Genomic DNA, 72089 nt, shown 5'->3' on the forward strand with positions numbered 1-72089 from the left:
CTTCTGCGTCCGACGTCAACCGGAAGCTTCCTCGGCAGCACTAAAGATCCTCGAAAATTGAAAATGATGAAATACTTGGAATTCTGTGACCAACACAAAAAGAAACCTAACACATTCGTCACTGAGATGCTGTTAACCAGGGTGTAGAAATAAAGGTCCAATTAGTTCTACATGGCTTCCGTTCATTGTGTAATATCACGAGGCTTAAAATATAGAAATAGCACATAGGTGCCAGCGAGCAGTGAAACTGTGGATGAAGGTGCAGGAGGGCGTTTTTCAAGAGTGTCGCAGCCCTACCTCAACAATTGCGATAAATTGCACACGGCACATCACACATGCAGCGTCGGATCGGTAACGCGGGCACTTGGGCAATGCCCGAGGGGCCGGTGTCCAGTTCCAACTGTAGGCTGCTTTTTTGAGCTGCGTGGGGAGCCGATTTGGACGGTGTCTGTGTTTGGATGCCGCCAGCGGCCCAGTGGGTGCCTGAGTGGCCTTTTTATTTTTATTTAGTGCATTTTTATAAAGCGCGGACATTACCCGAAGGTGTCAGAGCGCTGTACAATAGAGCTAGTCATGTTACAAGAGAAAAGTGGTACAAAATAGAACATTACAAAGACTAAAAATGAAGGGTACACAAACACAAAATCCAACACAGCACACAGGGTTGAGGAATGTACAGGAAAAAATACAAATTTACAACGAAGAGCGAACTTCCAACAGGGGCCCGAGAATGAAGGGTACACAAACACAAAATCCAACACAGCACGCAGGGGTGAGGAATGCACATGAAAAAATACAAATTTACAATGAAGAGCGAACTTCCAAGAGGAGCCTGAGTATGAAAGTATTAGTTTTGAAAGTGTCTTTGGAAGAGAAGAGATTTGAGTTCAGCTTTGAAGATCCGGGTAGAGGAGGTGGCACGGATCAATGGGCGAAGTGAGTTCCAGATTTTCACCGCATTGCCTGAGAAGGATTGAGCCATCGATTTTTCCCTTTTGAAGATGGGGGGATAAAGCAGAAGCTTTTCCGCATTGCGAGAGGGTCGAGAGCCTCCGGACAATTTCAATTTATTTGCCAGGTAACGAGGGGAGGACGTGTGCAAGGCTTTGTGTGTGAGGCAGGCAGTTTTGTAAATAGATCTTGCCTCAATCGGAAGCCATCAAAGAGAGGACAGGATAGGAGTGATGTGGTTGTTTCGTTAAGACCCTGAAATGAAGCGAGCTGCTGATTGGAGGATGGATTTGAGAGGGGAGAGGTGGGATTTGGGTAGGCCTGTCAGAAGAGAATTGCAATAATCCAGTCTTGAGAGAACCAGCGATTGTACCAAGGTTTTTAAGTCTTTCTCCGGGAAGAACTGATGGATCCCCAACAGAAGGCACAACTGGTACCGTGCGTTCTTGGCAATAGAGTTGATGTGGGAGATTAAGTTGAGTCTTTTGTCAAGAATGACACCTAGGGATCTAGCGCTGTCGACATTGCTGGGTTTGTTGTTGAGCAGGTTCAGTTGATCCATCCACGATTGAACAGGTGGAGGTGAGAGAGAGGTCGAAAGGAGGAGGAATTCAGTTTTGTCAGGATTTAGAATGAGTTGGTGAGCTAACATCCAGTTGTGGAACGAGTTGAGAGTAGAGTCGAGTAAAGAGAGATCATGTGTGGAAGACACATAAAGTCATCCGCGTAAAGATGGTAATGGATCCCAGATTTGCTTAGGAGGTTCCCTAATGGTTCCAGGTAGAGATTAAACAGAGTGGGTGCCAGGATAGAAATTTGAGGGACACCTTGACCTACAGCCAATGGAGATAAAAGACTGTTCGCTATCTTAATCATTTGGGATCTGTCTGAGAGGAAAGAGGCAAACCATTTAAGCACTGTGCCATCCAATCCCATTCTCTGTTGAAGAGTGTTGAGGAGGGTGCTATGATTAACAGTGTCAAAGGCTGCAGAGAGGTCTAGAAGAATCAGAAGACACGATTCCCCGGAGTCGAGTATATGCAACACATCATCAATCACTAGCAGCAGGGCTGTTTCAGTGCTGCAATTTTGGATGAAGCCAGATTGGAAACGTCGAGGAGATTATTGTCCATAATATGTAGGGAAAGTTGTTTCGCAACACATTTTTCAGTGATTTTCGAAAGAAAAGGGAGTTTGGTAATAGGGTGGAAGTTGTTGAGGTCGGTCGCATCAGCGGAGGATTTTTTTAGAAGAGGGGTAACCTGTCCTGATTTAAGGGCAACAGGGAGGGAGCCTTGACTGAGGAAGAGATCAACTAGCCTGGTCCAGTAAGAGAGAGTATGGGTGTAGAAATCGATGGCGATGATGCTAGGGATGGGGTCAGAAGAGTGGTTGGATGGTTTGGTTTCAAGGATGCATTTGAGGAGCTCCTCTTCCGAGACGACGTCAAAGTATTGCCAGGTGACTAAGGATTTCCGCTCCTCAAAGGGGGTGGGGTGGGCGACTTGATCCACCAGTGCTTTGACCTTTTCATCAAAGAAAATAGCGAAATCGGCTGCTTTCTTTGTGGAGTCCTCGGGCTTAGTAGTTAGGGGAGAACAGTTCGGATTTTTGATGAGGTCAAAAAGTTTTTTGGGTCTGTTTTTGGCTGAGTCAAGGGGGATCTGAAATGGGATGCTTTTTCATGGAAGATGGGGTTGTGGTATTTGGATATTGCTGAACGTAGCAGAGAGAGATTGAAGGTAGAAGGAGATTTTCTCCAATGTTTCTAGAGGATTCTAAGATTTTTCCTTTCCTTGTAGAGAGCGTGATTGAACCAAGGTGCTGAGGGGGCGTGTCTTTTCCTTTTGCTTTGGAGTGGAGCGACATTGTCGATTTCAACTGCTAGGACTGAGAGGCACTGAGTGGTGACAGCGTTGACATCCACGTTAGGGTCAAGTCTAGGAAGTGACCGCATAGCAGAGTCACAAAAAGTGTCAAGATCAATGTTTTTAGTGTTGCGGAACCAGGTAGTAGCTCTTTTAGGTTGGCCAAGAGTTATAACGTGCGAAAGATGAAAACGGAAGGGAACGAGGAAGTGGTCAGACCAGTCTACATGGATGGGGGAGCAGTAGTCAGCAGGTCTGCTTTGGATATAACAAGATCCAGAATTGAGCCCTTGGAATGAGTGGTTTCAGAGCAATGTTGGAAGAGATCGTTGGCTGAGAGAAAGGTGGCAAAAAAGTTGGCAGCCGAGTCTTCCAAAGAGCCCCAATGGAGATTAAAGTCACCCAGGAAGATCTGTCTGTCACTTTGAGAAAATTGGTCACTGATGAAGTCAGTGAGTTCCTCCACAAAGGAAGAGCAGTTACCGGGCGGTGGTAGATTGCATGGAATCTAAAGGGTGATCCATAATGTATTAGAAGTTCTAGGGATAGGCATTCGAATGTACGGAAAAGGGTGGTAGGGATGACTTTCAGTTGAAGGGAATTCCTGAAGATGATTGCGACACCGCCCCCAATTTTGTCTGATCTGTCATTTCTGAGGATAGAGTAGTCAGTGGGTACCAGAAGGTCAAACAAAGTATGAGAGGAGTCATTAAAACAGGTCTCAGTGAGGAAGAACATGTCAAGATTCTGAAGGGTGATAATGTCAGAAATTTCCAATTTGTGTTTGATTGCAGATCTTTATTTGTGGAGCAAGCAGTGCAGCTCTGACGCAACTGTTTTGGTGATGGAGGTGTTAGAGCTGTTAAGGGAGATAGGGATAAGATTCTTGAATGAGGGTGCCTGGTAAGAGGGAGGCTGGTAGGTTCTGACAGAGGAGATGGTCTGAATAGTGAACTGCGTAGAATTAATGGGAGGGGAAGGTGGAGGGGGAGTGACGCTGGTGGTCTTGTAGCTGGCTAGTAAGTTGGAGATGTCTGTAGAGGACAGACTGTGGTTTGCTTTATTGGGGCGCAGGAGCATGGAACTCCTTGGGAGGGAATTAGGGAAGGGGGACATCTTGGCGCTTAAAAGTGAGATGGACACTACAAGATGGGAAATAGAAGAGATGAGAGAATCACGTTTATTTTCCAGGGAGAGGAGAGCTGAGCACGGAGTGTTGGGTGGCTCGATGGATAAGGGTAGGAGCGCGGAGGGTGAAGGGGGACGGGTGGGGGAACTGGATAAGGGAGGTGGTACAGAGGGTGATTGAGGACAGGGAGGGATAGATGAGTGGGAAATGGGAGGGAGTGCAGGGAGTGAGGGAGGATGGGGCAAGGTGGGGGAGCGGGAAAAGGGAGGAAGTGCAGAGGGAGAAGGAGGGAGGGGAGGGGTGGGGGAATGGGTGGGGAGTTGGGGAGTAAGAGTAGAAGGCGGGGAAAGATGGTGGGCGATAGGAGAGGATGATAAAACAGAGGTGGGAAGAGAAATATTTTTAATGGTGTTGAACAGAGGGGAAGAGTAGAGATCATAAATAGGAGGAGAAGGATGAGGAGTCGGAAGGGGGTCAAATGAAGGCCTAAGGACGGTAAGGGGAGAAGAGAGGAGAAGAGGCTGAACAGGAAGGAGAGGACAGGGGATTAGATGAATGCCAAAGGTACGTGGAGACAAGAGGAGAGGGTGCTGTACAAGGGGGGAGGGAGGGGGATCCAAGGAAGGCCAGAAGTAATGGGAGAAAAGAGAGGAAGGTGCTGGACAAGTACTGTAGGTTATGAACATTGATTGAAGGGGGACAGGCAACAGGTGGAGTGAGAGGGAGATGAGGAAGGAATTGTCGAGGAAGGAGACATGGTTAGGAAGCACAGGAAGAGGGAGGGGAGGTTGAAGAGAGAAGGGAGGTGGAAGAGTAGAATTAAGGGGACGGGGAAGAGCGGAAAGGGATGAGGTGGAAGGGGGAGGGAAGGGGGTGGGTAAGGAAAGTTGATCGGTAGACCAGGTTGCAAGACAGGTGGAATATTAAGGGAGAAGGTTGGTTGGATTAGGGGGGAGGAGAAAGCGTTAGAGAATCGTGCAGGGTGGGGAGGGGGAGTGGTTGCTGGAGGCAAGGTAGACGAGCTAGGGGGAGGAACAATTGGGAAGGGAGAGGAGTGGGAGAGGAGGGAGCAAAAGTAGGGGGGAACAAAGGGTAGGCCTGTGACTCCCGGGAACATGGCCTGATTGAGTATCGGGGAGTCAGGGGGGGAGAAAGGGAGAAAGGAGATGAGCTCAAAGGAGAATCCAGGGATATCATAGTTGTATGGGTTGGACGAAGGGAGTGGAAGAGATGATCAAAGAGAGAGAGACAGGAGTCTGTAGCTTGTATCATGACAGTGCCATTATTGTAAAGTGTAATGGTGAGAGAGCCATTAAAGCTAGTGGAGGGGGAAATGTTTAGCCACTGTTCATGCGGGATAGGTGAGGAGGAGGCAGAGGGACGTCCGTTACCTACCTTTTATCAACAGAGCAGAGGTGTCACTCCCTTCCTCTCACTGGGCCGGGCCATTAATGTATGCATATTGAGCAGGGGAAGGGGGCCTGAGCAGAAGTGGACTCACTTGTTCTCAGGTTTGTTTCACCAGTGTGAACTAATCCGTGCATGTTTTTTTAAAGCTCCCCCCCACCTTTTTAATAAAATTTGGTCGCAGCAGTTTTTTTTGGGAAGGAAATATGCAAGTGTGGGCCACTTGTTTTTAGGCTTGCCCGGGCCGATTTTTAATCCCAATCCAACCCTGCACACAGGCACATTATTTAATGTCATGGATGTTATCCCATCCTTGCCACCAGTGTTCAAAAGACAGACACTGGGTAGGTTTTCAGAAGTTTATTCAAGTACAGCAGTACCACCAACAGGCTCGTAAGTTCCCCAGCTGCCAACTGTCCCCACATGGAGACATCACCATGGAAACATGGAACACTTAGCACGAGTTAGAGTACAACATAACAGGGCATGGCAATTCAAGTCATTATAACATATGTATTATGCTATATGGTGTTTGAATAGGGCAAAGTCAGCCTAAGTCATAGCCTCTTGTTATTGTTGATCAATAACACAATATTAAACATATTTAAGGTCATTTTTGGCCTCCAAGAAAATGTTGTAGTTGCAATTAATGATAAATGCTTCCAAATGGACAAAATAAGCAAGGGAATATGTGAGTCCCACCGGTCCACAGGGGTGTGACCCGATGGTGAGATAAGCTGATAGTGCAAAAGTAATCAGAAATTGCAGCCTGAATTTGTGACCAAAACGTAAGTACATTTTTGGCCCTTAGTTCGCAACATGGGGGCCGATTCCGATCTCAGTCGGAAGGGCACCGAATCGGGTTCGGACGGAAAAACTACGAGCAGTACGCGTGTTTTCTGGCCGACTCGTACAGCTGTACGAGCGAGCAAGTACGATGTGAGCTACATGAAATTCACCGACCGAGTCGTTTCCGGGTCCGAACCGCTCCGTAAGTCCCGGTCGGAAGCTAACCGTGGCGTGCAATGGATGCGATTTACAACCGAGCAAGTACGATGCACGCGTCGGACAGCCTGTGCAAACCGGAGTGTCCGGCTCACAAAAGCTCCTTTAGTCGGACTTTGGGGGTCTGCGTCGGACCTCCTGACACCCGCAGCCCTATGACTCGGACACAGGGGGAGACCTATGGGTCTCCCCAACACAGGCATGTATGGTGCGGATGGCACTGGTGCGTACCCACTGTAGGGGGCGCACTTGTTCGAGACATACCCATTCAGTCAATGGGAGCCCATGTACGCGTAGTACAACTGGCTCCCATTGACTTCTATGGGAGTCCGACCGAACCGAGTCCGACAGCATACATGCGCATCGTACTAGCTCGGTCGGACTGTAGGGGTCTGGCTCGGTCGGAAAACACTCCGCATCCGACTCGGTGGGAGTGCTTTCCGACCCGGATCGGAATCGGCCCCATAGTGGAATGACAACCCTCTGTAATAAGCAAGCAAAAGCCTACATCGTTTTTAAATTTGTGAAAATCAGAAGTGTTACAAGTTTGCAAAGCCAATTGGGAAATATGCCATTGGACTCGTTCATACACTGACACGCTGTATTAAAAGTGTATCTTTCAAAATCGATTTTGCATTGTGGGTCTAATGCTCATTCAGGTACAGAAGAAGTCCTGTGTATGATGGGATTTTATCAGGCAGAAATATCACGATCATATCAAATTCTCCATGCTATTTTCAGCTAAATTGACCAGTAAATTATATGCCCATGCATCAGTGAAAAAAAGGTGCTTTCATTTTCAGACATTCCTGCAAGAGCTTGCTTTGTTGCATTAGAAATGGGGTTAAAGGCTGTCAGGGGATTTGTCTGTGGACATGGTCGTGTAGTTCAGTAGTTTAGATGTTCCATGTATATATTTGCACACCAAACATATTGTATATGACCCCGTTGATGGAAAAATATTATCATTATCTTCTTTTTACTGACAGGCTGTTTAAAGTATGTGGCATATGCCGTCTGAAGTGATAGAATCACAGATGGTAAGCAGTCTAAATATCGAGTTTTTTATATCGACCTACAAGAATATCGAGTTGGAAATATCGTAGGGACATAATATCGAAGACAAGCATATCGATGACTAGAATATCGACCTGAAGGTAGGAAATAAGTAAAATCAATAGCAAAAATATCGATGTCACTAATATCGATATTAATATTAGTGTTATGTCTTTTAATATGTCTTTTATATGTTTGTTTTTATATTTTTGGGTAATTATTGTACTAGTTTTAGAATATATGTATTACATTTTTAGAAGTTAGTCATCATTTTTTTGAGCAAATTGTGCATTTTAGCACCATAGCGGGTTGTCGGTTTATAGGAGAATAGGGCGGGGAGTAATTTAATTATAGTAAATGAATTACATTTTTTTAGGAATTAGTAATTATTTTTAAATACATTTTGTGTCTTAGTTCCGCAGCGGGTTGTGGGTTTATAGGGGAATAGGGTGGGAAGTAATTTAATTGTAATTAAGTAATTATTTATTTTAGTGTTAAGTATTGATAATTTATTTATTGTTAATTAATTATTATTTGGTAATAACTTTTTAATAAGTAATATTTTGTGGGGGAAATTAATGTATTGTTCATTAATTAATAATTGTAATTACATTTGATTGTGATTTATTGGTTTTTATCAATAATTAAATGCTAAAAAATTTTATTGCTTTTTGGTATTGAAAATTAATTATTTTTTATTTCATTATTATTTGGTAATACATTTTTAATACTTAATAATTAATTGTATTTATCATCAATTTTAATTGTTAAATAATTAATAGCTGGTAAAAAAATGTAAGTAATTATTTATTGGTAGTGTTAATTTATTGTAATGTAATAATTAAATTAATATTTAAAAAATATATATATTTTAATTATTAGTAAGTTATTTTAACCCTTACGCTATCCAACACTTTCCCTACAGTTGCACTCTCTGGAGTTAGAATAGTAATTTATCCAACACTTTCCCTGCTGTTGCACCCTCTGGAGTTGGAATAGTAATTTTAACCCCTACGCTATCCAACACTTTCCCTACTGTTGCACCCTCTGGAGTTGGAATAGAAACTTTAACCCCTACGCTATCCAACACTTTCCCTACTGTTGCACTCTCTGGAGTTGGAATAGTAATTTTTACCCCTACGCAATCTAATATTTACTGTTTTAGTTAATGTGTTGTATAATGAAAAATGTCCTAGCTATCGTAACGGAAAGTTTCAATTCTATTAAAGACTCAGAGGCGAGGATTATGCTTTATCTTTCCCTACTGTTGCACCCTCTGGAGTTGGAGTAGTCAATTTTACCCCTACACTATCCAACACTTTCCCTACTGTTGCATGCTCTGGAGTTGGAATAGTAACTTTAACCCCTACGCTATCCAACACTTTCACTACTGTTGCACCCTTTGGAGTTGGAATAGTAATTTTAACCCCTACACTATCCAACACTTTTCCTACTGTTGCACCCTCTGGAGTTGGAATAGTAATTTTTACCCCTACGCTATCCAACACTTTCCCTACTGTTGCACCCTCTGGAGTTGGAATAGTAACTTTAACCCCTACGCTATCCAACACTTTCCCTACTGTTGCACCCTCTGGAGTTGGAATAGTAATTTTAACCCCTATCCTATCCAACACTTTCCCTACTGTTGCACTCTCTGGCGTTGGAATAGTATTTTTACCCCTACGCTATCCAACACTTTCTCTACTGTTGCACTCTCTGGAGTTGGAATAGTAATTTTGACCCCTACGCTATCTAATATTTACTGTTTTAGTTAATGTGTTGTATAATGAAAAATGTCCTAGCTATCGTAACGGAAAGTTTCAATTCTATTAAAGACTCGGAGGCGAGGATTATGCTTTATCTTTCTTCACTTTAATGACAGCAGCAATTTTAAAGTCACCAAAACAAACAAATATTCCCATGAACCATAGGGAATAAAACAAGAAACAATAGAGTTTCCAAGGATAGAGTGTCCTTCATCCTTTGCACCAATCACAGGGCAATGGTAGTCCTTCGTCACTGTCCAATCTCCCTCTTTTGTCGCTGAAGGCTAGCCAGCCCAAAGGGTTCACGAATCTTGTTTACCAGACTCGCCTAAAACACAAACAGAACATAAGTGAACCACAGAATACACAATACAGTCAACATCATATACCATCCTAATAAGCAAAACATGCTACTTACTCCAGTATGAGGGCGGCAGAAAACAAAAAGGCTTTGTACCCCGGGTGGGATAATCCTCGCCTTCGAGCTCTTAATAAAATTTAAACTTTCCGTTACGATAGCTAGGAAATTTTTCATTCTATGTCAGGACCGGAGGCGAGGATTATGCTTGTTTAAAGCTTGCTCACCACCAAGTGAGCCATGTCAATAACCAGCTTAAAGTAGAACCGTTTAAAAGTAGAATCTGAAGACCAATCTGCTGCATTCAGAATGTCTTCCATTTGAGTTCCCAGGGTAAAAGCTTTAGAGGCCATAGTTCCTCTGGCCGAGTGAGCTCCAAGGCCCGAAGATCAATTCCAGCTTCTTGCATGACCCATCTTACCCACCGAGCAATGGTGGGGGAGGAAACCGCCCTATGAGGTTTCCTAAGTGCAATGAGTAATTGCTGCTCCCCAGGAGGGTGAAACTCCTCGGACATGTCCTCATATGCCTTAAGGCAAGCAACCACATACAGCTTCAGAGAATCCGGAAACGCCGGATAGGAAATGGATCTTGTCCCTCATTTTGTCCGTCTGCTGACCATAAAAGTGAACCCTGTGGGGGAAAAAATCCTACCCGAAATATCAAGGGCTCTGACATCCGAAACCCTTCTGCACGAGATAAGGCAGAGCAGCAATGCCAACTTCGCTGACAGTTCCTTTCTAGTCAAATATCTATTCGCATGCCAGGACAGAAGTTAATTTAAAACCTGGTTAACATCCCAAAGTTGGGAATAATGAGGTTCCGGCGGTAGCAACAGACAAATACCTCGAAGGCGACGGCAAACCAAAGGGTGTTTGCCCACTGGGGACACGTCCACCATAATGTGGCCCGCCGAGATGACAGAACGGAAGGTGATGACAGTCATATCAGCCAAGCCCTCCTCCGCTAGAGAGGCCAAAAAATTCAGGATAAAGGTCACATCCGTTGCCACGGGATTGAGACTCCGTCGCACACACCAACAACACCACCTTCTCCAAGAAGAGCGGTAACGCTTGACTGTGCTGTCGGCCCAAGCCTTTGACATAAACCTTTCAGTCGCTCCTGAAAGGCCTGGGACCACCCAGCTTCCCCTGTAATCCTCCATGCCATGAGGGAGAGAGATCCCTGCTGTATCAATGGGTGAGGGACTCCGTCCGGACTGAGGAGAAGAGTCGTAAAGAGGGGGAGTGGGATTGGAGAATCCCAAGAAAGTTCCAGAAGAGCCGGAAACCAGACTTGAGATCTCCAGATTGGAGAAATGAGAACCACATACGCCGTCTGGCATCGCACCTGGGCTGAGACCCTCGTGATCATGGCAAACGGGGGAAAGACATAGCCCTGTTCGTCCCGCCAATTCTGAAGGAACGCGTCTGTCTGCGCTGCCAAAGGGTCCGGCCTCCAACTGAAGAATTTGGGCAGTTGGTGGTCCAAGCGAGAGGGTCACCAAAGAGCAGTAACAGGCAAATAAAACAGCGCTACTTAGCAAACAACAAACGACGCGCGTCGGATCAAAGCTGGCGCGCACCGCACCAAGAAGAGCCGCGAAGGCCCAAACAGCTGAGGGGAAAAACGATCATCAAAGAAAAACCCCACCAACACAAAACGCTAGCAAAGCGAGCAGAAACACAGCGCAATGCAGAAAGGCATATATTGGAACTGTAAATACCACACAAGTACAACAGTATATCAAAACAGGAATATAATGAGAGAAAATCAAAACAGGACTTATCTGGCTGCAAGCAGCAAAGAAAGAGGGAGATTGGACAGTGACGAAGGACTACCATTGCCTCGGAGCCCTGTAATTGGTGCAAAGGACGAAGGACACTCTATCCTTGGACACTCTATTATTTCTTGTTTTATTCCCTATGGTTCATGGGAATATTTGTTTGTTTTGGTGACTTTAAAATGGCTGCTGTCATTAAAGTGAAGAAAGATAAAGCATAATCCTCGCCACCGGTCCTGACATAGAATTTATTTTAAACATTTTTTTACAATTTGTTATATATAGTTTTTATATTTTTATTTATATTATTGTTGTATTTGTATGTATGTATTTATAATTTATAAAATGTTTTTAACAATTTATAAGTTATAAAAATGAATTGGAAATAATAAGTAAGTATGTATATTATGTTTTATATGTTTATTTTTTTTTACATGATATGTATTACTTATAAATATAATTTTAAACATATTTTTAACTATGTTTATTTTAATCATATGTATTATTTATTTAATTTTACATTAGTTTCAAACATTTTGTAAGAAACGATATCTTTAACAAAAATATTTTTTTCGATATATTTGTACTTACTATAATGTAGATAGGACTTCGATATTTTTGACATCGATATTCCGCCTCCGATATTTTTTGACGTCGATATTTTTGACGTCGATATTCTGTCAGACATTCATCACAGATATAGGCAGTGCACTGGGTTAATGCCTTGTCTGACTGTGTGATGGCCACTTCAATGTTAGTCAATGAAGAATTCTTAGCTTAAAAATGGCGGCACCAGTCTTCACTGATCTTCCAATGTCAGAGACAGCACACAAGTGGGCATTCACTTTCTCAATGAGGCAGCACTTATGTTTCCTTACTCGTCTGGCCTGTGCTTCCTTGGGCCTGTCAATCATCTGACAAAGCAGATGCTGCGTGTATTGTCACTAGTCAAAGCGGCCTAGGCAGCAAAGACGGATGGCGGTTCAAATCCAGGTACACACTGCAGGCTGACGGATGGTGGATCAGGACAGGCCAGTATTCTGAGGCCAAATACTTTGGAGGCACTAAAGGTAAAGACAGGTTCATATATTATCAACAATTATATATAAGACTGAGTCAGGCAGTCCTATTATAACATTGCGTGAGAGGCAGCCAACTTCTTCAGTAGGGATTTTTTTTGTGGAAGCCGTTCCCCTTATCCCAAGTCATCATGTCGAGAACAGAGAACACTGAAGCAGTCTTTGATGGATAAAAACAGGCTATTTTGTTTCCTGTAGTGCGTTTCTTGTTACAATAACAAAAATAGCAGAAACAATGTATGCATGAACAGACATCCAATAGCTACATATGTCATTCAGCCTTTCTAGGAAAATAATTTAAACATTTGATCTGTACAAAAATCTCCAAATAAATATTATGTTGTATCCCTTAAAAACAGACAATAAAGGCCCCTCAAAGCCTCTTGTATGGGCAAATATCAAAAGCCCACGTGGCTTTCACCACTGGTATTATTATGGGTACATTTGTCTTCCATAGACCCCCCAGCCCACGAGTGCAAAGAAACAGAACATTTCTGACTTTTTGTATGCACCTCCTACTACCTTTTTGTTGATATAAAATCATTGGCGAATACCACCATTGCTTTTCCCTTCACGCAATCTTTAATAAATGAGCAATGGTTTCCCTTGCCTTTTACACTTTTGAAACCCTCCAATGACTCTTCAGCACAGCTTTCTAATGTTGATATTGAACCAAAGTGTTTGCTCAACAATTTGCTTTATTTTGGTCAACTTCAACACAATTCAGTATTCTTATTTCAGCCTCAAAGTCACACCCTTAGTGTCACTCTTGTTACTGAATATATATTTAAATTGTTATATCTCCTTGCTTCGTAGACTCATCGGCTTAGTTCTCAGTGGCTCTGCTCTCCAAGGAACTCCTTCTGTTACTTTAGCATTTCATGTGTGGTTCTACTCCTACCGGCAGCTATAATTCCTAGTAGTGGGCAAACACTGATATTTTTTCACATGCCTTTTCTGCAACCTAACCAGAGCATTAGTGTGTGCTCTCTCTTGATTTAAGTGCTTGATTTCATATATGAAAGCTAGTATTCGCCCTGCATTGCAGATGGTGTGCTCACTAACCTCGATATTCTGCAGAAATAATGTAGGATGTGAATGCCGCTGAATATTCCAGTGGGCATTTATCTGGCTGCCAGTTACTAGTGCACACCATGTGCTGCTCCGCTGTCACTCGTGGTTCACCCCAACTAACATTTATCTGGCTATCTGTAACCAATGCACAACGTGCTGCTCACTTGTTGCTCCTGGAGACTGTATTTCGCATTCAATCTGGCTGCTTGTAACCATTGCATGCCAAAGGTGACTTCTTTGTCAATCCTGGGTGGATTCCATCACGCAAATCTTAAATCAACCTGGCACTGCCAGCTGTTAATGACAAAGTGGGGAATCTCATTTAAAAGTAGGGCATTTTAGCCCACCCCGTGGAACTGACTGGGATGTTGCCTCTACCCCATAGCTTCCATTGAACAGTAATGTTTTATTGATGATCGCTGTTTTTCCTCTCTGTCAGCATACATGTCAAATCCTTCGTACTGTATGTTAATGTCAATGATTGTTAATAAAAAGATTTATAATTTTTTTTTTTAAAGTCGGGTATTAATCTTTAGCTTCAATTACCCTTTTGCCCTTATCGCTACCTGTCCATTCACCTCATTCTCACTCACTTTATCTTATCTTTGCACATTACTTCTGCAGGCACTAGTAGATGTCTCCACACCTGACTACTGCATCTACCTAAACATTCAATACTTCTCTGGTTCCTCCAGAGATCTTCTAGCATGGCGTCTTTATCTCAGCTCACCTCACTGAACCTCAGATCATCTCCTGGTCTCTTAACATTGTCCCAGGAGCACCTGTGTTGACTCCATGTGATCTTTCCTGATTGCTTGCCTGCCAAAAGCAAGGATTATGTCACTCCTGGATTATTACCAGACAAGAGGCCATATAAACCCTTGCTTCTACAGGGATTTAGCTTTACACTCTGTGAGACATTGAAGGAATGCATACAAACATTCGGGGTCTGCTCACATTATTATGCTAATGTTACAATATATTTCTACGATTCCTGCTAATAAACTAATTCCAGAAACAGAGATGGACTTCTTGGTTGCAACTGAAACCCTCGGGCCCTCAGTCAGAACTAGTCATTCAGCTGAAATACAAAATCCCTTAACTCCATCCGGGACGAGGGATTGCTGTAATTAGCAAAGATAACTTTCTTTGTCGAAAGCTGAAATTATTATATTCTACCTCTCCGTTACACATTTCTTTACCATCATCTGTTGTTTGCATTATCAACCGCAAGCATGTTCATCATGTTTTTCTACAGCTCTTAACAAATCTCTTGGCAAGTTTCTGCTTATTGGAAACTTTAATTCCAGTGCTTCTCTTCATTTCTGGATAGCCAGTCTCCACCCCTTTGTGCCGTTTATCCCCTTGTCATAATGCATTCCACAGTGCTCCCTACTCAGCCCTACCTTAGTCAACAAATACATCACTTCCCTTACTTTTTTAGCCTTTCTTTAACATTTATTTTCAATTCTAACCCGGAAACGCCCAGCTGATCATTCTATTGGAGAGTGGTGGGGTGTCACTTGTACTCTCTTTCAAGACTGCCACACTTTAATTGCTACATGGATGATGAAGAATTAATTTAAAGTCAACTATGACAAAACAGAAGTCCCAGTATTAGGGTATAACAGTAGTCTTGTTGATCTAGCTCTAGGCCTCTTCCACTTCCATTAACATTCTAGCTTTTTATTGTCTGATGGACCACTGACTGCTCCTAAAAATATTTTTATTAACATTCATGTTTGCAAATGGATTACTACATCCTTTGAGGTGGTGATAAAACATTAATGGTTTGCAACCAGATTTCAGTCGCACAACATTAATACATACCATAGATAATCTGTATTTGAAAGGATCACCTTTAACAGACATCCTTCAGTTAAAGATTCATAGTGGTTTCTGATTTGGGAAACCCTTTCTGAATTGTTAAGAGGGCTTAGTACGTATAAAAAAGGGTTCTATCATTCACAAACCCTCTGATTTACTGAATCATGCTAAAACCCTTAGTGCAGCAGTCCCTTATTTTACTAATTATAACCCAAAGGATTCATCCTGGATTGAGGAGATACAGCGGCTTGCATCCTGCTTGACCTCTCTACGGCCTTCAACACTGTCTTCCATAACACCCTCATCAGAAGCCTCCACGAGATTGGCATACAAGGATCTGCTCTCAAATGCATCTGCTCCTTCCTCACGGGAAGAAACCAAAGGGTCAGGCTGCCACCTTTCACATCAGAGACTAAAATATTCATATGTGGATTCCCAGAGAGATCGTCCCTCAACCCAACCCTTTTCAATATACACATGACGCCGCTCACCAACATTTTATATTTGTTTTATTTTAGGAGTTTTATATAGCGCTGGCAAGACCCGAGGGGTATCACAGCGCTTTACAGCAACGTTATGACAATTATCAGTCAATCACAGCACAATAACAATACAGTTTCAAGAGTCTAGTCATTCTCATTCAGTAATAATGCATTATAATTGTGGATTTGAGCATCAATTCGTTGTGTAGACCTTGCAGGAGACGTACATGTAAGTTGAAGGAGTTTCCATGGTGCAATTGATTAGTTATTTCCCGGAGGGACAGAGGTGCCGGTTTAGTAGTCATTCTTTTGGTTGTCTTTTGAAGTTTGTGAAGCAGGGGTTAGTTTTGATATGTACTGGAAGAAAGTTCCAGATTTTGGGCGCATTGTCTGAGAAAGAGCGAGAGAGGGCTTTTGTGTTTATGTCTTTTGGAGAGGATGAGTAGAAGTGAGTTGGAGCTACTTAGGTTTCTCAATTGGACTGCTTTTCTGAGTTTGGCTGCGAGGTAATCTGTTTTACCAGTGTGCACGGCTTTGTAGGTGAGATAGGAAGTTATGAAGCAGCAGTGTGCTTCGATAAGTAGCCACTTTAGATTTTGCAGTGTGGGGGAGAAGTGATCATGTTTCTTAGCTCTGATGATCATTCTTGCTGCTGCATTTAGGGTAGCTCTCATGGGGGTTACTTGAGCTTTAGCTGCTCCTGTGAGTGAGGCACTTTCATAGTCTAGTCTGGGCAGAACCAGCGCTTGGGTTGCAAGAATTCAGTCATTTGGAGGGAGGAAGGGCTTGATTTTGTTGAGGAGTTTTAAGCTATAAAAGAGCCCTTTGTAGTGGACCTCATATGTGAGCTCATGTTTAATCTTAAATCCAGAGCAGAGATTTGGTGACGTCTGTTAGAGTAAGCTTGAAGTTCAGGGCATCCAGGTTATTTATCCATTCTTGGACCTATGGTGAGTGACTGTGGTTGAAGAGAAGAATTTCATTTTTTTCTCAGTTACTGTTGAGGTTGTTGTGTGATTGCCCGTTTTGTACTTTTAAGAGTATGGTGTTAAGTTTACACATGTCGTTCAGAGAGGATATTTCTAGGTAGAGTTGGGTGTTGTCAGCCTAGAGGTGATGGGCAATGTTTGCTTGTCTCAGAATTGTGGTACGGGGGTCCATGTAAATGTTGAAGAGTGTCGGAAAGAGGACTGAGCCTTGTGTGACACACCGGGTGATGGGTGAAATATCGAACATCGAGTGGTTGATTTTTTTTTAGTTGGGCTTGGTTATGCAGAAGCGAGGTGAACCATTGCAGAACAGTGTTATCTGCTTCGATTCATTGTTGAAGGGCATCCAAAAGCAACTTTTGGTCGACCGTGTTGAAGGTCACTGATAGGTCAAGGAGGACGACCAGACAGCATCTGTTTGTGTCTAGGGATTTATGAATGTCATCTGTTATATTCAGTATAGCTGTTTCAGTAGTGGGAGGAGTCCTTGGATTTGACAATTATGGAAATGTCCTCCTCTGTGAGCGGGTTGAACAACTTACAAGTCTTGGGTGCTGAGGACGGCTTGTGCATTTGTTGATACTGGTAGTTACTGGTGGAGGGGCCTCTGTTTTGGGGTTCAAGGCATGATCTAGGGTTGAGTCTAGCTCCATTATGGTAGGGAAGAGATGCTACAGTGAGACCGTAGGTGAAAGTCCAGGGAGAGCTCGACCTTTGTGATTTGTCATTGAAGAAGTTAGCCAAGTTGTCGCAGTGTAGTTTTGAGGCAGGGTTTTTTTCTTTTGTAGGTTTGGATGTTTGTTATCTGATGATGTTATAAAGCTCTTTGGGGCATTTTTTCCCTTTGTCTCAGGCATTCTGGAAGAAGGTGGCTTTCTCTTTTAGGATTTTCTTTTTGTAATTCCTGTGTTCTGTTCTGAGCTGGTAGAGGTGGGTTGTAGATGGGTTGGATCTCCAGAGTCATTTAGCAACTCTTACTTGTCTTCTTTCTGAGTTGAGGTTTTTGTTGGAACAGGATCTTGAAGAGGTGTCTCTGACCCTTTTTAGTTTCAGAGAAGGGGGCTATTTGGTGCAGGGCAGTTTTCATCATCGAGTTGTTGAGGGTTCGGAGCTCATCTGTATTGAGGTAGGCGGGAGTGGGAATTACATGTTTTTCCAGGTCGGTTAAAGGTATCAGATCAGCTGCGTTTGTTAGTGGAAGTAGCTGCCGGGCGGTGACGTGGGGAGGGGGAGTGGCAGGGTGGGGGGTAGTAAACTATGGATTACAGAGGTTTACAGGTAAGTAAACATATATATTAATAAAAAGAATTTCGTTGCGCGCACTGCATGCCCAAATGCGATGCTGTACAAGCAACTAAATTTGTTTTAATAATTAATATGTTTACCTACCTGTAAACCTCCATAATCCATAGTTTACTACCCCCCACCCTGCCCCTCCTCAGGTCACCGCCCGGCAGCTACTCCCACTACCGACCACGGCTGGATCAGATTGAGGTTTCTATACATTTGAACGGTTTTCCGGGATCAGTTGGAAAGTGCTGTAATTTGGATGATGTAAATCAGAATGATGTGATGGTTGGAGGGAAGATGGCTGCCATGGGAGAAGAGAGCAAGTGGCATGGCACGGGTAATAAACCGAAGATGACAGTGGACTCAGGCCACACTAGACCTGCTCACAAAAAAACAAATAGAAGCCAAATAGCATGTTAGGTATCAATAGTTGTGGATGTCTGACCTTGCTAAATGCAGGGACTGAAGCTTCAGTAATGAATTGTAGGTAGGATGAGTGCGCTGCATATAAATGTCCTAGTATTAGAGGTGTGAGTATCCCGGGAAGGTCTAGGGATCGAAAGCTCACCTCTCACGCTCTCTGGTTGGCACTCCTGGATCACAGCAAAAACTGAGGCCCATTTCTTGGAGGGATTGCTAGTGAAATGAAATGTAGTCTGCTGCATACGAGGCAGACACCGGGGCGTTGTTTGTCAGGAGAAAGATAAATTGGGTCTCCTGACCTGAAGCCGGAAGGGAAGTGGATGGTAAGAAAGATGACGAGTACGAAGATGCCAGGGAACAAGCGAGCAAAGAAAGATACAGCATAAAACAAGAATAGAGGGAGAAACCAGTCCACAAAAGATACAGAAGAAAATCACAGGGTCACGTTATTGCCTGCTATTAGTGGTGCCTTCTGAGACACATCAGGAGCTAGGAAGCCACCGTCATCGCGGGTTGCCCCCCCCCCCCCCCCCCACACATTCCTGGAGGAGCGTGGCTTACCTAGGTCAGTGAACATTTACAAGGTTTTGGGAGGTGGGGAAAAACATAACAAAGGGACAATGAGAGCTAAAACTGCTACAGCCTCCTTAATTATGGACAGAGCCTCCTCGTACTAAAGTGTGCAGCTAAACGACAGAGAGACAATATTATTATTTAAGTTTGAGTGATTGTCTTGTCATTTAATGAAAGGAGACACTTATTTTTGCCACCTGACAAAAAGGATATATCTTGAGTTACTTTCTCATAGTAGAGACGTGAGAGGTTTTTTGAGGCTTATTAGTAAGAGATGTTTCTGGACAAGGGTTCCCTTGAGTATCAAAAGTAAAGGCAAAGACTTACTCCCATTCCCAATGGTGATGGTTCTAGCTTGCATGTCTGGTGCTCTCAATTCACAACCCACCCTCTAAATCATATGTGCTTGACAAACAAAGACTTACCTGTGAAACTTTCCTTTGCCAGTGGGTATTCCGGTATTGCGGTGGTCTTGGACTCCAACCCAGAGAGAACAAGCATTTGCCATGCAATAGGTCTCGCATTTGCGAGAGTTTAAGCTATTGCCATTGTAAATGTCAATGCCTTTCATTTATCTGCTTTGATAATTAGCACATAAATAAAAGGCATTGTCATTTATAATGCCAATAGCTCACACTCTTATAAAAGAGAGACCTATTGTGAGAAGGTGGCCTGATATATGCTGTCCACTAGTTCTAGTGGGCACCTTGTATCAGTCCAAACAACCCGTTATGGTGATAGGTTAAAGACAACCTTATGTGAAAGCTATCCTAGTGGTAGCTATGGAGAGCAGCCTTCAGGCTAAGTCTTGAAGGAATGTAAAGCAGCTTGTTTTACCAGTCTATAATCTCTTGAATGATCAAATGAAAAGACAACCACACCAGGTATATATTCAAAATATATGTATTTAAGATAAATGACACCCCTCTAGTCTCTTTATGAGACTGGAGTTCGAAGTACTTCAGTTACAAGTGTTTAAGCATCAATAAAAGCACAAATACACGTTTGGGCCCTAGGGGCGTACCAAGACATATACTAAAATAGTGGTATAAGAACCACGACTGAGATAGGCAAGGTGCCTATCACCTCTAGAATCGCTGGGACACCAAGGAACCACCCAAGGTAGGGACGTCGGGGACCCACGGGAGCCGTGTGCAGTGTGGAAACACAGCCGCGGGTTCGTATTACTTTCTATGGGGAATGTCGCGGTTGGAACCCTTTTGGACTTAGGCAGTTCTAGGGCTAGCACCCTCGAGAGTACTGGAGTACTTGAGTTACCTCACCCAGGGAAGCCGGGGGCGTAGGTGTCTTTTGGTGTGGGGTCGCATCGTCGATTCCAATGGAAGCCTGCAAAGAACTACTGCTGCAGAGAGGAGGAGAAGTGTCCGGAGAGATCCAAGCCTGGATCTAGGCTCTAAGGAACCTGAAAGCAGAGGGGACAGAGTCTGGGTCACTTGCCAGTGACCTAGGGCAGGATGGACCAATGCCCACAGATGTCGGGTGCTTCAGGTGAGTTGTCGAGTATCTTGACTCTTCAGCCACGAGGTCCAGGAGGCGTCGACGAAGTCCACAAGCCGGATTCGAGCTGTCCTGTAAAGTCTGTCGAGTGCTGCGGTATCGGCGACCAGAAATGACCCAACAAGCCTTGGCAACGGCAAGTCTCAGGAAATCAGAGAAAGGACTGCAGTACAGACCAGCAAGGTCTGATGGACTCACCCAGCGAGGGTAAGTAAGCACAAGTCTGGAGCAACCAGAAAAGCACAGTTAGAAGTGGAGTTGCCTTCGTGGGGACCTGCTAGCCAACGGGCTAGTGATCGCGAAGGAGCCTCAAGCAGTCACACTTGGAGCTGGCCCACGGGTCACTCGTGGAGTGGAGGCCAACAATCTTCAGTGCAGGAGGTGCTCAAGGCTGGGGCTACACGGAGCCCAAAGCACAACTTCGAGGATGACAAGGAAGTTGTTGTTGCTGCAAACGTTCACACTGTCCAGGGGTCAGGGTTCCACGTTGCCCACGTTACCCACGATAGCCATGGGTCTCAGCTTTGCTGTGGACTCAGGGCAGCCTCGGGGAAGTCTGGAAATCCACCTCTGGTGATGCAGAGACTTCGGCGTCCGACGGGAGCTTCAGCAATGCAGACCGGTCAGCTGCTTCTTTGGTGCCTGCCAAGCAGGGGAGTCACTCCTTGACCCCAAGGGAGATTTCTTCTGTCTTCTAGTCATGATAGAAAGTCGAAGGTCCAGGATATATGTTTCAGAGGTTCGTCCAGGGTAATCTAAAGTCCTAGGGACTGTGTTCCTATACTTAAACTAAGTTTAGGGGATGGACTACCTCTAAGGCTCCACCTACGGGTGGGCCTGGGGTGGGGGTGATTACACCCCTTCCCCTTTGTCCAGTTTGGCGCCAGAGCAGGGGCTGAGTGCCCCTGCAACCAGTTTGAACTGGGCTATGTACAGGGACACCTTGTGTGCCCCAGGCAGTGTCTCAAAAGCATTCACTGAATGCACCCACCCTGCCACAATACACATCTGCCTCTCTGGGGAGGTGGTTACACCTCCCTGTGACAGGAAACCTATTGTCCAGGCCTCCCGGCCGGAGTTTTCCCAGCAGCAGGAGGCCAGACCCGTGTCTGTGGCAGTGGCATCCATTTTGTGATGCCAGGGCTTTGAAAGGATTTCACTGGGATAAGCCAGTGTGAACATGTCTCTCCCTCTAAAAGGGTGGAATGCTACCCCCGCCGCCAGAACTGGCGGGGGGTAGTATTCCAAAGCGTTTGACACCAAACACGACATGTTTTGATGCAGCCATTCCAAAGTTGGCATTTACCGCAAGGTTATCATGCACTTAAGAGTATATGGTATGGCTGTATCACAGAACAGCCATAAGGAAGTATTTCCGAATGCTGCAGAGGGGCTCAGCTCATGCTTGGGCGCCCTCTTACATAAAACCAAGCACTCTGCCTTCAGGATTGTCAAGGCCTGCCATAGGAGTGGCTTATAGGTTTATATGTGTCTGTATAAGGTAGTGAGATAGGTAGCCTATACCACAGTAAGGGGTGCAAGCATAGCCTTACCTAGGTTGCTGTAGCAGATCTGTGGTGTCATTTTGGAGTGCTTCCCAGGGGTGGCATAATACATGCTGCAGCCCCTGGTAGGCCTCTGAGGTACCTATGCCCTAGGTACATAGTATACCATATACTAGGGGCTTATAAGGCACTCCAGAATCCAATTAGATATGTACCTAATGTACATGGAAACAATTTTAGAGAGGAAGCAGCTAGGCTGTGGTCCTGATTAACAGGGCCACAGCCAGACTAAAGTAATAAAAACAGTGAAACACCAGCAAAAAGTGGGGGTACCCATGTGAAGCAAATCCTACTCTCCTACACCTATTTCATTTTAAAGAAGCAGCCGCCATTGTCCTGTGCTGCTTGGAAAGTGACAGCGCGCATGGCGCACTGAATGTTGCAGGAAAGCATGTCGTGCCTGAAGTAGGAAAGACTGATTGAAGAAAAAAGTGCTTACAGACTAAATAGGACATACAGTGTAACAACAGAAGTAAAAGGCCAGTCCTCATGGGAGGTTACAAATGAAGACAAGGCGGTACTAAGGAGGGACTAACGGCCAGTCCTCATGGCCCTATCATGGGAAGTTACAAATTGGCGCACTGCTGCTTGGGGGATGAAGTCCACTTGTGTCTAGAGGTCCTCAGGACACAATAGGACCTCATCGCCCCACCAACAGTGCGCCAAGAAGCGCGTTTGCAGAGTGGTGTAAAAAGGGGCGTGGCCTTGGACCACCTCTCTGCAATGCAGCTCTGTGGCGCATATACCTGGTGGGCTAGTTGGCCCCCAGGGACCCTCAGTATTCAAGGGGAATTAATTCCCCATATAACAAAGCGCCAGGGGGGTGCGTCTGCAGAGTGGTGGAGAAAGGCAGCTTTTTTTCCTTCTTTTTTTAAACAAGGGGGCTGTGTGGCCCCCTTTTTTTTACTTTTTAGTTGCCCTGGGGACCCCATCCCCCAGGGCCTGACACCTATTTAAATATTTTATTTTTTAAACAGGAAGGGGGCCTGCGTGGCTCCCCTTCCTCAGGCCAATTATTGCCCCGGGGACCCCGTAACCCGGGGTCGTCCTTTTTGTTTTTATATATAATTATTATTTTTTAATTAGAGGGGAGGGGAGCTGCATGGCCCCCCCTCCCGGGCCACTTTTAGCCCTGGGGACCCCATCCCCAGGGCTTGGCCTCTGTGATTGGGACCGTGGAGGGAGCCCCAATGCCCCCACGGTCCCACCGGCACCCCGCCTCCTGCGGGAGCCGGCATTGCTTTTGAACAAGGGAAGCTGCTGACATGCAGCTCCCCTTGTTCAAAAGCAATTCTGCTTTGCTTCATTGAAGCAAGAGCATGTTTCCCTGCTCTCGCTTCAATGAAGCAAAGCAGAGTTTGCTATGGCAGAGTGGGAGCCACCAGGGGACATTGCAGGAGCTGGCCCTGGGGGGGTGGCAGTCCCCAGGGCCATCGAGGGCTCTGGCCCTGAGGGTCTTTGTTGGACCCCCTGAGCAGGCCTAGGGGGTCAGGGTGTTTGTACCCTGCCCCCTTTTCATGTTTTTGTATCTTTGTTTCACCCTTCTTCTTGTGACTCGGTTACCGAGTCATAAGATGGCTGCCAACAGTTCCTGGTTTGGAGTGTTGGCAGCCAATCAGAATTGAGCTCATGCTCTGGAGAGTTCGCGACAACTCCTTAGTGCTCAGATATCGATATTTATATTTTTTTAATTTCTCAGGAACTACTGAACGAATTTACACCATTTAACAAAAAGGGCGCACTCTAAACCAAGACCTACCCTTTTGCCAAATTTGGTGTAATTCCATTCAGTAGGTCGGGCTGTAGCCTGTAATAAAGTTCCTCTAAAAAATTACATGGAGAAAACTCGCTTTGGGACCCCCCTTTTTTTTCGGCCGCCACTTGACGAATCACCTCGAAACTTTCAACACACAAACTGAGCGGTCCAGCCCTATTTTTTGGAATATTTCACTAAGACTCGTCAAATGGCGCCAAAGATATTGGCAAATCAAAAAACGTTTTTCCTATGGAAACTAGGTTCTAACAATAACTACCTACTGGCGACTGCCAGTAGGTAATATATATATCTATATAGATCTACATATATGTGATCAAGACTGCCGTCGGGCAGTCGAAATGCGTCATGCTGGACAAAGACTTTTAGCACTTGCACTTGTACTTTTTTAATCTGCTGAAATAAAGGACGATTTGAAAAATTCCACATTGTGGCCCGTACCTGGTTGGGGGTGATCGAGACGACGATTGCTACAGGATTGTGGTTAGCGTATATATATATATATATATATATATATCAAAGTCCACATTCACCCAAGGTGCGGGGAGCACTCACGATCAGAGCGTTCAAATTTCAGGGGAGAACCAAGGTGCCACCAGCATCAGCAGAGCCTGACGCGTTTCAGGAATCCTCCCTTTTTCAAAGACTTATCTGCTCCAGAATGAAATGCCAGCAAACAGATACCAGTCTTATTTCCCTTTTTATTCAACTCGATAACTCTCAGGTGAGTAGCAAATCAGCAAAGAATTATGGGACTGGTAGTCTGTGCAAAATACTACCCTAGTGGGCTGATGGCAGACATCCGGAAAATAAAGTTACATCACGGGTGCACCCTTCTGTTACTCCCCCTTTCCAAATAACGCCAGAAAGTTCCACAGCGCCGATCAAAGACCAGCAGCGGAACCGCCAAAGTCCGCGGCGGTGCATCCCCCGGCCGGGTCGGCCGTATTTATCAAAGTCCACATTCACCCAAGGTGCGGGGAGCACTCACGATCAGCGCGTTCAAATTTCAGGGGAGAACCAAGGTGCCTCCAGCATCAGCAGAGCCTGACGCGTTTCAGGAATCCTCCCTTTTTCAAAGACTTATCTGCTCCAGAATGAAATGCCAGCAAACAGATACCAGTCTTATTTCCCTTTTTATTCAACTCGATAACTCTCAGGTGAGTAGCAAATCAGCAAAGAATTATGGGACTGGTAGTCTGTGCAAAATACTACCCTAGTGGGCTGATGGCAGACATCCGGAAAATAAAGTTACATCACGGGTGCACCCTTCTGTTACTCCCCCTTTCCAAATAACGCCAGAAAGTTCCACAGCGCCGATCAAAGACCAGCAGCGGAACCGCCAAAGTCCGCGTCGGTGCATCCCCCGGCCGGGTCGGCCGTATTTATCAAAGTCCACATTCACCCAAGGTGCGGGGAGCACTCACGATCAGCGCGTTCAAATTTCAGGGGAGAACCAAGGTGCCACCAGCATCAGCAGAGCCTGACGCGTTTCAGGAATCCTCCCTTTTTCAAAGACTTATCTGCTCCAGAATGAAATGCCAGCAAACAGATACCAGTCTTATTTCCCTTTTTATTCAACTCGATAACTCTCAGGTGAGTAGCAAATCAGCAAAGAATTATGGGACTGGTAGTCTGTGCAAAATACTACCCTAGTGGGCTGATGGCAGACATCCGGAAAATAAAGTTACATCACGGGTGCACCCTTCTGTTACTCCCCCTTTCCAAATAACGCCAGAAAGTTCCACAGCGCCGATCAAAGACCAGCAGCGGAACCGCCAAAGTCCGCGGCGGTGCATCCCCCGGCCGGGTCGGCCGTATTTATCAAAGTCCACATTCACCCAAGGTGCGGGGAGCACTCACGATCAGCGCGTTCAGACTACCAGTCCCATAATTCTTTGCTGATTTGCTACTCACCTGAGAGTTATCGAGTTGAATAAAAAGGGAAATAAGACTGGTATCTGTTTGCTGGCATTTCATTCTGGAGCAGATAAGTCTTTGAAAAAGGGAGGATTCCTGAAACGCGTCAGGCTCTGCTGATGCTGGTGGCACCTTGGTTCTCCCCTGAAATTTGAACGCGCTGATCGTGAGTGCTCCCCGCACCTTGGGTGAATGTGAACTTTGATATATATATATATATATATATATATATATATATATATATATATATATATATATATATATATATATATATATATTATCTACTGGCGGTCGCCAGTAGATAGTTATAGTTAGGACCGAGTTTCCATAGGAAATCTCAAAATTCTATTTTGAATAACTTTGGTGCCGATTGACGAATCCTCGCGAAATTTTCAAAACTAATGGGGCGCTCTGCTCCGCTCCAACCCTGAAAGTCTCGGGGTGATTCGTCAAGCGGGGGCCGAGAAAAAGGGGGGGTCCCAAAACGCGTTTTCCCCATGGATTTTTCCATAGGGACTTTAGTCGCAGCTACAGCCCGAACGGCTGAACAGAATTACGTGAAATTTGGCAGAGAGGTAGCCATAAGGTCCATGAAGTGCCTTTTGCAGGTTTGGTGTAAATCTGTTCAGTATTTCCAGAGAAAATAGCATTTAAATCAATATATATATCTGTACGCGCGCAGCATGCGCGCTGGGTGCGCGCACCTTGCCGTGCGCGAGCGCAATTCTGATTGGTTGTTAGATCTTAGTAAACATTCGAATCGGTAGAAACCAGGAAGTGTCGGCCGCCATTTTGTCTCTCACACTCTGAGGGGGTGAAAAACAAATGTGGAGAACGTGAAAAGGGGGCAGGGTGGACAGTTCCTGACCCCCTAGCCGTGGTCAGGGGGTCCCTGAAGGACCCCCAAGGGCCAAAAAACAATTTATTTTTTTTCGAAAAATCCCCGAGTGCGCGCACCCTGCGCGCACCACCCAAACGGAAAAAATTCTGCTAAGTTCGCGCAACGTGCGCACACTCCGCGATTTATTGGAAAAAAAAAAAGTATTTGGCCCTTTGGGGCGAAGCGCTCCGTGCGAGCACGGCACGAACTTTGTAAAGTGGCCGGGCTGTGCGCGAAGCGCACCGTGTGCCCACCGCACGGCACGAATTTCGTAAAGTGGGCACGCGGTGCGCGAAGCACACCGCGTGCCCACCGTGCGCGCACCGTGCGCTACGCACACCGTGCGCGCGCCGTGCGCTACGCGCACCGTGCGCGCGCCGTGAAAAAGTTTTGTTTAAAAAAATATATTAACCAATACATAACTTAGCATTTAAAAAAATGTACAAATTCACTGAAAAAAACATAGGTTTCACACACGTTATAGTTAGGAATTAGCATTTAAAAACCTTGCAAATTCACTTAAAAAACCATAGGTTTCACACATGTTATAGTTAGCTGGGCATTTCCCTCGTAAAAAACCAATGAAATTCCCCCGTTATAGTTAGTGCAGGCAACTATAACTCACGCGACCGCAATCCTCTGCTGATGACGTCAGATATTACATCACTGATGACATATGTGTCTTTCTGAAAAAAAAAAATGTAATATATGTATAGCTAAAGATGAATGGAAGAAGACATGGGTAAATAAGTGTCTAAATACAGTGATGTAATATCTGACGTCATCAGCAGAGGATTGCGGTCGCGTGAGTTTTAGTTGCCTGCACTAACTATAACGGGGGGAATTTCATTGGTTTTTTACGAGGGAAATGCCCAGCTAACTATAACATGTGTGAAACCTATGGTTTTTAAGTGAATTTGCAATGTTTTTTAAATGCTAATTCCTAACTATAACGTGTGTGAAACCTATGGTTTTTTCAGTGAATATATATATATATATATATATATATATCCGCTATTTTCCGTAGTTTGCGTTGAGTCCGCCCGCTCCTGGTGCCAGTCCACAACAATACAGACACGGACCTCGGTCTTCAGTGCAATTTTTTATTTATAAATCTCGCGTGCTAGTCGCCATAACGTTTCGGCTCCACCTGAGCCTTGTTCACATGATATATATATATATGAGGAAGTCTTCTGTGTATAAACTGCCTCCTCCACAACGGTAGTCGCTTCGTTACGGGAGGACCCCACAGAAGCGGGTCATGTTAAATTTCAGCAAGTCCTTCTGTATCCTTGGAAGGAAAAACGAAGCCGTGTGTGATCCTTCAAAATCTTTATTCAGCCACTTCTGCCAAACGCGTTTCGAGTGCAACGCACTCTTGTTCACTGACAAATAAAATCAAAGCGAGCGGCCATTTTTACATTGTTACCCACGTGATTAAACTAAACTACGAAAAAAGTGCATTAGAAAACAGACTTGTAGTTTTTCGTATTATACTGTTTCAGGTAAGCAACACACAATGGTTGACATTCACGCATTAGTTAAAATTCATTTGGAATTGAATAAAACAAGCGTAAAAACAAACTGTATAAAATATAGTATATACAAGCTTTACGATCAAATATTAAATACTTATAAATATTAAATATTCTAAAAAGTCTACATTTGTTATATTTTTGTCAATGTGGCCCCAGTGGGCTCACGTATCCAAGATTGTACCTCTGATGTTGCTTTTTGTTGTTGCCCCAGTGGGCCTATAACCATCTTAAATATAATCGTTTTTGTACTACATGTCATGAATTCATCTTAATACCCACTATTAAAACCCAACATTAAAAACTGATAATGATAAAATATCACATTATTCAGACTAAATGAGTATACAGATCTTCCTCTACGTTCAGACCATCTGGTTGTTTAGAATTGAGTTCAACAATATAGCAAGACTCCAATTTTCTCAAAGTTCTTTCACGGTTCCCTCCTCTTATATTTTTTGGTACCGCATCGATTACAAAGTATGATAATCCTTTAACATCTTTTTTGTGAAATGTCTCAAAATGTCTGGCGACCGGATATGTCCGATCGCCATTTTTGATGGCCCTAAGGTGCTGTAGAATACTTTTATGGACTTTCAAGATTGTGCTGCCCACGTACTGCAGGCCACATGGGCACTGGAGCACGTAGACAGCAAAATCTGTTTTACAAGTGTATTTGCCTCTAATTTTCTTTGACTGCTTGCTAAAACCTGGCTTATACCTTTCGGTATTTATGCCATGTGTGCAAGCTTTACACTTGGGGCATCTTATAAATCCCTTGCGTCTTGTGAGCCATGTGGTTTTTTGTTTTGGCTTACTCATGGTATTTTTCACAAGGGCTTGTCTGAAAGATTTCACTTTGCGGAATGTGATCTGGGGTCTCCGTGTGACAAATTTACCTAAAATTGGGTCATTCTTTACTAAGTGCCAATGTTTATTACAGATGTTTCTTAGTTTTTCGTGCTGCATGCTGTAGGATATTACAAATATACATTCCTTGTTTATTTCATTTTCATTTTTTTGTTGTTTTACTTTCTTAGTATTAAACAAGATTTCTTCTCGTTTCTTTTCACTAGTTCTACGCATTGCATCTTCAACCCAACTGTCAGGATACCCTCTAACTTTAAACCTTTTTTCTAAGATTTTCATTTCTTTATTCATTTCTTTGTCTCTACTGCAATTCCGTTTGGCTCTTAAGCATTCCCCGTAGGGGATGCTCCTTTTTAATTTTACCGGGTGGAAACTTTTGGCATGCAGAATTGTGTTGCTGGATGTGGGTTTCCTGTAAAGTTTGGTTTGTATTTTGCCATCCTCTATGAACACTGTTAGATCTAAGAAATTGACACTTGTTCGGCTAATTTCACTCGTAAAACTTAAATTGAGGTCATTTTTTTGGAGATTGTTTATGAACAATTTTGCTTGATTTTCAGTACCTTTCCACACAACAAATAGGTCGTCTATATACCTGCTCCAATGCATGATGTTTTCTTCCCATTCTTTGTTATATAGGGTCCTGACCACCTGCTCCTCCCACCAGCCCATATGCAAATTCGCATAGCTGGGGGCGAAGCAGGTGCCCATTGCCGTACCGCAGGTCTGTTGGAAAAATTCCTTGTTGAGGAGGAAATAATTACTTGTTAAACATTTTTCAACCATGTTGAGGATCATTTGGGTATGTGTCCACAATGATATTGGTCGCATCCCCAAAAAGTGCTTGATGGCCATCAAGCCATCCTTGTGGCGAATGCTGGTATACAGCATAGCCACATCAATGGTTACAAGTAAATAATCGTCTTTCCAAGGTATATCATAGATTCCTCTTAAAAAATCTCCAGTATCCTGAATGTAGGAAGGTAAAGATTGTGCCAAAGGATTGAGGAAAGTATCAACGTATTTAGATGTATTTTCTAGTGAACTCCCTATGGCTGAGATGATTGGGCGCCCTGGGGGATCTACAAGATTTTTATGTACTTTTGGGATTAGGTAGAAGACTGGTGTAATAGGATGATCTATTAAGAGAAATTTATATTCATCGTGGTGAAGTAAACCCTGTTGAAACCAAACTCTCAGCTTGGTATTGTAACTGTCATTACTTTCTATTAGATCTCTTTCTACCACTTTTCTGTAGCACTTTTTGTTGTTAAGTTGTTTGTAGGCTTCTATTAGATATTTTTGTTTATCCCAGAGGACTATATTGCCTCCCTTATCAGCATTTCTCACAATACAGTTGTCATTTTCTCACAATTTATTTATTAGTGCCTCGTATTCTTTGTGCTTAACAGAGTTATGTTTATTTGTCCCTCCACCCATGTTCATTTGTGTGCTCAGTTTTTTCAATTCATTGGTTACAATTTCGCAAAACACATCTATCCCATCTCTGGCCATCATCGGAATAAAACGTGAAGCTGGTCTGAATTTTGTAGGTGCTTCTTGTGTGATAGATATACTTTCTTCTTGAGCAATTGTCTTAGCTCTCATGTCGATTGCTTCTGTATTGTCCATATCCATCTCTCTAAGTTCCAACATCAAATCAAAGTCTCCCACTTGTAGTCCTTCTTTCTGGGGGATATTTGTGTTGCTGCAGGTTATTTTCTGCGTAGGATTGGATAAAAAATGTTTCCTCAATTTTAATAGTCTGATAAATTTGAATAAATCAATTCGGGTCTGAACATAGTCCAGATTAGTTTCGGGGCAAAATGATAGTCCCAGTTTCAATATGTCTTCTTCTTGGTTGGTTAGAGTTATTTTTGCTAGATTAACTATTGTGACTTCATTTGGTGTTATTAGTCCCAATTGCTCTTCTTTTTCTCCTGTACTTGCTGACCGATTCCTGCGAGCTGCCCCCTTCCTCCTCTTCGTCCTCTGCCTCTTCCTCTTGGTGGTCCTGATGTTTGTATTTGTGGCCTTGGTCGCAGATTGAACCTGCGTTCTTCGCGTAAAAAATCGAATTCATCAATTACGGTTGGTGTTTGGCCTTGTGCTTGTGGTTCTTCATCCTGATCTGTATCCACCTCTGAGCTTTGTATGCTGCTTTGTTCTGAATGTGGCTCTTGTGTAGCGCTGTTGGCTTTTCCCATCTTATTTCTTCTTATGCTGTCGAACTTCTTTGCAAAGGTATAGATCTGGCCTCTGTCGTAGTCTTGTTTGTCTCTCATACATTTTTGAGCTTTTCTCTCTTTTATCGATGTTTCTAATTTCTTTATTCTCTCTTTCATTGCTGATTTAAATTCTTTTATTTGCTCCTGATCTTCCTCTTTGCTCAAGATTTCTGACAGTGTCTCTATTTCAGCAAGGATTTTTTTGCGATCGATGTCCGCATACTTAATTAGGATGGCCAACATTCGTCTTGAGGCGTCGTTATTATTGGCTGCCCACTCTCTTAACATATCCGGATTGGGCTCCTCATATGTGGGTGTAACCATAATCCGTAGACCTCTGGGCACTCGCTGTACTTCCAGGTATCGCTGTAGGGATTTTGACTCCCACCATTTCGAAAGTTCAAGGCGGTGCAGTTTTTCTAGGCGTTTAAGATGCATTTTTAAATTGCTGCCTGTTCCGCTTTTTTGGACTGCCCCCAATTCTTTATCTGTTGCCGTATACTCGTCGTTGAATATTTGAGAAGCTGCCTCCTCGCGTTCTTTGATTTCAGTGGCTGACATTAGAACTAATTTACAGGGATTTCCCTGTGGACCACAACCGTTTAGTGCTCCGTGCCGTTAATGCACTGCACTTAAACTTTACTTCCTCCCGCTTTAGCACAGTCAAAACAAAGCCCAGCCTTACTGCAAAGTTCCAGCGCTGTCTTCCCCTCTTTGGAGTTGGCTGCGCTGTATACTTCGATGCTGGTATCTTTCTCGATTTGAAAAGTTTTCAGTCTTTTGCTGCGGGGGGGAGGTAGCGTTGCAAATAGGAGGACGTCTTCTGTGTATAAACTGCCTCCTCCACAACGGAAGTCGCTTCGTTACGGGAGGACCCCACAGAAGCGGGGCCTGTTAAATTTCAGCAAGTCCTTCTGTATCCTTGGAAGGAAAAATGAAGCCGTGTGTGATCCTTCAAAATCTTTATTCAGCCACTTCTGCCAAACGCGTTTCGAGTGCAACGCACTCTTGTTCACTAACAAATAAAATCAAAGGGAGCGGCCATTTTTACATTGTTACCCACGTGATTAAACTAAACTACGAAAAAAGTGCATTAGAAAACACACTTGTAGTTTTTCGTATTATACTGTTTCAGGTAAGCAACACGCAATGGTTGACATTCACGCATTGGTTAAAATTCATTTGGAATTGAATAACACAAGCGTAAAAACAAACTGTATAAAATATAGTATATACAAGCTTTTCGATCAAATATTAAATACTTATAAATATTAAATATTCTAAAAAGTCTACATTTGTTATATTTTTGTCAATGTGGCCCCAGTGGGCTCACGTATCCAAGATTGTAACAACATCAGAGGTACAATCTTGGATACGAATAAGCATAAGAAGAAATAAGATGGGAAAAGCCAACAGCGCTACACAAGAGCCACATTCAGAACAAAGCAGCATACAAAGCTCAGAGGTGGATACAGATCAGGATGAAGAACCACAAGCACAAGGCCAAACACCAACCGTAATTGATGAATTCGATTTTTTACCCGAAGAACGCAGGTTCAATCTGCGACCAAGGCCACAAATACAAACATCAGGACCACCAAGAGCAAGAGGCAGAGGACGAAGAGGAGGAAGGGGGCAGCTCGCAGGAAGAGGGCAGCAAGGACAGGAGAAAAAGAAGAACAATTGGGACTAAGAACACCAAATGAAGTAACAATAGTTAATCTAGCAAAAATAACTCTAACCAACCAAGAAGAAGACATATTGAAACTGGGACTATCATTTTGCCCCGAAACTAATCTGGACTATGTTCAGACCCGAATTGATTTATTCAAATTTATCAGACTATTAAAATTGAGGAAACATTTTTTATCCAATCCTACGCAGAAAATAACCTGCAGCAACACAAATATCCCCCAGAAAGAAGGACTACAAGTGGGAGACTTTGATTTGATGTTGTAACTTAGAGAGATGGATATGGACAATACAGAAGCAATCGACATGAGAGCTAAGACAATTGCTCAAGAAGAAAGTATATCTATCACACAAGAAGCGCCCACAAAATTCAGACCAGCTTCACGTTTTATTCCGATGATGGCCAGAGATGGGATAGATGTGTTTTGCGAAATTGTAACCAATGAATTGAAAAAACTGAGCACACAAATGAACATGGGTGGATGGACAAATAAACATAACTCTGTTAAGCACAGAGAATACGAGGCACTAATAAATAAATTGTCAGAAAATGACAACTGTATTGTGAGAAATGCTGATAAGGGAGGCAATATAGTCCTCTGGGATAAACAAAAATATCTAATAGAAGCCTACAAACAACTTAACAACAAAAAGTGCTACAGAAAAGTGGTAGAAAGAGATCTAATAGAAAGTAATGACAGTTACAATACCAAGCTGAGAGTTTGGTTTGAACAGGGTTTACTTCACCACGATGAATATAAATTTCTCTTAATAGATCATCCTATTACACCAGTCTTCTACCTAATCCCAAAAGTACATAAAAATCTCGTAGATCCCCCAGGGCGCCCAATCATCTCAGCCATAGGGAGTTCACTAGAAAATACATCTAAATACGTTGATACTTTCCTCAATCCTTTGGCGCAATCTTTAACTTCCTACATTCAGGATACTGGAGATTTTTTAAGAGGAATCTATGATATACCTTGGGAAGACGATTATTTACTTGTAACCATTGATGTGGCTACGCTGTATACCAGCATTCGCCACAAGGATGGCTTGATGGCCATCAAGCACTTTTTGGGGATGCGACCAATATCATTGTGGACACATACCCAAATGATCCTCAACATGGTTGAAAAATGTTTAACAAGTAATTATTTCCTCTTCAACGAGGAATTTTTCCAACAGACCTGCGGTACGGCAATGGGCACCTGCTTCGCCCCCAGCTATGCGAATTTGCATATGGGCTGGTGGGAGGAGCAGGTGGTCAGGACCCTATATAACAAAGAATGGGAAGAAAACATCATGCATTGGAGCAGGTATGTAGACGACCTATTTGTTGTGTGGAAAGGTACTGAAAATCAAGCAAAATTGTTCATAAACAATCTCCAAAAAAATGACCTCAATTTAAGTTTTACGAGTGAAATTAGCCGAACAAGTGTCAATTTCTTAGATCTAACAGTGTGCATAGAGGATGGCAAAATACAAACCAAACTTTACAGGAAACCCACATCCAGCAACACAATTCTGCATGCCAAAAGTTTCCACCCGGTAAAATTAAAAAGGAGCATCCCCTACGGGGAATGCTTAAGAGCCAAACGGAATTGCAGTAGTGACAAAGAAATGAATAAAGAAATGAAAATCTTAGAAAAAAGGTTTAAAGTAAGACGGTATCCTGACAGTTGGGTTGAAGATGCAATGCGTAGAACTAGTGAAAAGAAAAGAGAAGAAATCTTGTTTAATACTAAGAAAGTAAAACAACAAAAAAATGAAAATGAAATAAACAAGGAATGTAGATTTGTAACGTCCTACAGCATGCAGCACGAAAAACTAAGAAACATCTGTAATAAACATTGGCACTTAGTAAAGAATTAACCAATTTTAGGTAAATTTGTCACACCGAGACCCCAGATCACATTCTGCAAAGTGAAATCTTTCAGACAAGCCCTTGTGAAAAATACCATGAGTAAGCCAAAACAAAAAACCACATGGCTCACAAGACGCAAGGGATTTATAAGATGCCCCAAGTGTAAAGCTTGCACACATGGCGTAAATACCGAAAGGTATAAGCCAGGTTTTAGCAAGCAGTCAAAGAAAATTAGAGGCAAATACACTTGTAAAACAGATTTTGCTGTCTACGTGCTCCAGTGCCCATGTGGCCTGCAGTACGTGGGCAGCACAATCTTGGAAGTCCATAAAAGAATTCTACAGCATCTTAGGGCCATCAAAAATGGCGATCGGACATATCCGGTCGCCAGACATTTTGAGACATTTCACAAAAAAGATGTTAAAGGATTATCATACTTTGTAATCGATGCGGTACCAAAAAATATAAGAGGAGGGAACCGTGAAAGAACTTTGAGAAAATTGGAGTCTTGCTATATTGTTGAACTCAATTCTAAACAACCAGATGGTCTGAACGTAGAGGAAGATCTGTATACTCATTTAGTCTGAATAATGTGATACTTTATCATTATCAGTTTTTAATGTTGGTTTTTAATAGTGGGTATTAAGATGAATTCATGACATGTAGTACAAAAACGATTATATTTAAGATGGTTATAGGCCCACGGGGGCAACAACAAAATGCAACATCAGTGGTACAATCTTGGATACGTGAGCCCACTGGGGCCACATTGACAAAAATATAACAAATGTAGACGTTTTAGAATATTTAATATATATAAGTATTTAATATTTGATCGTGAAGCTTGTATATACTATATTTTATAGTTTGTTTTTACTCTTGTTTTATTCAATTCCAAATGAATTTTACCTAATGCGTGAATGTCAACCATTGCGTGTTGCTTACCTGAAACAATATAATACGAAAAACCACAAGTCTGTTTTCTAATGCACTTTTTTCGTAGTTTAGTTTAATCACGTGGGTAACAATGTAAAAATGGCCGCTCGCTTTGATTTTATTTGTCAGTGAACAAGAGTGCGTTGCACTCGAAACGCGTTTGGCAGAAGTGGCTGAATAAAGATTTTGAAGGATCACACACGGCTTCGTTTTTCCTTCCAAGGATACAGAAGGACTTGCTGAAATATATATATATATATATATATATATATATATATATATATATATATATATATATATATATATATATATATATATATATATATATATATATATATATAATCCACCAATTCCGGTAAAAAGATAGCGGTCTGTCGCCGGCGGTCCGAGTTTGGAAACCGGATTTCCAAAGTTATTCACTCCAAACAATCTCACGTATCTTTGAGAAATACTCGGACTCCCAAGTTGGATGCAAAGGATTTATTTACAAGTGCAGAACGACGCGTTTCGCCATTACGGCTTGTTCACGCTCCTGAACAAGCCGTAATGGCGACACGCGTCGTTCTGCACTTGTAAGTAAATCCTTTGCATCCAACTTGGGAGTCCGAGTATTTCTCAAAGATACGTGAGATTGTTTGGAGTGAATATATATATATATATATATATATATATATATATATATATATATATATATATCCAAACCAAAGTCTGACAATCAGAAGCGCCTCAACCTCACGAGTCGGGGCCTGTCTCAGGTGTGTCAGACACCTCCCATATTCCACAAGAAAACACACTGCCCTTGCCGCATGAAAACAGGCCACTCCAAACTATGGGTCCCTTTGTTGCAGCATTAGTTTATCGTTTTCTATGTGGTAAAGAACCACAAATCCCATAATGCTATATATCTGCCGCTTTACTTCCTTAATGGCATTCAATGTTGGATTTTGGCAAAACCACACTTGTTTCACTGTGCACCGCTTGCAAACATTGCTTTACAAGGAAAGTTCCATAAGCGGGCACAGTCACTCAAAAGAAAGTTCAGCTACCACCAAGTTTTTTTACAGTTCATCACTTGCCTTTCAGCTGATAACCTCAAGCGCGCAGTGCATTGGGAAATCCCTTTTGCATACTCTGACTGTTCCAGAGTTCACTCTCCAAGTAGAGGCGGGCCTCTCATCGTGGCCCTTCCATCAAAACTTCGTTTATGTCCAGTGTTCATGCTGCAAGGGCAGTGTGTTTTCTTGTGGAATATATATATATATATATATATATAAACACCAACTCCAGTTACCATCCAGTTCCTGGACACAAACACAGGGACTCCAGTTATAATTAAAGAGATTCTCTTTATTTACGGTCTTTGGTAACCCGTTTCACCTGTATCCACAGGCTTGCTCACACCAACCATATATATATATTTATTTGGTAACAACAAAAAACTGCAATTATCCCTCTACACCACCTGAGTGTCTGTGTTAATTACGCATGATTACATACATGATGATCAGAGGCCCTCTTCTGACCATTAGGTTTTCAAGTTCTCCATTCAGGCCTCACTACCATCAGTCTAATAAAAACAATACCTCTTTCTCTAACTTATAAGAAGCATGATATTGAACATCAAAAGGAGAGTAAGAACTTTCTGGCACCGCTAAATGCATTTCAGTTGAGACCTTTAGAGAAGCTATGTTAATTCTGTAGTCAGCATTAACTTCGGATACATGCTTATAGATGTGTACATATAACTTGAAATACAAAACATGAATAAGAGAAGACATAACTTCACATTTAAGCTGAATAGTTGTGCACTTATATATAAATCTCTAGTCTCTGCAATGATTACATTTCATTAGTTCATTTAAATGCTTCATAGACGTTCAGGAAACTAAAATACACAGTGAATATAATGTCAGTATATAATTGCATAATTGCAACAAATAAAGGGTGAAGCTTAAATAGCACGGCTCCAATCCCCCATCTAATGGCAATGTTAGCCATCACAATAGCACTTGAATGTTTTGTCAGGACATCAACTCAAAATCTTGATGTTCTGAACATTTTACGTCTAGAATTTTCCAAGTGTTTCATCTCGTCATAAAATCTACACTGACTCTCTTCCAGTTCCACACCAATCCTCTTTCTTTTCACTCCCCTATCATGTTGGTCTTTTTGCTCTTATACACTTATACTCCCTTAAAGATTGCAAACAAACAATGTCACACATGGCAATGATTACAGGGGGTCTCAAAATGGAGCCTAATATCCCACTCCCTACGTTTCCAAACCACTGCAAATCAATTTCCAATTGCTTCCCAAGCTTGTGTAGCTTCCAGCTCCTCTAAGTCTCCCTTTAAGTCTGTAATGTTCCTAATGTCTATCTTCACCTCCTCACTCAGGAATATAAGTACAGCATTGCTTATCTTTAAGCATTGTACAAACTTCACCCTCCTTCAAGAGGAGGTTATCTAACACAAGGCCGTTCTGCCTCACCATAGACTTTATAGCTATCATTTTAGTGTCCATGGATAACAATGAATTTGCCGTGCAGGTAGACAGCTTTTCAACTATAGTATATAGCTTTTTATTTTGAGATCATTCAAACCACTTTTACATTGGGAATCACTGCACCAAATATATCACCAACTATTACAGAAGCACAGCTGCTCCGTATGGTTCTAACTCGTGAACCCAGCACTAGATCATCCAAATGTTCTTCACGATAAATCTTATGGAAGACTGGAGCCAAATAACATGTGCCATACTACCCTTGGGGCACTGTAAAATATGTGTGCTCCCCACAAACATAGTAGACTCCAATAAAAGGATCTTGACCTCCTATAAATAAAGGCCAATTTCCTCATATTCAAAAATGTGGTCACAATCATTCCTTCCCATCAATTTAGTGTGAACTACAGATTTACGTCTACTCTCAAAGGTTTTCCCTCGTGCTTCCAATCAAAAATAGGTGCAGGCATAACTCCTGACTCTTTGACGTTCTAATTCTTCTATAGCCCACTTGTTCTTATACTTTTGATCCTTCCCTGTTCTCCACCTTGCATCCATCACCCTTCTATTACCCCACAGAATCAAGACATTTCGTTTTAACATCAGTTAGGAAGAAGTCAAATTATGTCTGTTAGCATGAGCAGTATCTAACGTTGCAATAGGTTTAAAAGAAAAATCAGCTGTATCCATCTCTTTAGCATTGTGGTGGCGACTCAATTGCTTAAGCATAGCAACTTCAGTGAAGACTAAATAATTTGCGCAATAATTCTGAAAATGACCTTATCTATAACAGGCTTAATAAATTGCTACAAGTAATACAATATGTAAAAGGAATATGGTGATAGGTCATCCCTTCTGCAGCTGAAGCAGGTGACTGCATACATACATAACAATCCTTAGCATCCAAGGTATAAATATATTCATAAAGCAACTTAAAAAAGCAATTGAAAAAAATCTCCCCTTGAATTGAATTGAATTGAAAAGGCTCTTATATAGTGCATGGCTACTCTGAAGCATCCCAGCGCTCAGGAAAGGTAACCCAGGGATAATGGAAAGCCCATTAGCTAATCTGAAAAAGACTCTACTTTCTCGGATAGAGCCAACGTTTTTAGCTTCTTCCGGAACACAAGTAGACTGGACTCTTGGCGAAAAGACAGAGGAAGAGAATTCCACAGTTTGGATACATTTAATGAAAAAAGACGGCCACCAGAACGGGATCTGTTGATCCGAGGGATCACTGCAAGGTTCTGATCGTTGGAGCGAAGATTTAGAGAAGACTTGTAGGGCATTACCATGTTTTCTAAAATGGGAGGGCCTTTCCCATGGAAAATGTTATGTGCCATACACAGTGACTTGAAATGGACACGCTCTTTCACCGGAAGCCAGTGGAGAGTTTTTAATGCGGGTATAGCTGATGTGCGATGGCTGGTGCCCATTAGAAGCCTTGCCGCTGAGTTCTGGATGACCTGAAGTTGTTTAGTCGCGGAGGCCGGGGCTCCTAAATAGATGGCATTCCCATAATCTATCCTAGATAAAATCAATGATTGTATTAAGATTTTTCTAGCTTTTTCCGGCAATTGAGGGAGGATTTTACGCATGGATTTCAGAAGCCCAAAGCAGATAGCAGCTGTTTTTCTAGCCTGAGTTCTAAACGCTAGTTCTGCATCAAGCCAAAACCCAAGGCATTTGATTTCTGATTTAGGGATGGGGCCAGGACCCATACAAGAAGGCCAGAAAATCGCGTTATCAAATCTAGCCTGTCGTCCCAACAACAGCAACACTGTCTTTCCACCGTTCAGTCTGAGATGGGACTGATTCATCCAGCTTGCAACGGCTTCTAGACAGTTACACAGCGTCAACGGAGAATGTGCAATCTGATTCAGGGAGAACACCAACTGAGTGTCGTCAGCGTAACTCACCAACTCAACCCCAAAAGGAGCCACTATCTCCGCCAAGGGAGCCATATACATGTAGTGCCTTAAATGTGCGCAAACAAACTAGTAGAGTATAATCCTAAAAGCAAAACAATTAGTCCTATAACAAAAGCTACTAAGGCACCAACTAATATAAACCTTCATCTATTATGATTACTAGTTTCCATGACCTCACTAGAATAGGCCCATTGAGTAGAAAAGAGCAGCAAATGGATTTCCTATGTATGTTTCTACTTGTGCAAATGGCAAAACCGGGTTCGTTGATAGTATGATAAATTATGCACAAAGTCCTCATGAGTCTTCTCTAACCATACTCTGTCTTCTTCTAAATGACACCCTTATGCTCTTTCTGCAGTCTCGGGCTTAGGGAATCTTCTTAATTCTTTTTCAAAGTTCATTTAATTGCCTTTAACACAAATAAAGGTCAAAGGTTGGTTCAAATACCATGCCACTTGCAGCTTGGGTCAGTTCATTCAGTCTTAAATGCATTTCAAAGCAGCATTCAGTGACAAACGTTAGATTCACGAAGGTACAACTGAGATCTCACTACTGTCAAAAAGATCCCCTACCACTGTCATTTGCTACAAAGTATGACCACTCAGGGGTTGAGTACCTTCAACAGCGTACGCTGGCTCTTTTTGATCTCCTGAGTGTAAATTGTTTGTCCTTACTGAAACTCAGATCAGAAGCCTCAGTATCCTCTTGGACAGTAAGTGGTATGTGTCCTCCAGGTAGACTTGGTCTCTCTCCCTTGTCTTCTCAGCCAGCTGCCTCCAGTTTCCACTCGACTTGATACACCAATAGGCCCTTCGCCAGGGTCTGAATCTGGCTCACTCAGCACCACAGGCTGAGACTCTCTATTTGTCTTTAGCCCAAACACTAACACATCCAAACCCCTCTCAGACTAGTCTTGGCCTATAGCAAAATTACCTTAGTTGCATCGTAAATGAAGAAAGGCAGTGAGCATATGCAGCAATGCGTCGTCGGATGCAGGGTGCTGATGAATTGATATCTCATTGTCGATTCACAGAGGTAGGTGATGCATCAGTTCTGAGTCGTGCAGTGGCAATGGAGTAAATGCACAGTGGGCTACTAGTCTGAGTTGATTGTCTCAACGGAGGAGATGCGCTGGTTCTGAGTCCTTTGCCTCAACTGCAGTGTGTGGTTTCTGCTGGAGCACCACTTTAACCCACTTCCAAGGTCTTAGGACTGGAATGGCACCACTTGGCAGGCAGGCTCACAGATGGCAGAGTCCCTTTGCTGAGGCAAGTGAGTTGGAAGTCTTGAAGTCCCTGAGACTTAAATCAGGAGGCAATCCAGCAAGCCCTTGGAATCACACTCTGGGTCTGGGTTCAAGGGCTTCTCACCCAGACAAGGAGGGCAGCGGGCAGCAAGCAGCTTAGCACAGCAGAGCAGGAGTCCACCAGAGTAGCATTCCAGCAGAGTGGGAGTCCTTTCAGTAGAGCAGTCCTTTTTCCTGGCAGAGAATTCACAGGTCAAATAGTGTCTGAGGTCTAGTACTTATACCCAGTTGTTCGTTTGAAGTGGGGGAGACTTCAAAGAGAGGGCTTTGAAGTGCACAGAGTCCCTGCCCTTCCCTTCCTACCCCCACTCCAGACTCACTACAGGGGGAAATGCAGCCCTTTATGTGGGGACAGGACATGGCCTTTTCAGGTGTAAGACAAGTGTGAGGCTGTGTCCAGCTCCTCCCTCCAATCCTACCCAGAATAGTCCATCAGAATATGGATGGCCTATCAGTTCACACCTAAGCTCCCTTTGAGTGGCTGTCTAGAGTGAATGCATGAAGCCCAGATGTCACCCACCCCAGACATATATTCAGAAAAAGGCAGCAAGCACCAAATGGTTAAAGTAAGAAAATGCCAACTTTCTAACAATAAAATTTTTAGAATCACAACTTAAAACCAGACTTCACCATAAGTTGTAATTTTAAATTGTGATTCCAGAGACACCAAACTGAGGGGGGGTTCCAACCTCTTCTCAATTGGAAATTACGCTTTTAAAATGTAATGAGTTAATCCCAATGTTATTCTATGAGAGAGATAGGCCTTGCAGTAGTGAAAAACACATTTCAGAGTTTTTCACTACCAGGACATGTAAACCTTAAAAGTACACATCCTGCTTTTTAAATGCACTGCACTCTGCCCTTGGGCTGTCCAGGGCCTACCTTAGGGGTGACTTATATGAATAAAAGAGGAAGGTTTGGGCCAGGCAAGAGGGTTAGCTTGCCAAGTCGACATGGCAGTTTAAAACTGCACACCCAGGCTCTGCAATGGCAGGCCTGAGACATATTTGAAGAGCTGCTGAAGTGGGTGGCACAATCAGTGCTTCAGGCCCACTAGTAGCATTTAATTTACAGACCCTGGGCACATGTAGAGCACTTTGCTAGAAACTTATAGGTAAATCAAATATGCCAATTGGAAAAAATCCAATGTTATCATGTTTTAAGCTGAGAGCACATGCACTTGGCACTGGTTAGCAGCGGTAAAGTGCCAAGAGTCCTAAAGCCAACAAAAATGAAGTCAGCAAAACAGGAAATCTGAAGGCAGATAGTCAGGGGAAACCACACCATGGATGTCATGTCTAACACATGTCCCACCCAGCTGAAAGTAGGGAGAGCTACTCAACCCCTTGGGAGTTCTCTTCACTAAGCCTGAAGAACCTGGATAGATCATTAGCATTTGCGTGGTCCGTTTCAGGGCGGTGTTCCACCGTAAAGCCCATTCCCTGTAGGGATATGGATGGACCACCTTACCATTTTCGATTCTCTCCCCTCATCTGCATTAACCATCTGAGGGGGTCTATGGTCTGTCTGAACCCAGAAGTGAGTACCAAACAGGTATGGTCTCAACTTCTTCAGCACCCAGACCACAGCAAAGGCTTCCCTTTCTATTGGTTTCCACCTCTGTTCCATGGGAAGTAACCTCCTACTGATAAAGGCTATAGGCATATCTAGGCCCTCTTTATTTAACTGTGAGAGCACGGACCCTATGCCATGCTCTGAGGTGTCTGTCTGCACAATAAACTCGTGGTCAAATTGAGGGGCCTTGAGCACGGGTGCTGTGCACATGGCCTCCTTCAGGGCTTCAGGGTGTCATAAGCTTTCTGGCACACCTCTGTCCAGAACACCTGATGTAGCTGCTTCCTGGAAGTCAGCTCTGTCAATGGTGCAACAATGATGTTATATCCCTTGACAAATCTCCTGTAATAACCATCTCCCACTTGGTGACCCAAGTAGACCACTGAACCCTGCCCTGTCTGGTACTTGCTGGGCTTGATAGTCAGGCCCGCACTCTGAATGGCCTGAAACACTTCCTGGAGGTGGCACTGGTGGTCCTCCCAGCTACAACTGAAGTCTGAAATGTTGTCTAGATAGGCTCCAATTAAATTTTCCTACCAGGCTAGGACCTAGTTGACCAACCTCTGGAAGGTGGCGGGGGCATTCTTCAACCCTAAGTGCATGACCCAGAACTGGAAGTGCCCGTTTGGGGTAGACAATGCAGACCTCTATTTGACCCGTTTGGTCAAAGCAGTCTGCCAGTACCCAGATGTTAAGTCAAACATGCTTAGGAACTTGACAATTCCTAGCCGATCTATGAGCTCATCAGCTCTGGGGATGGGGTGTGTGTCAGGTTTGGAGACCACATTGAGCCTATAGTAGTCCACACAGAACCTAAGTTCAGGTGTGACACCTGGAGGGGCAACCTTGGGGACCAACACCACTGGGCTGGCTCATGGGCTGTTGGAGGGCGCAATAACCCCTAACACCAGCATTTTGGAGATCTCATTCTTAATGCTGACTCTCACCTTGTCAGACAATCTGTAAATTCTGTTCTGCAAAGGTGTGCTGCCCCTAGTATCAATATCCTGAGTATACCATGTAGTGAGCCTGGGGTAAGTGAGAAAAAAAGAGGTAAACTGTCCCAGCAACTGGTGGCAGTCACTCTGTTGATCTAGAGTCAGTTTGTGGGAGAGGCTGACACCCTTCACTAACCCATCCTGCTCCTCGGAAGAAAAGAGGTTGGGGAGAGGTTCACTCACCTCTTCCGCCCCATGATCAATAACCAGGAGCATGGTAAGCTCAGACCTTTCAAAGTGGAGCTTGAGGCAGATGACATGAATGACTTTTAAAGGGTTCCTGGTAGCCTTGAGGTCCACCAGGTAGGTGCTCCTTTGCCCTAAAAACCCCAGACCAGCGGTCTTGCAGGGCCCTGGACTCCATTATCCACACTTTTTGACCAAGCAGAATCTAGACCAAAGTGTAATTCAAGGCATTACCACCATTTCATGTCCTACTGGCCTGTGTGTTTCTGGTGTGCTGTCATGTTACAGAGGGCCAGCATATAGCTGACCACATTCTGGGGTACTCTCCCAGGATCTTGCTCCCAGTGCTCGTTCCTTCATCAATGAAAGTTCTTCTCACGGGGTGCCCATATGGAGGCTCAAAAGGGCTAAAGCCAAACCCCTTTTGCAGTACCTCCCTGAAGGTAAATAAAAGACATGGCAGGAGGACGTCACACTCCTGCCTCATGTGCTCTTAGAGGCCCATAATCATGCCCTGCACCTTTCAACAACCCCTTGGTTTGTTTATGGTTGAGAGTAGAGAACTTGTATGTTACCACACATTACTTTCATATGCCCTTCATGTACCCTGACAGGAAGGTGGTACCCTGGTCATATACCACCTCCTTGGGAAACCTCACTCAGGTAAAGATTCCCATCAATGCCTTTGCCACTGCAGGCTCATTCACAGTCCTTAGAGGGATAGCTTCTGGGTACTGGGTGACATGGTCCACCAAGGCCAGAATGAATCTGTTGCCCATGGCTGTCTTGGGGTCCAGAGACCCAATGATGTTGATGCCCACCCTTTCAAAGGGGGTTCCAACAACACAACAGGAAAAGGTTGTATGGGGGCCTAGCGCTTCCCCCCTGACTTGCCACTAGCCTGGCAGGGAGGAAAAGACCTGCAGAGCGCATCTGAGGCCTTCCTCATTGAGGCCAGTAGAAGTGGGTGAGAAGCCTGCCAAAACTCCTTCGTGCCCCAAGTGACCTGCCAGGGGTACATCATGAGCCAGCCTCAACAAAAAAGTCTGTGTAGAACTGGGGACCACCAACCCCTGTTTGCATCAGGCTCAGGAGCCTTAGGCTCACTATACAGGAGACCATTCTCCCAGTTCTCAGCCTGCTGCCAAACACACACATGAGTAGAGCATTCCCTCTGTGCCTTACAGAACTCCTCCCTGGGGTATACAGCCACTCAGGCTAACCTAACATCTCCAAGTGCGACCTGAGCTTTACCCCCTTCCAGGCTGTAGTCTCCAGGTTATTGCCAAACGGACAATCCACAGGCATGGATAGTTCTCCCCCCATTTAAAGTGAACCAGAGCCACTGGGTAGTGACGCTCACAGGTGTCAGCTGCAACAACTTGGTAAGACACATTAAAGACTACCTGCTCTGAGGTCACCATATTACATCTGACAGTTGTCATGCTGACTCCAATAACTCTCAGAGCCTTCATCCTCTGCCAAATGATGGTGACCCACTGCCTGCATTTCCTAGTATTACTAGGCATGTGAATTCCAAGCACCATGTCTCCGTCACCCAAGGACACTAGGGTAACCTCTACTCTGTCCCCCACACTATTTGGAAAAATCTCTTCTCCAAGCACTACACTAGCCAATGCAAGTGACTGTTCACCAGGGGGGCTGTGCCAGCTTGGAACACTCGGCATCTCCCTTTAAGTGCCCTTCCTTTGACTCTCAAAGCACTTAGGGGGTGTCTTTCCTGAGGGAAACATCTCTTTTTCTTTTCAATGGGGGATGGGAGTCCTGACCCTAGGAACTAATTTATGTTCCTTTAGAGAAGTCTTTACTTTTATTTTTGTCACCCCTTCTTTGGTTGAGGACCCTGACCACCCTTGTGGTGATCCCCCCACCTTCTTGTGGACCCTCGTGCTAACCTAGCGGTCCGCCTCCTTAGCACGCTCCCTCTGGTAATAGTACTTACTGTCAATCAGGGTTTGGCACAGATCTGGAAAACAAAGAGTGAACAAGTGCTCTATTGCAATCAAGTTATACAGCCCCTGATGATCCTTGACTTCACTGCCCTTCACCCAACCATCCAGTGCCTTGAAAGGAACTCTACACAACCCACCCAAGTCTGCTGGGATAGCTTCCGACTGTGCCTGAACTTCTGCCTATACCTCTCTGGGGTCAAACTATATTTTCTGATCAGGGTTTCTTTTATGGGGGGTACCTTATCCTGTCACTAGCATCTCGGGCTAGTTCAGTGTCCCTCCTACAGCCCCCCCAAAAAACGTGTACATCTACAGGGCAATCTCATAAGCTTCAAACCATCTATCTATGTAATCTCCCACCACAAAATCAGGCACCAGACTGCTCGGAATATGGACCTCCTTGTCTCCAGAGGGCACTGAAGAATTTCTGCCACCAGAGGACTCCATTTGCTTAGCTCTGATGTCCAGTTCTTTAGGACAGCTCATGGGCCATTTTTCTTTCCTCCATGGGTAATTTCTTATCCTCTAAGGCTCTGTCAGGGTTTTATGATGGAACCCCACATGCATTTACCCCGCATACCTTTATAACACAGTCACTATCCCGACCGTGATGTTGTCACTCATTACTTTACCGCGCAAGTAGCTAAAACAACTTGCTTTAGGGGGTATTGGACTTTGGAATAGTATAAAATACTATTTCAACTCCAGTGTACGCAACAGTAGGGAAGGTGTTGGACTTAAAATCCAACACTAGTCCAACAACGCGCCCCCTACAGCAAGTCGTTGTAACATCTTTGGGAAAAAAATTATGCATGGTAACATCACAGTCAGGGTAGTGACTGCTGATAAAGGTTGGTCTTTGTTGAGGCCGCTGGGTAAAGGATGTTTCTTCAACTTTAATTTGGCCCACTCCAACTAGAGCTTTCTCGCCTCCCTCCGGTCCTCCAGCTCCTCTGGGGACAGGCCCATGGAAGAAATGCTGCACCCTGTACAGGGAGGGATCACTAATCTTAGTACAATGTTACTTCCCTCCTCAACAGGTCACAGCCCAAGACCCTCCTGTGGGTCCTGGTCCGTCTCCTCCTTATCATCCAGCTCTTCCTCATCATCCAACTCCTCCTCATCTGCTGGGATCCGGTGGACTACTGCCCTTGTACTCAAGTCCTTTTGGCTCGCTGCTTTTTTAGTGCGCCTCTTAGCAGATAGCCCCCTGTCCTGACAAAACTCCTTGAGGTATACCACAGTGTAGCTCCTCATGTTGCAGATAGGGGGTCATAGACACAACAACCAGGTAGAGTAAAACTGAATTTGGAAAAAGCAAAAAAGCCAATCAGGGAGAATTGACTCTAATTGGTCTTAAATGTGGAGCAGTAGAGTACACCAAGTCACTTAATGGCACTGGACTAACACAAGGCCTATCCTCACCAATGATCACTAATATTAGAAACTGGGTTTCTGGTTTGCAGAGGAATGCACCCTGTCTAAGCAGGAACCACAGTCCTAGTCAGGGTAAGTCACAAACACACCCTAGATTAACATGTGCTCACCCCCCGCAGCTTGGCACAGAGCATTCAGCCTTCACTTAAGAGACAACATGTAAAGTATTTGTGCAACACTTCAAACAGAAAAACAGTGTAAACACCATACAAAAATATACCACACCTGGTTAGAGAACTATAGCTTAATTTAAAGAACAAAATATGACCAAAATGACAAAAATCCAATTAGTAGGGCCAGAGTTACGAATTCTTAAAGAATAAACTGAATGCTTAAAACATGAAGCGGGGGCGTGAGTTCTCAGATGATCAAGATGGCCATGAACTCCCGAACTGCATACCAAAGTGGAGCTTACTACATACGGTAATCCGACTCCAGCCTGTGCATAGCTACTGCGGACATGCTGTTGAGCTCTGCTTGATCCCTACAATGAAGCTTGACTTTTGGTGCCTTCCACGGAGCCTCCTTTTTACCTCTGTGCTGCCGTGGTGAGTTCAGTCATATACGAGTGGCTGCCATTTTATCTGCATGCGGCTTGAACCACCTGCTCACCAGAGAACCGCAGTCGGAGAACAGTGCCTAATTGTTTACATGCCTTTGAGCTTTGGTAAGCATTTTTTTAATGACTTTCACCTTGCGGCAGCTTCTTTCTACCCTAACCCCAGGGCAGTAACAGCTGATAAATCGTGAGTGGCCATCATTTTGTTTGCGTGCTTGCATATCAATTTTTGATGCAAACTCAAGTTTTCTTACAGGAATGGCTCAAATAAATAAATAAATAATAATTTTACACATGCATGTTCAATGACAATATCTAGTATTAGGCAATTTCTATCACCAAAGAAAATGCTGTAAATCTCCTCTGCTTTTCTTTCCTTTTTTTCTACCTATATTCTCACAGAATAATTTGCATTTGAAATGCAGAACTTTGAGTCTTTTACCTCAAGGATGATCTGGAACTGCCATAGCATTTGAAGGTGTGACTCTTCTGTTTCAGTTACGTCAGGCTTAGTTGTTAATTCAGTACTATGTTACTACTACTCTTTACGTTTAGAGGTTCTCGTCCTTTCTCCTAATACACAAATTTTTCGCTTCTCATTAATGCCTTGAATGAGCAGGATAAAATCCTTCCAGAAAGCTCCCCCATCACACTGTTCATTACGTCAAAATGGCTAGTGATCTGCTTGCCACTGCTAAAGACATTCCTTCTAGCACCAAGCATAAAAGGGCATAAACATATCCTCCATCACCTGTCATGTCCTCGCATAATCCAGTTTTTTACACCATCCTGTATGAGGTGAGGAGTCTAAAGTCTTTCATGTGTTCTACTAATGAAAACCTTCAACAAATTGAGAACCGTTAGAGCATTATGGAAGGTAAAATATTAGAAATGGAGCAATGCATTGGTAACCATCAAGATGTGGCCACCTAAATTCCCTTTCTTGAACAAGAAATCTTAAAACTCAAACTACATTCTGAAGACCTTGAAAATAGGAATATATGGAATAGCCTTCGTACATATGGATTGCCATAAGCCATTGAGTGTTCTGACCTTCTTGGATTTCTAAAGACATTTGTTCCAGATCTTCTTGGTATTCCAAATAATTCTCCTCTTAACAATCAACAAGCACATCGTCTTGGCCATCCTCATCCTCACTCTTCCAAGTCAAGAGGATTCATTATGCTATTCCTGGAATTCACATGCCTTTTACGTGTTTTGAAAGCCACTAACGAAAAATGTCGACTCATCTGGTCCTGTCACAACCTCTTCATCTCTCAATATCTTTCTAATACAACTAATACCAGAAGAAAGGAATTTCTTGTCCTGCAATCTCAAATGAGACAGTTGAATATCCATTATGACATCCTTCATCCTTGTGTGTGCAAAAGTACTCATTAAGGTACCTCAAGATCCTTGATGATCCTGTGAAGTTAAAAACGTTTCTTCAAACTCTTACAACCCATATTATGGACACTAATGCACAATAATCTTAAGAATTTTGGCTTTGCGCCTGTTTTCTGTTTCTTCCTTGCTCTCTTGAATATAGGGCTTCTTCAGCTTAATTTACTTTTAATCTCTGCTGATGTTCTTGTTCTGGTGTTGACACGTCTCATGTTGCTTTTCCACGCTCTTCTCCGTCAGATCTGGACTTCTATCCTTGATCTGCCTCTTCTTCTATTTGTTTATACTTTCTTTCCCCTCCTACTTCGATTATGTGAGTGCTCGTATGTTCTCCAATATTATAATGTTTGTATTCGTTATTTTATTGTTAATAAATGGTGTCATTTTATCTCCCTTTTCATTTTTTCAGCTTGTCATTCATGCTACTGTACCCTTATCCTTGTTCCCCAATATGTTTAACGTTGTCTCATGGAATGTTTGTGGTCTGGGACATCCAGTTAAAAGATAAAAGGTACTTTTTCATTTGTCAAAACTCAAGTCACATATTGCCTTTTTTACAGGAAACTCATTGTAATGATGCTGAATCCCTTAAATTGAAATGCCAATGTGTTGGTCAGGTTTTCTTCTCTCCGGCCACTAATCACAAGGGTGGTGTTGCCATCCTATGTCATAATGTTACTAATGGGCGATGGGTATTGGTTACTGCCAGTATTAATAATACATTTGTTTCTCTAGTCAATATCTATGACCAGGTCAAACATGATCCTGATTTCTAGTATAGTATTAAAGTAAACCTTGCTTCTATTGATAATCCAAACATTATTGAAGCAGGTGATTTTAATCAATGGTTGGACACTTTATAGATAGGAAATCCAAACGAACATTCAATCCTGACAAATCTCATCAGGCATTCCAATCAGCCATTACCATTCGTCCACTATTAAATGTTTGGAAAACTTGCAACCCCGATACATGTGAGTTTATATTTTTTCCAATGTTCATCATACTATGTCCAGAAATTATTACAATTTAGTTGCCAAGTTCTTCCTCCCTTCTATACAATAATCAGAACTTGGCTAATTGAAAAAATCAGATCATGCTCCTGTTTTATCTTCCTTTGATTTATCTCTCATTAATTCCAAAACTGGTTGTTGGAGATGTAATAACTCCCTGCTATTAGATCGCAATTTTATAACAGCAGCCTCTGCTTTTTTTAAGGAATTCTTCCAAATTGAGCAGTCGGTTGACACTTCCATTTCTAACAATTGGGATGCTTTCAAATCCTCTTTTCGGGCTTTCACTATAGCTTACTCTGATACAAAGAAATATAAGTGAAATTCCCAATACCTCGCTTTGCTTCCGCAAATTAAAACACTTGACATTTTTACTTCGCCTCTAACTCTTTCTCTGTTTTACATGAATTTAAAAAATTTAAATCTATGGCTACCACTGATGAATGTAACATCTTACTTAAGGTTAAATCTAGTTACCATGGAGGTCAAAATAAAGCTGGTAAAATGTTGGCTTACTACAAAATTGAATCACAGCGTAATACTATTGGACCCATTCAAAGTGAATTCATTAACGCTACCGTAACTTTCAACTCTGATATTTCCACTGTTTCCCAGTCCTACTTCCATTTGCTATATACAGAAGATACAACCGCATCAGTACCTAATATTCAAAAAATATTTAAAGACCTTCCCAAACCTCCTTCCCTCTCTAGCACCTTAAAAGATTTAGAAAATTATATTACCCTTTCAGAAATTATAGATGCTATCAAATGCCCCAAAATAGCTAAGGCTCCTTGCCCAGATGGATTTTCCATTGAATTAATTTCCTCCTTTAAAACCTTTTTTGCCCTCAAATTATTAGAACTTTTTTATTTGTTTCTTTCAATCTCGAAGGCTAGTTGTTCCTTTCTGGAAGCCTTAATTGTTATTGCTAAGCCAGATAAAGATTGCACACTTTGTAAGAACTAGCGACCTATCTTATTGATCAATTATAATTACAAAATATTTGCTAAAATCCTAGCATCTCGCTTATAAACTGTAGTGTCCCTCCTTTCAAACCGGATCAATCTGGTTTTATTAAGGGCAGACTTGCAACAGATAATGCAAGAATGTTCTCTAATATTCTTGCACTGGCTAAGACACATATCGGCCCTCTTGCAGCATTATCTCTTGGTGCAGAAAAAACATTTCACCACATTAATTGGCAATTTATGTTTACCACTCTCCACTGGTTTGGCTTTGCTCCCAAATGTAGTTTATTCATAAAATTATTATACTCTGACACTCATGCTAGTATCTCTGTTAATTGTAATGTCTCCCCTTATTTTTCTTTACATAGAGGTACCAGGCAAGGTTGTCCCTATGCCACTTTCCTTTATATCCTTTGTCTAGAACCCTTCCTTAAATAAATTCACTTTAATGCACTTATTTCTAGGTGTAAACACAATTCTCTAGAGACTAAACTACCGGCTTATGCTAATGATGTTATTATTACATGTCCAGCCCTCTGTCCTCTTTGGAGGACAGAGGGCTCCAAAAAAAAAATCTTTTACAAAAGATCAATTTATATTCTAACATTTCTGGATTTAAACTCAAATTTACCAAAACTGAAATGTTACCATTAAATTCATTCCAGTTGTTATCAGTATATGTTTGCAAACACTAACTTTACATGGTGCCCTTCCAGATTTAAGTAACTTGGGGCCATATGTACGATGGATTTTTGCATGCACAAATGGGTTTCAGACCTGCTTGTGCAAGCAAAAATCCTAGGGGCCACGTACTAACACTATTTTTCACCTTGCAAAATAGTGTTTAGCGACACACTATTAGGAAGGAGCAATCCCTTCCTAGTAGCTACCCCACAAGCCATGTAAGAATGTTTTCCGACCACAATTGCGGTTGCAAAACACTCACAGTTTACCACCCTCTTCAACAGGGTGGTAAAGCACTTGCTAACGGGAATGGGTCCCCCGGAGACCCCTTCTCTTTTGGGCATGCATGTGCAAAAATTTTTAAGGGTAGGCAGTGGTCCCAGAGACCACTGCCTGCCCTTAAAATATTACAATGATTTTTTTTTCTTAAATGCATCCTGTTATTTTAAGGAAAACAGGCTGCATTTAAAAAAAAAACTGCTTTATTTAAAAACAGTCCCAGACATGGCGGTCTGCTGACCCCAGCAGGCCACCATCCCTGGGAGTGCCCACCATTCCCAATGGGGTCGCAAATTGTGACAGCCTCCTTGATACTCATGAGGCATACAATTTGCGACCCCATTGGTAATCACTAACAGAGTCTCAGACACTGTTGTACATTGGAAATTGTGACTCGTAAATTGCGACTCGCAATTTGTCGCAAATTGCGAGTCGCAATTTCCAATGGTCGTACATGTGGCCCTTGGTGTTTGGCTTTCTCTTTCTGTTTCCAACATATTATCCATAACTTTAATATTCTAAAACTCAAATTACAAATGTTACTCTCATATTTTGGAAAGGTATTTGGTCTATATGTTTAAGGATCCTCCAATGCAATATACAAATAACAATCCATAATGTTTTCTTATCATCTAAGTCGGCTGACTTTGATCACTGCTCCGCCAAACCTTTATTTGATCTTTTTATTGCACTTTCTTTCAAAGTTATACTCTGCTGTTGGAAAGATACTTCTAAATTATCTTTGTTAACTTGGTGGAATTGAATTTGTGATGAACACAGAATATCTACTGTCCCCTCATTTTTGGTATGCCAGAAGATTAAATTAGATTTATTCTGGTTACCTTTTACTACCTATCTATTTTCTCACTCATCCTTACCTTACTTACTTATTTCTCTCTTTCCTATCTTGTTCCCAACTCTTTCTTCTCCTTTACCTATTATTCCTCGCCTCTTCTTCTACCTTTATCCTTCATTTTTTATATAAAATAATAATTGTCTTTCAAGTTTCATATGTTTCTCCTTTTTCAACACTTCTAAATTGTAATACTTTCAACTTGTAATTATTATATTGCAATTACAATTGTTACTTTTGTTGCTATTGCTTTATGAATCTTCAATAAAATTATTTAACCAAAAATAACATAGAGCGCCAACCAGGGCTATCTGGTTGCGGTAGACCAGACTAGTGCATTCCCTCTATACAGCCACACAAAAGGAGCTAAGGTGTGACTTGGTGGACCATCCACATCCTGATGGGATATCCTGGGCAGGATGGGAGCGAGCAGCTGGACACAGCCTCACACTTGCATCTGAACAGACTGTTTCCTGTCCCAACACAAAGGCCTGCATACCCCTCTGTAGTAAGTCTAGAGCAAGGGCAAGAACTCTTTGCCCCCCAAAGGGGAGACTTCAAAGGCACAACTGAGTATGCATACTGGATCTCAGACCCAATCAATATCCTTTGCCGGCATCTTCCCTTTCAAAAAGGTTGATACTTCCTCATCACCAAATGTGATGGGGCATGAAATATTGGATTTCTCTGAGGTTCTTTCTCTGGACACAGTATAGCTACTTTACACTTTTCCTATAAATCACTCTGTACCACTTGACCAGAGGGAAATCACCCTGATAAATGCAGCTTATCCCTAGGGCAACAGGTTCTACTGCAGCAATCACCATTTACTCTCACTCAAAGGTATATGTCCCTATCTCAATTGTGCAGCCAATGGTACCTCACGACTGACACCACAAAATCTAGCAGACAAATTACAACACACTGTATTCTCAGTTATCCCAGGATCTTGTGTTACGACCAGCCTGATAACAACTGCTCAGCATTAAGCACATTTAATTCTACACAACAATTAAAACATCATCATATCACACCCACAATCTTAACAAAATATTACTAGCTTTACATGCACAATCACAACATGCGACCCTATTAATACTCACTCCTCTGCTGATACTCTGAACTGAGACAGGGGCTTTAAGGGCTTGGACAGGGTTCGGGCAAGTCTAGGGTTCCTACAGGGGTATTTTAGCTCCCTTTGCTTCAATGACCAACCATCCGACGTGCTGCCATCTGACAGCATGCTGGTATACACATCTCAATCTTTTTGTACAGTTGTTAAAGATCTTTCCTCATTAGTCGTAAGGACCTTTGTTGATTGACTTGAAGTGCTGTAAGGGAGCAAACATCAGCAATACATTTCTGATTTGTGAAGCCAATGTGAATCCACAATGAGGCCAAGCATCATTAATTACCGTTAGATGGATTCGTTTTGGGGCATTAATCAATCCAGTATATAAGCAGAAAATAGGTTGCTAAAACACAACACTACAACTGGTAAGCTGAAATATCTCAGTAGATTAAGTCATAATAAGATGAGATACAGAATAGTGACAGCCACAACAATACAGAAAGTATAGTAAATAGGTGTTTCATAAAGAAACTTCCCTCTTTCTTCTGAACATAACTCGACTACATCGTCATCTAATAAGGATCTCTATTTAGAGAGCATAGAAAGTGTCAGCATAATATAGACTTCTGTAGAAGTCTTGGATAAAAAGTATGTGTTTAGCCTAAAGCTTCACACTTGCTAGAAAAGATAAGCAGAGAGGTCTGTATCTCTCCAAGTCTAAAAGAATCGGACCAACTAACTGTGAAAACACCAGTTAAAACAACAGACATATCAGAAACATCCTTATCGTTTCTCACCCCACAAGGAACCAACCACATCCTTAGCTGAGAGGAGCGTCCACATCTTTCCTTAAGTTTCCCATTACATCGAATCTGAGACTGTAGTCCGCAAACTTGAACATCTAACCATCCTGGTACCTGATGAACAGAAGGCATCTTCTGACTATTAGGTTCCCACATTCACTGCCAGGTTTTCCCTTCAGGCTCCCTATCAGCAGTCTAATACAAACAATACTCATTTATCTAACTAATGACAAGTATGATAATGTACCTGCAAAGGAGAGAAAGAACATACTAGCAAAGCTAAATGGATTTCACTTGAGGCCTGTAGTCAGGCTAAGTTAATTCTGCAGTAAGCATAATAATTGAATACATGATTATACATATGCACATATAACTTCAAGTATAAATACAAAACATGAATAAAAGAAGACATGACTGCATGTTTGAACTGAACATTAGTGTACTCGTATATATAAATCTCTAGTCTCTACAAGGATTACATTTCATTAGTGCATTTAAATGCTTCACACACGTTAAGGAAATTAATACATACAGTGAGTATAATGTAAGACATGAATATGTATACTATATATTTTAGTTGTGTCAAATAAAGGGTGGAGCCTAAATTGCGCTGCTCCAGGGTGAAAGATATGGGAAAGGTCGTTGGCAAACTCAACAGCGAGTAAAACATCCACAAACACCAAGATTGTCAAGCAGTGATTTAAGATTCTTAGTCCAGCTTTATACTGACTCAGCCAGTAATCACCTGGAAGTGACCTTACTTTCACTTCCTGTTACCATTGGCCATCCTAGGATGGGACTTCCGCGTTCATTTAGAATGGTAACCACTACCATCTTGGATAGAATTGCACAAAACACTCCTATTTAGCATTCACTACAGGCATCCATAATGGCAAACCCAGCTAAACTGCATGCTGAGTTTTTTCACTTTGTGTCTTCCTGCCTTTCACCATCAACACAGAACCCCTTGCTCAGATCTCCCTCACCAGCCTGAGTCCCATTTCACCCTTTACTTTGAGTCCTGACAAGGAGATGCCCATTGCAGAGCCCATAGCAGAGACTGATGGGCAAAACTGACCCAAACACTTAGAAGTCAACTAGTACCTAATAAATGTCCAAACTTACACCAGTCATCTTTCATTCATGTCCCCGATCTAAGAAGGTAAAGGACCCCAGTTATGGGGATTGAACAGGCCTGCTACAGGAAGGGGTCCTTAGGCAGTCTCCCCAGAGGGGTAGAGGTAAAAAGGCTGGTGCCCCTCACGAGAATATTGCTGCCACCACTGTCAGTCACCACATAACCTGAGTTCAGATGGTGGTAGTCTTACTTCCTCAGAACGGGAGTACGCATTTGATGCCTCCCTGCCATCAGACCACATTTTCTGTGCCAATCAAAAACATGACACACAGTGAACACATCCACTTGGCTCACATGACTGCCAAACTCACACATTGAAAATTACAGATCTTACAAAAAAACCACAAGCATTTGCAATGCAATAGGTCTCGCATTTGCGAGAGGTTAAGCTATTGGCCTTGTAAATGACAATGCCCTTTATTTATCTGCTTTGAAAATTAACACATAAATAAAAGGCATCATCATTTACACAATGCCAATAGCTAAAACTCTTGTAAATGCGCGACCTATTTCGATTCAAAGAAGTGTCCGCCATTGTCCAGGGCTGCTTGGAAAGTGAAAACGCGCCTGGCGTGCTGAATGGTGCGGGAAAGCACGTTGTGCCTGCAGTAGGAGAAACGAATTAAAGAAAATCGTGCTAACAGACTAAATAAGACATACCGTGAAACAACAGAAGTAAAAGGGCCAGTCCTCAAGGGAGGTTAAAATTGAAGACAAGGCGGTACTTAGGAGGGACTAACAAGCATATTAATGAATCAGAAGCCAGCATTTACAAAGCACAATGACACAAGCTGATGGAAAATATGGGTGGAGAGTGGGGGGAGCTTCAAGTCCATACTCAAATACAGCATGCCTCGCAGAGCAGCACATGCACTGCCCAGACTCGACCTAATGAAAATAGGGTGGCACAGCATCTTTAAGCCACAGATGACCTTTGTTTAGATCCTAAATTGCACAATAATGGGTATTACTTTCAAGGAACCTCCTAATCCATGAAAGCAGAATGCTATGGAGACACAAGGTAGTTGGCAGCACCCTAACTGAAGTAAGGGAATGAGAAAACGACCAGAGTGCTTGACATGCTGATATCTGAAATCATATGCGCTACTTGATTATCAGTTCTTATTTATAGTTATAGTCATACCTGCTGCACCCGACAGTGGTATGGTGAATGGAATCCCTTGTCATTTCAGAGTCGGCTAGCTGATATGGAGGGACGTGTGCAATGCAGGGGAGCACTGTGTGGACCTTGCCACCACGCCAACATCTCCCTCTATAGATCTCCATCTGGCAGGCTCTGCTAAACCTCTTTTAGCAGTCACAGAGCGGGATATGCAGTAGGATCTCCTTCCATCCCCTCACTTTTGTACAGAATAGCCTTTAACCTTGAACGCTTTCCTCTCACACAGTCCACTTGCATTGCAATAGAGTCAGACCACCCACAACATTCCACTTGCTGCAGACAACAACTGGCCAAACATTTTTCACACGCCTCAATCATGGTAAACATCGTTCACAACAATGTTGATACATTGCATGCCATTATAACGCGGTCATTACAGCGCCCGCTTTGTTACATCTCATACCATTACAACACAAGCTGTTACAACGACTTGCTGTAGGGGGCAGAAGGTGTTGGATTTAAAATCCAACACCTTCCCTACTGTTGCACAGACTGGAGTTGGAATAGTAAAAGATACTATTCCAAAATCCAGTGCCCTCCTACAGCAAGTCGTTGTAATGACTTGCGTTGTAGTGGTATGCGTCGTAACAACACAGTCATTGTAATGACTGCGTTGTAATGGCATGCGTTGTAAATGCGTGCGTTGTAACATGGCCTATTCCTCAATCATAGATCAATAGGGCATATCTCTTACTCATTAACACTCCAAGATCTAACTTGGCTCTAATTTGCCTAAGGACCACAAGAATTAGCCCATAAGATCTGGTGAGTGGGACCTCCATCAATTTACCTTCATTACCCTATCTTTGTTATGTAATCAGCTTCGTTTTGCAATTTGTCTTTGTGAACCTTTCCAAGTTTCCACCTAATGTTTAATTCATCTTCTTTGTATTATCTGAAGAGGAACAGCTCTGATCCTGCAGTAGATTTGCCCTCGCCTCGCCACTTTACTTCCAAGTGCGACTGCTAGTGTTTCATCGGCAGGTTTTGTTGTTGTTGTGTTGTGCTCTTCGAATGAAAACACCAAATTGGCTCAGCTATTTAACATAAATGCACGTCAAAAGTTATTTTAAACGGTTATTTATATTGTGTTGAACGCATCCAAGAAGTTAGACCAAGCAAGACTACCATGGAGCAACAAACACTGTCCTGGTGGCAAGGCACTAACTAGCCAGAGAACGAACACGATACCTGTGTACATTTTACAATAGCAAAATTCGTTTTATGACTGAGAGCTCATCTCCAAAATTACATTACAAGAAGCATTTACCTGATTTTTACATAAGCAACGCCTATAACGTGACAATAAAATGTGCTTAGTAAAATGCCAGGCCTTTTAACGCCGATATGAAAATACGGGGAAAGTACGTCAGCAGCACCGAACAACTAATGTGGGAAGAGCCAGGTCCAGGGCGCGTGTGATATAAAAGCGCAGACAGCAGACCAGGACCTCGCGTCTGATCCGCACAGCTGAAAAATAAAGGCTTCCTGTTCCGGGGAACCATGGGTCCCATCCATCACACCGCATGCTACTCTCCTTCAGAGCACCGAGCCTCGCGCGCCTTCTTGGGCGGGAGACAGGACTCAGCGCTCTAATGCTTTTCCAGGGCTGCTTTGTTTCCACCGAGCCTCGGGGAAGCAAAGCAGGAGCAAAAGGACACAAAAAAGATTTTAGTGTTCCCATAAGACGCTTCCACAAACGCTGTGATAGTAATTGAGACAAACTAAAGAACTGTGGAAACCCGAGTCCACACCGTAAGCTACGAAAACAAACAAGTAATGGCTTCCCTATACAAACCGTAAGCCGCCTGGTGCTGAAAGCATTGTGGCCTCACATGGGGGCATATTTACAACGAGGCGATAAAAAATTATCGCCGCCTTAGCGGCCGTTTTCGGCCGAAAAGCGGCGATAATTTTATCGCTATATTAGCAAGGTCACGCTAACGCGTGAAACCTTGCTTTAGCGTGGGGATTTCTAACGCCCAGCTTTGCATCTCTAATGAGATGCAAAGTGGGCGTTCCTGACATGATAGGAGAAATGTCGCTAAGTGACATTTCTCCTATCATCAAGCCCCACGCTATGAAGCATAGCGTCAGGAAAAGTAGCGATAACACCTGTTATCGCTACTATCCTAACACCTGCTTCAGGACTGACTTAGCCATGATATCCTATGGAAGGAGGATATCATGGCTAAGTTTGTGAGTCCCTATCAACAAGCTAACGTGAGATTATCGCTGGGTTTCCAGCGATAGTCTCACGTTAGCCAGTTAGCGTGAGGATTTTTATCGCTATTGAGATAAGCGTTGCTAATAGCACGCAATCTCAGTGATAAAAATCCACGCTAGCCGGCGATAATTATCCTAGCACTAAGTGCGCTTTGCGATAATTATTGCCTGTTGTTGTTGATATACCCCATGGACAGGAGAGTTCCCCTGGATCCGTAGACGTCAGTCTGAGGGTCTCCTGGTGCAAACACGCAGGCCCTCTCACGCCACTATGGGGCATATTATCTAGACAGGCGATAAAAATATCGCCGCTTTAGCGGCAGAAAACTGCCGCTAAAACGGCGATAATGGGCTTGATAATATGCTCTATGGAATTCCAATTGAAGCCCATGTTAGATTTGAAGGACGTTTAACCTGAGCTTCAATTGGAATTCCATAGAGCATATTATCAAGCCCATTATCGTCGTTTTAGCAGCAGTTTTCTGACGCTAAAGCGGCGATAATTTTATCGCCTGGCTTGATAATATGCCCCTAGGTCTCTTCCTTTCTCGACTAAGATGCTCCCGATTTTACTAAACCAGATTTTCAGGCCTAACCTGCTTCGGCGACTGGGGAAAGTGAACAGTCCTTTTTTTCATTCCGCAAAATGTTTGCGCATTTGCGCAAGTAGAAGCTTCATAGCCCTCTTGTTTTTCTGGAAAAGTTAATCGGGAAAGAATCGCAGAATGAGTCCATGGCAAGAGAATGAGGCCAAAATGAACCAGTACAGGTTGAAGTCAGCTGACGGGCACCCCCGCAACGCAGGCTCCACCAAAACGAAACCATACATCAGATATTCCATGTGGGAAATGCCAGACGTGTTTTTTAAGGCTATTTCCAATTTGTTCTCTTCCTCATCAAAGTCCTCTCAGTTTGGGGGTGATTCAAGCAACCATTCTAGCACTTAAACTCACAACCTCTCTGCCAGACGTCTTAATTAGATTCCTAATTTCAAAGTCACACTGAAATGGATGTTACTATTTATCTAGTTTAGCTCTATTTTTTCCCTATAGTAATTTCTATTTTTATGCATGCATGTGCCTGTGGTACACTCATAAGTCTGGTTTCTTATTTTTTCTCACTTGTTTATCAACATGGGCCTTGCCAAGCAGCCCACTATACTATACTGCCGGCGTGGCACGTTTCTGGTGCTGACTGACACCATAAGCACTGAGCTTACTCTAGCTTTGTTGCAACCAGATACAGGTTATCCTTCCCGGTCCTCTCTCAGTCAGGGACAAAAAGTGTCTCACAGTGCAGAATGCCGGCCATTCCTCCAGCTGCTTATCTTAATTTCTCCAGGGTATATTCTTCACTATGTTTGGGGATAGGAGGCGGGGAGCAGCACATCCGAGGCTACAGGCCTAACTTATTTGACAATATACACAATGGGTAACAGGAGGCTTGTTCTTATTGCGAGCCTACAACTCGCTAAGTAGTATCAGTGCCCTCCCCAGCCTCTCTGAGAGTATCCCATTTTGTGTCTGGGGAGTCCTGCATCTCTCATCTTTCTTCCTTTCTCCCCAGCATACCTCCTTCTACCCAAGTATATCTTTCAGTGCTCAGGCATGCCTTCTACTTCCCTAGCATGATGTTCACTGCCCCAGTATACATACTGCTGCTTCAACATTGCATTTGTTTCTCCAAAACCTCTAATATTCACCCAGAATAATTTGCTCTGTCCAAGCCTCTCTTCCACGGACTCCTTCTCCCTTCCTGCCCAAGCATCTCGGCCTTTCTCCAGAACAGCTTCCACTGCCCCAGCTTCCTTCCACTGATTCAGAGTCTCTTCCTCATAAGGTATGTCTTCCACTGCCCCAGCTTCCTTCCACTGATTCAGAGTCTCTTCTCATAAGGTATACCTTCCACTGCCTCAGCTTCCTTCCACTGATTCAGAGTCTCTTCCTCATAAGGTATGTCTTCCACTGCCTCAGCTTCCTTCCACTGATTCAGAGTCTCTTCCTCATAAGGTATGTCTTCCACTGCCCCAGCTTCCTTCCACTGATTCAGAGTCTCTTCTCATAAGGTATACCTTCCACTGCCTCAGCTTCCTTCCACTGATTCAGAGTCTCTTCCTCATAAGTTATACCTTCCACTGCCTCAGCTTCATTCCACTGATTCATAGTCTCTTCCTCTTAAGGTATCCCTTCCACTGCCCCAGCTTTTCTTCCTGCCTTAGCATCCCTTCAACTGACCCGGCATCTCTTCCTACCTCTTCATCTCTTAAAGTGCTCCAGTACCTTTTGCTAATGCGCTATCTCTTCAATTTACCTAGCATACCTTTCCACTGCCACAGTATCTATTCCTTCCACAGTATCTCTTCAAGTGGCCCAGCATCTCTTCCTACTTGTCCCAGCACCCCTTTTCACTACTCCAGCAAATCTTCTACTGCCCTGGTATCTCTTCCGTTACTCTAATGTCAAAAGCATTAACCCAATAGTCTTTCCACTGTCCCATCATCTCTTCCCACAACTGCACCACTTCTAATGCCCCACCATAGCTCTCTATGCACCATACACCTTTCACTGATCCAGCACACCATGTACTGCCCTGGCATCTCTCCCACTGCCCCAGCGACCATCTGCTGAGACATTTGAGGGGACGGCAGACCTGGCTCTCCAGCTGACGCTAAAGTCCCCAAACTCAGCTGAATGTGTGTTCTGGTGTTTACTGCCATGCCAAACTCATGAAATGCCATACATACACTCTGTTTAAGATTTGAGTATAATTCAGCATATGGTACATACTGCTCTAAAGAACTGGAACTGGAAAACCTGTGTCTCCTTTTCAGATTGAATATCATAATCATGGCCGAATACAGGTATTCATCCCAGCAGTTCGAGGAACTGAGTCCAGGTATATTTGATTCCAAATTTGCATCATAAATTTTCATATTTCAATGAAACCTCAGAATAGGTTGGTTATTGCAGGAGAGATGGAAAGGCTCATGTTTGGCGTAGAAGGAAACATACAAAGGGCAACGTGGGGTGTTTGCGGAGAGCCTCTGAAGTGGTTGCTGTACCCTGAATGCAAAGGACGTGTCAAGGCTTTTTCAGAAAATACATGAGGCAGTGGAATATTTCCGCGACATTAGCGCCTTTCTTAATGTGCCCTTGTGGAGAAAGGAACACCCACCTGCCCCCACCCAAGTGATTTGTGGCCCATCTCTCCTGCCCACGCATTATGCTGGCATGCCAATGCACTACATAGGCTTTTCCTCAAGGAAAGTGACCATAACGCGCCCTTCCCAGCTGCTTTGCAAACTAAAGCATAATATTTGTCCTGGACTGTGCAAACAGCCGACGCAACTAAATGGTCATAATTCTCCTATTTTTATAACATATGAGCTCAAATACAGTTTGTTCTGTTTGGTACGTAAGAGTGTGTCGAAGACAAAAAACATGCCTGCCATATTACTTTTCTAGAACGTCTGATAATTAAAACTCTCTTCCCTGTCTGCTCACACATACTCACAAAATGCCTCACTCTGTGGGCGGGTCTTTATTTGACTCCCCCTTCTTGCCATCTGTAAAAACAGCTATTTTGTAATAGGACGTGGGAAGTTCACTATTTCTCTTCATGATGATTTCAACTCTACTTGCATTTTCCCCAGTCCGAAGCCATTTTCCATGAATTATCGAAATGCGTCATGAGATTCTATACAACCGCTGTTGTCCCCTTCAAATAAAACTGTCAGCACAATCAAGAAGCATTTGTATCACCAGGCTTTCTCACACAAGTCGGCATCAGAAACAGACGTCATACCAAAAATCACTTCTGGCAGATGTACTACATTTTGCATGGAACTTCCCCAACCCAAAGTGATGCACACAAGGGTGTAAATTAACTTTGACGCACAAAAATGTTTGGTGGCTGAAAATCTTCATGAGTGCAGCACCAAATAGCATTGTATGAGTAGCGAGGACCCCCTGATAATGGATGCAAATAGGCTGTTACAGGGTGGGAACTGTTCAGATACCCACGATGTGTGCCTACTAAAGTCACGTAAGCTAGTGCAAGCTCGTGTTCTCTGGCAAACAGGCTAAAAAAGAAAACAGCTAGTGGGTGGCATCGCATGAATTTTCAAACCGTAAAATGTGTGAAAAATAGAGAAAATACACATATCATGCTAGTTACCCTTTGGCAGTCGACCTCCTGAAGACAACTGTTCTCAATAGCATTCCTCAAGTACAAAAATTACATAAAGATATTGCTTGCAATATTTAATCATTTTTGTAGAATAATATGTGCACAGCATTATTTCTATGTGTATAGCTGATGGTGAATGGTACGCAACAAGTTGATAACACATTGCGGCACAAATTTTGTGTTTTGCATCGTAATAGAGTTGATTTTACCACAATGTTTCTGTAAGACCCCATTCATGTGGGAACACAGGGCAAGCAGTGGCTATAGGGCCACAGTCGTGGGGGCTTAGGTTCTTTGCCACTGATGTCCCAGGGCCCACCCTACTATGGGGTCTATTATAATGGCAGGCGGATCTGCCCGTATGGCGGTGGCGATCCGTCCGCCATTATTCACCACCCGCCTCCCATTCCCCCCGCCATATTAGGATGGTAGGGGGTCCCAGGCGGACGGAAAGACCGTCTGCCGGTTTTCCGACGGTCTCACAGGAGACCGGGCGGAAAAGGGGTCTAACATGATGGCGGTGTCTGCAAGACACCGCCATCCATATTAGCATGCAGGCCGAGAAGTGCCTTTCCATGGTGGGGTTTGCGGTCTTTGCCTATGGGGGCTTGTAGGAGGCCCCCATGTAGTTGGGGGGGTGAGGGGTGCACATTGGCATTGGCACGGACAAAGTGGCAGGCACCGCGCGTTGCCTGTCACCTTGTGCATGCCAATGCACGACGTGCATTCCCAGCATTGTGGCGGGCAGTGCTGAGAGCACCGCCCACCTCAATGCTGGGAATAGGGGATGCCACCGCCACGGTGGCGGTGGCATCCTAATTGCAGGTGCAGGACCGCCGCACCCCTTGCGGATGTTCCCGCATTCCGTTACGGTCTGCCGGCCATCATAATAGACCCCTAAGTCTCTGCAAACTGGGCTAAGTACAACGCCTTCATCACAATTCTCTCAGTGTTAGTGGTGGCAGGCATTCACAGTCTTCTTAAGAAGGTTAGTGTGGCAATACAGCAGCCTCAGCATTCAACAGACACCAAAAGGAATCAATCAATCAATCAAACATTTATACAACGCGCCAAGTCACACATTAGGGTCTCGAAGTGCTAGTAGCTGCTGAATGGTGGTATTTCATTCGAACATCCAGTTCTTCAGTTCTCTCATCAATTGTTGGAGGGACAGGGTGGTCCTTAGATGCAGGGGTAGGGAGATCCATGTCCTCCGCTGTTGGTTCTGCGAATCTGGGGAGTGTCTGCAAGGAAGCGGGAGGCAGACATTTGTTGGGGGAAGGTCGGGGGAAGGTCAGTCATTTGTTGAGGTATGATGGTCCTTTGTTGTGTAGGGCTTTCCAGGCTTTGGTCAGAATCTTGAACTGGCATCTCTATTATATTAGGAAGCAATGTAGTTTCTTGATGTGGGTGTGACGTGGGTCCTTCTGGGAAGATTGAGGATGAGTCTTGCAGCTGCGTTCTGTTTTGTCTAATGTCTCTTCAGGAGGTGTGCAGTGACTCCTACATAAAGTGCGTTTCCATAGTCCGGCCTGCTGCTGATGAGCCACCTGAAGATCTTGCGAAGCATGCGTAGCGTGTGAAAACGGACTGATGAGACTATGTTGACTATTTTTCCCACCAAGTGTTTCCTGTCCAGGATGATGCTGAGGTTGCGGGCATGGTCTGTTGTGGACAGGGGTGGGCCGAGATCGCTAGCCCCATGCATCATTCCAGATCGAGGTGTTGCTCCCAAAGATGAAGACGTCTTCCTTGTCTGTGTTGAGTTTTAAACAGTTGTCTCTCCTCCATTCGGTGACGTCCAACATGCAGGTGTGGAAGTTGGATCTGGTGGTGGAAGGGTCTCCTGTCCGTAAGATGATGAGCTGGGTGTTGGCATATGAGATGATGTTCAATCCATGTGATTTGACGATTTGTGCCAGGGTAGGCATGTAGATGTTGAAGAGGGTGGGGCTGAGTGATACACAGATGATATTCTTGGGCTCTGATGTGAACGGTGGGAGACGGAGCATCTGGGTTCTTCCGAAGAGGAATGATGTGATACATTTGCAGGCGTGTCCCTGGATATTGCTGTGGTGGAGTCTATTGATCACTATGTAGTGGGAGACTGTGTTGAAAGTGGCTGATAGGTCCAGGAGGATGAGGGCTGCCATTTCGCCGTGGTCAAGGAGGGTCCTTATATCGTTAGTGGCTGCTATCAGGGCCGTCTTGGTACTGTGGTTGGCAGAAATCATGATTGGGTGGGTCTAGGAGGCTGAGGGGCTCCAGGTGGTGAATGAGTTGCTTGTTGATCACTTTTTTAAGGACCTTAGCTGGAAATGGGAGCAGAGAGATGGGCAGGTAATTCTCAGGCTGAGTTGGGTTGGTGGAGGTTTTTTTTCAGGTGGGGTCTCACTTCAGAGGCCGATGTGATGGAGGTGTTAAGGAGCTCATGATTATCTTTTTTAAAAGAAAAGTGCATTGGTACACAGTAAAACATAGTACTACACATTATAACAAAAAGTATCAGATGCCTGATGTGCATGCATTCCCCTTCCACCTCCCTTACTGTAAGGTCCCTCTGGTGTGTGTCTCAGTGCACATGCAGCACTTCTCCCTTTGGTGAGCAGTCAATTTTTTAATATCGTAGGGACAGAATTTCGATGTCAAGAATATCGGTGAGCAGAATATCGACCTTAAGGTAAGTAATATCGCTTTTTGTATATCGAAATAAATAATATCCAAGTAAATAATATCGAAGTAAGTAATATCGGCAGCAAAAATATTGTTGTTAATTATATCGATATTTATATTAGTGTTATGTATTTTAGTATGTATTTTATATATATGTTTAACATTTTGGTGCCGATTCCGATCGGGTAAAAAAGAATTCCCGTACGACTCGTATCCGTATTTTTTTACGTACGATTCGTACAAGTCCCGTCCCACCAGTGAAGTACGATTCGTACGTGAAAAATACATACGAATCGCTGCGGGGAATAATAATCCACATTTGTAAAGCGCGAACAATCACCCGTAAGGGTCTCTAGGCGCTGGGGGCCGTCGGGAAGATTAAGCAAGCTATTGCCCAGAGTCACATGGTGCTGGGCTAATCTGCCGCCGGGGATCGAAACGTGATACCCAGATTCCGGAGTCAGTCGCCCTGGCCGCGGCGCCACACCTACGAGATGTACCCGGACAGTTTTACATACAAATCGTAAAACTGAAGTCCGAGCGCACAAGTATGATCCGTACTGCCCTTCCGAATATACAAGCGTATGTAACACGTCCCGTACAGAGCAAACACTGTACCACTCGTATCCTGGGTAAACTTGTGCCCGGGATACGAGTCGTACAGCCCCCCCCTACCCCCCGCATATGTCCGCACATCTCCCCGTATGTCAGCACCGAACCCCCCCTATGTCAGCACCGTACCCCCCCCATGTCCGCACCGTACCCCAGCCCCGTACTTGGACGCACCGTACCCCAGCACCATACCCCAGCACCGTACTTGGACACACCATCCCCCAGCCCCATACTTGGACGCACCGTACCCCAGCACCGTACCTGTACTCACCGTACCCCAGCACCGTACCCCAGCCCCGTACTTTGACGCACCTTGCCCAAGCCCCGTACTTGGACGCACCGTACCCCAGCACCGGACCCAAGCCCCGTACTTGTATGCACCGTACCCCAGCACCGTACCCCAGCTCTGTACTTGGACGCACCGTACCCCAGCACTGTACCCCAGCCCCGTACATGGACGCACCGTACCCCAGCCCCGTACTTGTACGCACCGTACCCCAGCACCGTACCCTAGCCCCATACTTGGACGCACCGTACCCAAGCCTCGTACTTGTACGCACCGTACCCCAGCCCCGTACCCCAGCCCCATACTTGTACGCACCGTACCCCAGCACCGTACCCCAGCCCCGTACTTGGACGCACCGTACCCCAGCATCGTACCCCAGCCCCGTACTTGTACGCACCGTACCCCAGCACCGTACCCCAGCCCCGTACTTGGACGCACCGTACCCCAGCACCGTACTTGGATGCACCGTACCCCTGAACCGTCCCCCAGCATCGCGTATGTACGGACGTTACAACAACATTGCGTATGCGAGCACGGTACAACAACATCGCATATGGACGCACCTTACATACGCGAAAATGACTCGTACTGAACCAGGACACTGTAAAACAGCACAAGGAGGGTCAATTTGACTCGCGCAACACCACAAAACAAGTCTACAGTACAAAAAACATCAAAATGACTGACCTGGCACATCCAAACAGGTAAACAGAGGCCCTAACTCACAACCACCTCTTATAACACACCCACCAAAAATTCAAACTCAGGCACACCCACAAATGGACCAATAAAAAGGGCCCACACACACAAACCATGAGCCTTTGCAACAGACTCACTGCAGCTACAGAGCACACCCCAACAACTGCACCCATACACCTTAACATATACACCTTCACACACACTCCTTCACACAAACCCCCTCTCCACATTCCCACACACACCTTCACATTCACTCTCCCACACACCCACAACCATCCACACCCTCACCCCACACCATGCCCACAGACATGAATCCAAAGTTCAAAAGGGAGGAGCTGGACATCCTTGTCAACGAAGTCATCAGAGTCGAGCCACAGCTCTTTAAAACATTGGTCAGGCAGACCAGCATAGCCGAAAAATCACGCCTGTGGCAGAGGATCGTCGATAGGGTGAATGCTGTTGCGCCCATCAGAAGGACCAGGAATTAATGCCAAGCCAGGTGGTACGATCTGCGGAGGGCAGTCAAGCACAAAATGAATGAGGACTACGCCCAGAGCAACATCACTGGAGGTGGGCTGCCCCGCAGACCGGTACATTACCATCCCTGGGAGGAGAAGGTGATGGCCCTGCTTCCGCCGGTGGGAGTACACGGAGTCAAAGGAGTTGCTGAGCCTAGTGAGTACACTAAAAACTTACGTAACATGGGGGCAATGGCATCCACACCCCAACTACACCAAATGCACGCAACTACCCCCAAGCCCTCACCGGACACCACCACACTCAAAAACAGCACTCATACCACTAACATGTGTATGCCCCATCCACAAAGCAAGGCCATGCCATGTCCCAGACTACACAAAGTACAAACCCAAGACTGGATGTCCGGGATGCTGGGAGGGTGGGGCTCACAAAACACAATGTTCAACTCTGAATCAGACACCATTGCCCTCAGCCCATATGGCCCAGGTACATACCCATGCACCATGCTCAATGCACAGGGACTGGCAAAGTACTGACAAGGTAGCTGACACTTGGCCCTGCTGTAGCCAGCACAAGGCCCTCCTGGGACCACTGTAAACTCAAACACCAACACCACAAGCTCAGATATCTAGGACAGGAACTCACACTCACTGTCATGCCAGCATGCACCACGAGGGGACAGATACATCCCCTGGGAGACCCACAGCCAAATCACACTACACCCACCAGCAGGCCCTGTCACACACACCACTTACACAAGCACACACCCCCAGGGCAGGCAATCGATTTACCCACTCTTACAATGGACATGTGACACAACAAGATCAATCCATAGCCAAAGAAGCATCCAAGCCAAAAATCTATATGTCAAGCACTCAGGAGAACATATCAATCTGTCCCCCGCAACACACCCATCCACAAGTGAACAGTGAGGGGAATGCTAGGCACATACAAGTACCTGGAGGAACTGTGCCAACTTGAATATGTATGAAACATGGATGTCGCATGAAACAGCATTAACATTGTCTCTCTCACACACAGGGCAACCTCATGGATCTCCCCTCAAGAATGGGGGGGAAGAATCACAGTCCCAGGCTCGGGAGGAACCTGATCCCACCGGCAGCGACGCCTCTCAACACTCCGCGGATGACCCCAACCCACCTGGACCCTCTGGTGTCCAAGCCCCTGCAGCACCTGCCTCAGGTACATCTGTGCCAACCACCACCCCCATTCCTACCACATCCCAGGAGATACCCAGGAGCCCTACCCGCAGTGAACAACTGAGCCAGTCTGACCTGGAGGGACAAGGTTCACTGGGCACCCAGGAGGAGGCAGACAACCGCGCAACTGCCATCCCTCAGGGGTCCCGTAGACCTGATGTGCCCACAACGGCAGGCCAGGCTCGTGTGGGCAGGGGTGGTGGGAGTGGAGGCAGGCGGAGGCGAGAACCTGACCAGCCAGCTGAAGGGACCGGTATGTCACACATACGCAACATCATGGACGCATACCGGCGTGACACCAGGGCCGTCAGCCAGGTAGTGGAGACCCTCACAGCGATTAAGAACCAGCAGGTCAAGCAACACGCTAGTCAACAACAACACCAAGGACGGATGGAGGCAAGACTGGCTGAGCTCCTGGCGGTGCGAACGGACATAAGCCGTTCACTCCGTCGGATCGCCGACAACATAGCCAACCCTCCCTGTGCCACCAGGAGAAGACCAACACCAGCCACAGGGAGGGAGGAGGAGGATTAGTCCGACAGTGCGTCCCAAACATCGTCAAGGCCTGCATCTGAGGGTCCCCCAAGGAAGGTGGGTCGTCCACAGAAAAGACCGTGAGAGGCAGCGGACCATCCACATCTCCCAGGTCACCTGGCCTAGCACCTGGCCTTCATGCGCAACAGCAGCATCTCATCCACTGACATTCTCTACCACATGGACTTGCTGGTCACAGTCTGACCAATGATGACAAACTCTGTGTTCTGGACTCTGATGACTTCAAATGCAAAGGATCCCATCTCCCCCTGTGAACTTTGGATTCTAGCCACACTGTATAGCACCTATTTTCACCCACAATAGACGCCCCCCACCGAGAATAAAACAAACTTTCTTTAATTAGATGTTGTAGTCATTTTGCATGAGTCCACAACATACGTGCGGGGAAATGTCAGACTATGCCTGAGTGTTGAACGAACTCCAGCCATCCATACCCTTGGATCTGAGTCCGGTACAGGACACACATGGGTCACAATGAATCATCCAATACAGACATGGAGCATAATACTCACCCGTGATGGGCTCAAGCTGCTGAGGGGGGGCTTGCAATACTGTGCAGACAGACCAATTTGGAAGAGCATCATTAAGGTGTAGAGGTCATGGCTCATGTGGAGGTGCCCGGGGAGGGAGTCCCAGGTATGTGTAGCCAGGTAGGAGAACTGTGTCCTGCATGGTGGAGTGCGGTGTATGTGAAGAATGTTGGCCAGGGCAAGGTTGGATGCACGGAGTTGGCCCAACAGGGTCTTGGATGACAGACGTCCAACGTTGGTTTGGGGTCTGCGGTTGTGGACTGCCTCCTGAGTGTGGGTGAGGAGTCTGAAGGTCATCCTGCAGCAGACAGTGATCCATTGCAGCTATCTCAGGTGGACGGTGATGTGGCTGGGGTGCGGGATGTTGAAGCTGAGGTGTGCAGATGCACCCTGGATGTGGACAAGTTTTCCGGGAGTTTGGCTGTACTTGCTCCGTAGAGGGCGGGACTGTAGTTGACACGGCTGGTGTCGTGGACCTGGGGGACGGTCTGTCTTGCCTTGGAGTGGATCTATCTGTGGGTCATGGGCATCATGCGGAGGGTGTTGCAGCATGAGGTACAGATGCTGGTGAGTTGCATGGCAATTGCGAGCGATGAGTCCATGATGCACACCATCTTGTGTGCGTGGCCACTGGGTGCTGGTGCAGTGCCCTGGTGGGTGGGACACAAGGAGTTGACCCAGCTGTAAGGGGACAATCCTCAGATGATTACCTCAGTCCTGTACAAGTCCTGCCTCAGGTGGATGATGTTCAGCCATTCATCAACAGACCTCATGCCTTCTTGAAGGTTGGAACTGGTAATGGCTGTGTCTTTTTGGTGAGGGTGAGGATCAGCTGGCTGTCAATGGCATACGAGTTGATGATGAGGTTGTGTGCGCATGTGATGGTGGAGAGGGTGGTCATGGAC

Source organism: Triturus cristatus, chromosome 4_1 (genome assembly GCF_964204655.1).
Source record: "Triturus cristatus chromosome 4_1, aTriCri1.1, whole genome shotgun sequence".
Lineage (NCBI taxonomy): Eukaryota > Metazoa > Chordata > Amphibia > Caudata > Salamandridae > Triturus > Triturus cristatus.